At 33.8% G+C, this 68,976-nt stretch overlaps 1 protein-coding gene across 1 annotated transcript; it reads left to right on the top strand.

Annotated features, from left to right (window-relative positions):
* The first annotated feature begins 35,304 nt into the window (after window positions 1–35,304).
* LOC127543839 (cytochrome P450 7A1) lies at window positions 35,305–46,228 on the top strand. Its single transcript, XM_051970159.1, has 6 exons — window positions 35,305–35,549; window positions 37,489–37,729; window positions 40,069–40,655; window positions 42,448–42,578; window positions 43,634–43,809; window positions 44,435–46,228. Exons 1-6 carry the CDS (start codon window positions 35,464–35,466, stop codon window positions 44,732–44,734), a joined length of 1,521 nt encoding a protein of 506 aa, XP_051826119.1. The 5' UTR covers window positions 35,305–35,463; the 3' UTR covers window positions 44,735–46,228.
* The last annotated feature ends 22,748 nt before the right edge of the window (window positions 46,229–68,976 follow it).

Below are 68,976 nucleotides of genomic sequence, written 5' to 3' on the forward strand. Positions count from 1 at the left end.
ATTTGGATCTTTCAAAAAATGAATGTTGAAAACTATCCTTACATGTAATTAGAAAAATAAAATGCTATATGATTATGAGGGAATGAAGAGCAGATTCTCAGCAAAGCAGTGATCCAAGACAGTTCCAATAAACTTGGAATGGAAAATGTTATCTACATTCAGAGAAAAAACTATGGATACTGAAAGTGGATCACAGTAGTATTTTCCACCTTTTTGTGTGTTTGCTTCTTTTTCTTTCTCATGATTTTCCCCTTTTGGTCTATTTTTCTTGTATAATATGACAAGTATGGAAATATATTTAAAAGGATTGTACATGTATAACCTATATCAGATTGCTTGCTATCTTGGGGGGGGGGCAGTAAAAGAGGGAGGGAGGAAACATTAGAACACAAAAATCTTACAAAAATGAATATTGAAAATTATATTTACAAGTATTTGAAAAAATAAAATACAACTCAGGGGAAAAAAAAGAAATGCTGAGCAAGATGCTCTCAGAAAAACTTTGCAAGTCCTCCATGAGTTCATACAAAGTGAAATGTACTGTGCACAAAATAATTGCAGTGTTGTGGGATGATCAGATGCTATTTTCAGTAATACAATGATCCAAGACTACTCAGAAGGACTGAAGTGCCCAGACAAGAGAAAATACAGGGCAGCCAAAATAATGCAAATTAGCATTTATTGCTAGCTAGCGACTGAACCAGGGGAGTCAGTATTATGTTATAGTTTAGGTCCTCCTGCCAAAGGAAAATTTTGAGAATCATTAGCGTCGAATCCCCTTAAAGAAATTCCCAGTCAAAAAAAAATTAAAATTAAAAAAAAATTTCCAGTCGATATAATTCACAGTACTTACTGGAGGTCCAAATTTGCTCCTACAAACCATGATTCTGTCCCTTGCATTTCTTGATGCACTGTCTTCTGCTTGGTCCAGAAATTCCTCTCTAGTCTCTCCAGGCCTCTCTGAAATCATCCTGCTGGTTGTTTCTTACAGAATAATATTCTATAACATTCATATACCATAAATTATTTAGCCATTCTCCAATTGATGGGCATCCACTCACTTTCCAGTCTCTAGCCACTACAAAAAGAGCTGCCACAAACATTTTTGCACATGTGGGTCCCTTGCTCTCCTTTAAGATCTCTTGGAGTTACAAGATCAGTAGAAATACTGCTGGATCAGAGAGTATGCACAGTTTGATAACTTTTTGAACATAGTTCTAAATTGCTCTCCAAAATGGTTGGATCACTTCACAATTCCACCAACAATGTATTAGTGTCGCAGTTTTCCCACATCCTCTCCAATATTCATCATTATTTTTTCCTGTCATCTTAGCCAATCGGAGAGGTGTGTAGTGGTACCTCAGAGTTGTCTTTATTGCAAACAATACTCTTTGCCAGAGGACAATATCATCCCAGCACAAAGTATTACTGTGCTCTGCTTGCTGCGCCTTAGTTTTGGGAAATAGGGTATCTCCAAAGTATTTTGACATGGTACTCCAAGTGAGGAAAATCTGTCTAATAATGATTTGCAGCTTTTCTATAATTTGTAGTCTTAGAGAGTCATCTAAAGCACCAAGAAGTTATTATATATCAGAGGGGAAACTTGAACTCAGCTCATTTGGGCTTCATAGATCTCTCTATCCATTCTGTTATTTTATTTATATTTTTCAATTCAAAATTCAAAATTTTTCCCTTCCCACCTTATATAAATAGTTATCTATTACTAACTTCACCTTAATTAGATGGCTAGGTGACACAGTGAATAAAATGTTGGCCCTGGAATCAATAAAATGAATTCACATTTAGCCTCCAATACTTACTAGCTGTATAATTTTGGGCAAATCATTTAATTTCCATTTGCCTCTGTTTCCTCAACTGTAAAATGAGCACAACAATAGTAGCTATCTTTCAGAGTTGTTGTGAGGATCAAATGAGACCATAGTGTAAAACTCTGAGCACATTGGCTGGCATTTAAAAGGTATAAATACTTATTCTCTTTCCTTCACATGCTCCCCTTCCCTCCCTCAACCTTTGAGAAAGCTAGACAAATGTATTAATAACTAAAACAAATTCTGGCATTAGAAATACTTTAATTGGCACTCTGAAACTATCATTTCTCTCTCTAAAGGTACATAACATCATGAATCCTCTGGAACTGTGGTTGGTTCCATTGTGCTTAATGATGTTCATGTGTCTTTCAAAGTTGTTTGTCTTTACATTATTATTATTTTATAAGTATCCCTGCTTACTTCACTTTATATCAGTTCAGACATGTCATCCTAGGCCAAATTTTTTAAAACTATCTCTTTCACCATTTCTTACAATACAATAAGCATTACATTACATGAATACACCATAAATTGTTTAGCCATTCTCCAAAGGATAAGTACCCCTTTGCTTTCCAATTCTTTGCTACCACAAACAAAACAAAACAAAACAAAAAAAACAAAAAAAAAAAAACAACCCTGCTATAAATCTTTTGTACATGTAGGTCTTTCTTTGATCTCTTTAGTGGAATTATTAGTGGTATTACCGGGTCAAAGGTTATATACAGCTTAATAGTTTTGGGGGCTTTTCAGAATGCCAGAACCACCAGTTAACAGCTTCATCAACAATGCACTAATGTAACTTTTCGCACAGCCTTTTCAGCATTTGTCATTTTCTTTTTTTAAATTATCTTTGCTAAGTTGAAGGGTGTGAAGTGGTAGCTTTAAGTTTTAAAAAATTTATATTTCTCTAATTACAACCAATTCTTAGCTTTTGCAAAGGTAAAAGTTCTTAAGAAGTGGTGCAAAAGTAAAAAAAAATTGTGAAAGTTGATAAATTGAATCCATAAGAAACAGAGGGTTAAGTTCTTGTAATCACAAAAAACTGTAATCTTTCATTGCTATAAATCCATTTTTCTGCATAAAATTCTTTTTAATAAGACATTAATTCTGATAATAGCCACTTTTCCTAACACAATAACCAAGGAAAACCCATAAAATTCAGTATACAAAATTAAATTGGTAATATGAAAAAAATTTTTTTCTCACTAGTAATTCTCTAGAATTCTATGACCCTTTCTCACTGTCATGTCACTGACTTTGCACTCTTAGGCTTAGAGCCTGAAGAACTTTCATTATATTTTGAGGGCATAATTGCAACACAAATCTTGAGTTTTAAGGACAAACAATGAAGTATGCAACAGATGCATGCAGAACTTTTTACTAATTAGTACGGTGAATAACACCAGTGAAGCACCTAGTAGAATACCAGCCACTCCACTTGCCCTCATTGTGCCTTTCATTTTTTCCCCTCCATTTCTCATAGCTGTGAATATGTATAGTTGCTTATGCAAAGTTGAAAATGAAGTCACTAATAAAATTGCTTGGATTCTTGAAGTTGCAAAAATTAAACATGCAGATGTTGAAGATTGACTGTATTAATACATTAGAACATTTTGTCATATAGTTGTTGATAGTTTGTGATATAGTTGTTGAAAACTATTAATATTCTTTTGTTTAGTTATTGTATTAGTTTTATATGATATATAAAATGTCATATTAAAATATCATCCTTAATTTTACTCTTAGATATTTGAAGTAGTTCCCTATATATCTTAACCTTTTCTTAGGTTATTGCAAAAATATGTTTGTCAAGTTTTCTGCTTCTCTTCTTATTTTAACCACATTGGTTTTGATGCGGGTTGTGGTCCCTTTAAGAATTGATTTATTCCTTTCTTTCTGATTCCCAACCCCAACTAGCTCATGCATTATCAATCCAGGAAGCTAGGACCTTCTGATTCACAAATCCTTGTCAAAAGCACTGCTTTGAATCCCAATAGAAGATCTGGACCTGTCCCAGCCCCTACCAGATCTGAGCCAGCTTGGGCTCTCCCAGCACCCATTCTAATGATCTGCTCAGGTTTCCCAACCCCCACCAAGCAAACTTTAACCCCCACTTTTATCCATCAAGGAGACAACTTGGGACTCCACCTACGGGCCCCTCTAGCTAAATCTCTCATTCTAAAAGAGTCAAGCTGGAATCCTCTCTTTGCAGAGGTTCCAAACATGCCAGCCCTACTCCTGGCATGCCAGGACCCATGGTCCGCTGGAATTCTGTTTCCAGTGTCCTTCTTATATCTTTATCCTTACTCATTTCCTTAACTAAACTTTAACCTTACTTTCAAATCCCATAATAAACCTCTTTTATCAATCTACCCTTCGGGCCTGTAAATTCCTTTACAGGGGACTCTTTGCACCACCACTATACTTCATTTAACTCTGTATCCTTGTGCTGAATCCAAAGGGGTTGCAGGGGAGCTCTATTTGACTTCCTGTACCCCGAACCTGCCACTAGACTTCAATTAAACTCTAATTTTTACATACCCCATATCTAGACCTCATCAGTTTTACTTGTGTAAAAGCTTTTTAAATTTTATGTAGTCAAAATTGTCCATTTTATCTCCTATGCATGTCTCTAATATTTGATCATGAAGTCTTTCCCCATCCATAGATCTGACAGAAATTGCTTCCCTGTTCCACTGGTTTGTTTATATTGTTATCATACTTTAAATCTAAATTATATACTCGTTTTGAGGTTGATTTAGTATTTGTTGTGAAATGTTATACCGTGTTAATATTAACAATGAATAATAATTTTTACAGTGGAGATATTGAGCAGATCACTCTACTTTCTAGTTTTCTCTTTAATTAAATGATGTGATTAGACTGGATGATCTTTAAAGTACTTACTAATAGTGATTGATCTTTCTGTAAGATCTAAAATAGAAAAAAATGGAAAAACAGATGACTGTTATTCATGCTACTCCTGACAAAACATATTCTTATGTTTTATTCTGTGATATTAATCTTTAATATCTTAGTTTGTTGTATTGACTTTTGCATGCTGATATTATGGAGTGGGGCAGGGTATAGTAAATACATTCTGGCAAGACTGTTAGTAGAGATCTTCCAGTATGACTGCTCAAGAGAAACTGATCTCTTAGTTCACCAGTAACTGCTTGATTGCCAAATTCCATGGCCTGTTCTTATGTTTAATATTGCTGGAGTTCTTTCTCCTTGATATATATCGTTTCTTAGAATTTGTGCTATCATAATTTCCTGATTCTCTTACCTTTCTTACAATTCCTTTGCTGTTCTTTTTTTTTTTTCCCCTGAGGCAATTGGGGTTAAGTGACTTTCCCAGAGTCACACAGCCAGGAAGTATTCAGTGTCTGAGGCTGAATTTGAACTCGAGTCCTCCTGACTTCAGGGCTGGTTTTCTATCCACTGCTTTATCTAGCTGCCTCCTTTGCTGTTCTTATTTACTCTCCAGAAGACTATGAGGTTGGTATTCCCCTGGGTTCAGACTTCTTTTCTTCCTATAAACTATCATGATTTCAGTTATAATTTCCATATAAATGACTCTCAAATTTACATAACTCTGGTACTGACCTTTTTTTTCTGTCTGCTAAACATCCACATTTAGATATTACAGTGATATTACAAACACATGTCAAGAACAGAAATTACAATAATATAATTTACAAAATATTTATAACTTGTAAACATCTGTATAAATCAACTCATCACAGCTTTCCTATTTCTCTCAATAGTACCACCATCCATACAGGTACAGACTTGAAACTGTAATGTAGAATCTCAGAGATCATTCTAGTAAAATGTAAAATATTTAAAGACAGGGACTATTTTATTCTTGCCTTTGTATTTCCAGTAACTATCATTGTGCTTTGCAGAAAATAAACATTTAATAATATGTATTGATTGAAATGGGAACATCTAGTCCAGTGGCATCAAATTCAAATAGAAACTGGGGCCATTAAACTGAACATAAGAATAATTAACTTAGGAACCTACATATAAAATTATCTATCCTTTATATATTTTTATTTATTTTGTGAAATATTTCCCAATTACATTTTAATCTGATCCTTCACTTATGAACTGCTATCTAGTCATACCTATCCCTCACTAAAGGTTTTCCAAAAGATTGGATGGCTAATTGTTAGAGAAATTGTTGAGATAAGTCTCATTAAGTTATGGATTGGATCAATCTGATTTTATAGAGATTTATATTCTAGTGAGATTCTCTTATTTTACACAGGAAGAATCTGTGTGCCAAAGAGTTTATAATTTAGTCAACATTCAGTTCTTGGCAGGGTTGGGACTTGAATCTTTTTTTTTTTCTTTTCTTTTCTTTTTTTTTTTTTTTTTTAAACACTTCCAGATCTTCCTTAAGTTACGTTCTCTATCACCACTCCACTACCCCAAGAATACAAAGTTGATACATCCAAATGACCAGTCTTATGTAGGAGGGTCAAGACAAGTGTTGTGTGGCTCTGAAAGTATGTGGCACTCTCTTATATACACAGTAAAAGTCCAACTCTCTGTAGTTTCTCCTGGTACCGTAAGGAATCCTAGTGAGAAATCCCAATGAGTCTTGGGCATGCCTTTGTGTTTACTGAGAATATTGGAATGTGTTCACAGTTATCCGCTCAGGAAACACACAAGAAAGGTCAGCCATCTTTCTGGTACCTTAATTAATGAGTGTCCTTTATTGTAGGTCTCTGTTTACCCAGAAACCTGACCAATTCCTGGAATAAATATAATCCTCCTAAAGGAAATAATGGGTTTCCTTCCCCACCTAACCTCCAGAGCAACAAAAAGATCCTCTCACACAAATGGTAGTACCTCTGTTTTTTCTCCTCCTTCTCAAAGCTTTAATATCTTATTGTCATAACTTTTGAAGCTGATTTCAATTTGGTTTGCCAATCTCCTAGTCCATTCCTCTATATTAGTTAGAATCACAACCGAATTCTTAACAAACTCCTCCTAAATCCTTGATCTTTTCATTCACTGTTTTTTTTAGATCCTCATTTAAACCGAAATTTGGTTGTCCCAAAGGATACATCTCTTATAAAGCATAAGTCCCACACAATTACTTTGCTACTTACAGTTTTGATTTAACTATTTTGGCTAACTACTCATGCAACTCATAGCTTTAATCTTTTTTGGTATAACTATTATTAATCCATTCAAGAAGCACATACAACCAATAGCTTAAGCATTTAAGATGCTAAAAATTTGTATATAAGAAATAAATCACAGTCATTCTTCTCCCTCCCTATATGCAAAAGAATATAGGAGAATTGTAAGCCCATTTCTCCTTTATCTCCTAAGAGCTTCTTAGAATCTTAGAATAGGAACAGTTCAGAACTCACAGCCACAGCAGTATACAATTAGGTCCTGTGCCGTCTGTCTGTGTGGTTCCTGTAAGGTTTGGGGGAGGCTGAAGAATGACTGAAGTCTCTTGCCTTAAAATTATAATTAATAGAATACAGCTGGGATTCTTCTGTCTCAAAATCTCATTCTCTGATTATTGTCCTAGATTCTGCAGGTATTATGGCCAGGTTTTTCTCCACCTTCCCACTTCTTATTTCCTTTTTATTGATTTCCAAACTCTTACCTGACATCTTTCCAGCAAGAAAGAACTCAAGACTGTACTAGTGCAGTCTTCTGAACCCAGGCTCATTTCCTTGCCATGATGATGTAATCAGAGTCTAAGGGTATGTCTTGTAACTTGATTAACTTTTTCCACACTCTCCTAATCAACCATCTATACTAGTTCTGTCTTTTGGGATCAAGAAGAATAATTTTAATCCCTCTTCTACATGATGGACTTTCAGTTATTTGAAAATAGAGTGTTTTTTAAAATTATTAAACAGCTTTTTTATTAAAGCTTTTTATTTTCAAAATATATGCATAGATAATGTGAACATTCACCCTTGCAAAACTTGTGCTCTGAATTTTTTCTCTCCTTTCCTCCCACCTTCCCCTGAATGGCAAGTAATTCAATATATGTTAAACATGTGAAATTCTTCAATACATATTTCCAAAGTTATCATGCTGCAGAGGAATAATCAGGTCAAAAAGAAAAAAAAAAATGAGACAGGAAACAAAGTGCAAGCAAACAACAACAAAAAGGTGCAGAAATTATTTTATGATCCACACTCAGTCCCTACAGTCCTCTCTCTGGGTGTAGAAGGTTCTCTTCATCACAAGACCATTCCAATGGTCTTGCCTGAATCATCTCATTGTTGAAAAGAGTCACATCCATCAGAATTGATCATCATATATTCCTACCAACATTTTCATTTCAAAAAGTTATTGTATGCCCACTATATTTATTATATTATATTTAGAGTACTAGTAGTCTCACACTCTTAGCTTAGCTTAGTAGGAATTCATCAAACTAATTGTTATATAGTTACATGGAATTTCAGTTTAAAATTTAATTGATATAAATTTGCTCAATTTTTCATAAGAAATATAATATATTTTCATTCTTAAGAAATCAATATCATCGCCTGTTTTCCCTTATTAGTTTGTCTCTATCAAAAAGAAAAAGAAACTTTTTAAAGCCTGAGGAGTTAAATTTATTCCTCTGTCAGATAAAAAGTTCAAAGGGTAAGTGAGTCAGCATTTTTAGTGGTCACAAGCTTTCTTCAAAGTTCAGCTTATTATTAAACTTGCAGCTCTCCTATCTTTGTAAGAAAGTTACAGATTACACCATTCATTACCATGATGCTATGAGAGGTTTAACTCTATAATTAGTTGACACAACCTTCCAGTTTTTGTTAAATTTTAAAGGAAGAGATGTTTTAATGTATTTATTCATCCTTATCTCCTCAACTAAATGACTATATCCTACTCTTTTATATACATTTGAATACAAGTTTGAATCTCCAATAATTTTTGATATCTTTAGTTTTGCTGTCTTTCAGAATGGCCACATTTTAGTAATTTCCAAATCTCAGTCACTATTAGTCCAGTGTAAATTGGGTTTGGATGAGAAATCTTGCATATCCTTTCTCCAACAACACTGATGTCAGTCCAGAAAGTCTGTGTTAGAGAAGAGATTTAAGGGAGAATGCAAGGGATCACTCACATGCTAAAATCATACAGATGCAATTGGATATGCAGAAGAGATTCCATGGAGCATCATAAAGATCTCGTAAAAAATCCTTTGAGCTTAAAAAAATACAGGAAAAAAAAAAAAAAAGGAAGGAAAAGCATTAATTCTGTAAAAATGAGTTAAAATTCAATGATTTATGACAGAGTTTATTTTGCTTTTTAGGCAATCGGGGTTAAGTGACTTGCCCAGGGTCACACAGCCAGTAAGTATTAAATATCTGAGACCTGATTTGAATTTATGTCCTTCCGACTCTAGGGCCAATGTTCTATCCATTGTGCCACCTAGCTGCCCCATTATGACAGATTTTAATGGAAAAAATCTTTGTATTTTAGAGAGCTGCACAATCCCTCCAAGTTCTAGTCTACATTGACATTCTTAGGTTTTTCTACTCAAGGAAAATAATAAATTAAAATGAAGGAATCCTTTTCTAAAGGGAAGTTGTATTACTGTATAAATTACTGCATATTACTATATAATCCTAATATAGTAGCATATAGTATCATATCGTAACACATATATAAATATATGAGAAATACATATGTTTTAATGAAAAAGCATGATTAAAAATCCAGATTTGGTAGTTCTGCAACAAAACTTAGAAATTCAAAAGAAGGAAAAATGAACATTATTGTTCAATTAGAAAATTACCAAATAAGGGTTGTTGTATTTGAGGAATGTTTTGTTGTGCCACAGTTCCCTTTCATTGTCCTTTCTCAGTTTCCCTACTTTTCCTGCCTCAGGTTCTTTGAATTGTTCTGCCTTAATCCCCCTGGTTTACAACCCCCACCTCCTGATTAAGGCTGTGGAGATCTGGCATTCCAAAAAATAAGATTCCGGATGTCCTTTTTCAGATACCTAATTGGCATTGTTTATACTCTTTAAGTTTCAGACTTCATGGCTCTAGTTGGATACCTCCTTAACTCCAAATTAGTAAGAATTTATGGTCCTGCTCCCCATATTGTCAGAACCAGATTGATGGTCCCTGCCTGGAGATTTCTGCTCACCAGAGTTTGGACTCCAACTCCCCTGTCTTGGTTTAGCTATCGGAGCTTTTATATATATATATATATATATATATATATATATATATATATATATATATATATAATATATATATATCGGAGCTTTTATATATATATATATATATATGTCATTGAGAACTCACATTCGTTATTGGATGCTTTGGATATATAAATATATATATATATTATATATATATATGTCATTGAGAACTCACATTCGTTATTGGATGCTTTGGATATCAGCCCTGGGAGCATCATGCCCCCAGCACAATCTCTCTCTCTCAGAAATCCAAATAAAATATTAAAAACTCTCTAATCTCTATCTTGCCTCAGTTTCTAGCATTAAGGTATTATTTGTTTTACTTTTTTTTTTTTTTTTTAGTTACTGATTCCTAGTTAGTGAAATACTTTTAATTGTAAACTACCTGCTGCATTTGCTGAAGAACACAGGTGGGCACTTAAAAAAAAAAAAAAACCTAATAATTTGTGTTATTTAGGAGTTAAATTATCTTTCTTCTTCCATATTTGATAGAATTTGTTTCAGTTATCACTCTTCTTTAGTCAATGGAATTCTTTCTTCCACGAAGATTCTAGGTCAATATGTTATAATGGTAGAGAAGGTGAGCCTGGGTTTCAAAGGTTGCACCAACATGGCCTGGAGTTCTTCCATACTAGAAAGGTTCAGGTAAGGGCCTGGAAATGAATTCTTCATTTGTTACGCAGGGACCAGTCTCGCTGCATTCAAGGAAGCTAAACATTAAAGGAATGACCACAAATGATGACTTTTGGAAGGTACAAAGGAAATCATAATCCATTAAGTTGCTACTCAGGAATAGTGCAACTGTTAGGTACATTTATGGACACCCATAAAATTATAGATTCTTTGATTTATTGAATTGTAAGATTTTTATCTTAGTTCCAGAAAGTGATTAAGTGCCTTGCAGCCCTGACTCTTTGGTTATCATATCCCAGGTAAGAAAGAGAAAAGAGCTTTTTTTTTTCCTACTCCTTTTTCTTAGGGGGATCTATATAATGAAAAAATATATGATCAAAGAGGCATTTAGACTACTAGTATTTTTGTTTATATGAATCCCATATTATTTTGGTCAATTATAAAAAAATGCTATTAAGACTGAATGGAAGAACAAATCTCCTAACCTCATACAAAAAGCAACTTCAAGTTGCCATTTTAGTGGTCATACGACTTTAACTTTTCTTTTCCTGGGCATGTCTATAACTGAAAGGAGACAAAAATTAGCTGATACCTTTGAGAATTGTTCTTTTAAGTCTCCACTTAGTTGAACTCTAGAAAAAAGTGGGAAAACTTAAAATTTATTTACAGAATCCATTTCCCTTTTTAATAGGGAAGATAATACATAAAAGGAAGTGGAAAGGGGGCAGAGGAGAAAAAGGTACCTGTTGGGGATGATATAAATTGTATCCCCTTTAACCTTTGAGGGGACCCTGAAACTGTCTCTCTCCCCTGGGAAAAGCACACCTTTTCCAGACTACACTCTTTCAAAGTTGTGTTCTCATTCAGATTGGAGATCTCAGCCTCATAGTCCTCTTTTGAGTGGCTCAAACTCCTAGTTAATCTCATTCAATTTTGAATTGAATTGAAGCCCCAAGACTCAGATGGCTAATAAAAGACAACTCTGAACCCCGAATCTTCGCAGATCCTAAATAGGACCATGCCCACTGTTGAAGATATTTTTTTCTCAATGTAACCCACCTCTGCTATATGTCCTGTCCATTAAGAAGGCTGACTTCCTAGCAAGCTGTCTTCTTGGGGTAAATAAAATTTCTTTCCCCACAGATTTCGGGTTTGTGAATTCTTTAGCACAGGACCTGTGGTTCTGACCAGACTCTTATCTCCCACCCCAATTCTCCCACTTATCAGGGAGAGGGTAGGTGGACTAGGGCTTTTAAAATTTTTTCTACTCTCAACCTCTTTTCATCCAAGAAATTTGCATGTGACCTCAGATATGTAAATATATAAAATAGGTATACAAATCAAACATTTACTGATAATAAGTCATAATTTCACCAATTCAATATTGTTTGTTACAAGACCTCATTTAGGGTCACATCACAATTTAAGAAACTGGATATAGATAGAGTTAGCAGATGAGTCCTGAAAATGTGTGGAATTAACTGAGTGAAGAACTCTCATAGTAATATACCCTTAAAGTATAGCTTAATTGTTATTTGAAACTTTATAATAACAAGTAGAGCTATAATTTTAAAAAGTTGCAGGTATTTGTCCCCTCCTATTTCCCACCACCTTTTAATGAGTGCTTAAGTTTCTCTTTTAAAAGCAATTCTTTTATTTCTGGGATAGATTTCCTTGCTTAGAATAGAAATCCAGACTCCCCCCCCAAAATGGGAGTAAATGTCAGATGGGGGTGGGGGCTTCTGTGTTCAGGCCATTTAATCTTATGCTTTGCAGTTTTTACTTTGCATTCCTTTTACTGCCAAACACCTGTCACATGGGAGATGCCCTTAATTGCAAGATTATAATAAACTCCTTTTTGCTTTTTCTTACTCTGATTGTTTTTGTATTCACTACTATCCCACATAGAGTCACAAACCACAGTTAAAGAACCTGAGAGGCAGCCAGAGGCAGCAGGTATGACCTGAGAGGTAAGACATCGCTGGCCTAGGCATTTTCTTTAAAATGGAGGGTCTGGCAGGAAGCAACCAATCAGAGAAAGGGAGTGTACCACAGTGAAAGAAGTCTAGGGGTGTGGTGAACTTTGAAGGTCAAGAGGTTGTTTTGGCATGGTAAAGAAAGTACAGAGTCAGTGCTGAGACAAATGAAGACGTGGCACTTGTATAAATGTTTCAAATGTGTTTCTTGTAAACAACATATCACTGGATTCTGTTTTCTAATTCATTCTTCTCTTCTTTTTCATTTTATTAGTGAATTTATCTCATTCACATTCATAGTTTTGATCATTAATTATGTATTTCCTTCTATTTTATTATCTTATACTTTTCTTTCTCTTTGTTTTCTGTCCCATCTTTATTAAAAAAAAAAAAAAAGTATGGTGAAAAAGGAGTATGCTTAAAATTAATGGTCTAGATTGGGTACAGCCTGTTAATACTTTGCTATCCTTCTTCTCTTTCTTTCACCCAGAGCCCAATCATAGATGCTTATCTTTTCTTTTAAACTCTTCTTTCCAATTCACAGATTCAGAATTTGTTTTACAACAGGATAATCCTTTCCTTAATCTGCCTTCCCTCTAATCCCCACCATCCCCTTTTCCTCCTCTTTCCTTTTAGAGTATATCATATTCATATGAGAATTTCTCACATGAATCATACAATACCCATTCCTCAAGTATCTATATGACTAATCTTTTTTTAAAGCATTTTTCTATAATGTTTCAAACACAGATTCTAAGATGTCTGCACACTGTTCATGCTGGTTTATCATTTTTACATCTTCAAAAAATGTTAATATTCACTGTCTAAGAAGAAATATGACTTTAGAGTGAACATCATGTTCTTTTAACTTGAATTTATCATCATAATAGAAAGTACTAATTATCCTAGTTCCTTTCCTTGGCAAAAAAAAAAAAAAGTAATAGATAGCATATATATATAAAATACTTCAAGGTTTGTAAAACATTTTATAAACATTATCTCACTTGATACAACAATCTTAGGAGGTTGATGCTATTATTATCCCTATTTTAGAGGAAACTAAAGCAGAGATCCAATGACCTGTCTAGTGTAACACAGCTAGTAATTGTCTGAGGAAGACTGTGAACTCAGCTCTTCCTGACTCCAAGCCCAATAGTCTATCCACTGAGCCATCTATAATGTTAAATTTGAGAAAGATTAATTCTAATCTAGTCCAGCCCTCCTATCTTATATGGATGAAGAAGAAGGCCCAAGAGAGGTGAAATGGACTTTGTCTAAATTTATACATCCAGAAAGTGGTGAAGCTGCAACTTGATTCCAAGTCTACTAATTCCACCTTGGTGTGTAATGCCGGAGAAACTGAGGCAGGAGAGAGATTAGAGAGTTTTTAATATTTTATTAATGGGAGAGTAAGATTGACTGGACAGGACTCTCATCTCAAATTATCCAGTCAGACAGAGATTAAAGATATACTGGGACCAAGGAATTCATGTTGGTCCCAGGGCTGGAGGAGTCCAGCATCCAGCATACAGCTAGCCGCCATTCTCCAGCATTTAATGGAGGAACCCCAACTTCTTAAATACCTTTTCTCTAAACAAAGGAAGGGGTAAGAAGTGAGGGAAAACCTCTATCAAGATGGGGGAGGCCACAAATTCTAAGAACCCAGAGACAGGATGTCTGAATACGAAGAAATAAAGATATCAATGAGATATCTTGGAATATTTTAGAGGGAGATTGTAAATCAGGAGGTCTATTCTCTTGTTTATCTTGCTAATTTATAACCTTTGAACAAATAGTCCTCAGTCTTACTGGGTCAGAGGGGGATTTACAACTAAAGAGATTGAGACAGAACAGTTAAGGAAACTGAGACAAGGGAAACTCGTACAGGGAAACTGAGTCAGGACAGTTAAAGAGAACTGTGGCATAACAGGTGATCTTTCCAGTGCAACACAATGCCTCTCATGTTGAACTATATTTAGTTTTCCGTTAATTTGTAGGATGGGTTTTCTGGGGTATAGCAAATCAATTACAAAGTATTGCTCTAATTAGACAGTAGTCAGTCAGTTTTTTTTTTAAAACGCATGATATAGTTAAAAATCATTGTTCATTCATTGGTCATGCTTTAATGTTTAATATATGCAAAGAGTTATCACTTAATTTTCACAATTATTTAATAAGCAGACTGGCTCCTTATCCAATACATGGGTTTTTCAGGTAAAGAAAATTAATGCTTAAATTATTCACTTAAAATCAGTTTGCTAGTAGTAGAGTTGGATCTAGAATCCAAGTGTTTCATCTCCTAATTCAATGCTCTCTTCCTCTGATGATTTTCTTTAGGAATGATCAACATGCCTCCATCTCCCTCTCCCCCCCAAGATAAGACAATGCACTAAAACCTCACTTAGTTGTGGATTGTTTTTGTTTGGTTGGTTAGTTTTTGCATACTTTTGTGCTTTTTTGGCTTGCTGAACTCCCAATGATGAAATTCTCTCTTCTAATGTAGATTGACATCTTTTCTGTAATTTAGCCTTAAAAAGTTGCCTAGGGGTATTGAGAAGTTAAATGAGCTGCAAGAAGTCACACAAACAGCAAGCATCAGAGACTACCCCTAGAAATTGGCTTCTTTTCAGTTACAATTACCTTGCTTAATTTTTTTGGTTGATATAGTAAATCAGAAATTTCTTTTTCGCCCCTTTTTGTTGAAAACTTAAAAAACATGTTAGCATAGATGTTTGCCTTAATAAAGTTTGATATGAAGAATTTAATATTTTACAGCTATTCCAAAGGCTGCATGATCTCTTCCATGCATTGTTGTTCAGTCATGTTCAATTCTTTGTGACCCTATTTGAGATTTTCTTTGCACAGATCCTGGAGAAGTTTAGCCATTTTCTTTTCCAGATTGTTTTACAGATGAGGAAACCAAGGTAAAACAGTGCCTTGCCCAGGGTGAGTAACTTGCCCAGGGATACACAGATGTATGAGACCAGATTTTAACTCAGGTTTTCCTGACTACAGACCTGGGGAGTCTTTCCCATTGAGATAGTAGTGCATCTACATTTCCTTGTGCTTTGAAATTCTTGTTCATATGCTTCCATAAATCTGTCCCTAGGGCTTTACACGAAGTACTAAAGATATTCTTTTGTTTCTATGGAATTAATGCTCATTCTGTGACAGACCCATTAAATTTCTGATCATACATTTTTCCTATGACATAAATCCTTATGTTGCTTCTCCTGCAATTTTTTTTTTCATGTCCCAATGTTATGCCACAGTTCTCTTTAACTGTCCTGACTCAGTTTCCTTGTACAAGTTTCCCTTATCTCAGTCTCCCTAATTACTCCCTTAAGCTGTAAATCTCCCTCTGGTCCATTAAGGCTGAGGACCAATTACTCTAAGGTTATAAATTGTTAGCCCAAGCAAGATAAACAAGAGAGCAGACCTTCTGATGATTTTCTGTCCTCAAGAATTTATTATATCCCTCTAAAATATTTCACTGACATCTTTATCTCTGGGTATTCAGACATCCTGTCTCTGGGTTCTTTTTGGTTTATAACCTTTTCTAGATTGACAGGGGCTTTCCCGTGCTTTCCCTCTTTTTTGTCTCCAAAGGTACATAAAGGTTAGAGAGTCTCCCATTCAGCACTGGATAATTTGAGATGAGAGTCCTGTCCAGTCAATCTTACTCTTCATTAATAAAATATTAAAAACTCTTTAATCTCTCTCCTGCCTCAGTTTCTCCAGCATTACACCTATCTTCTCATAGTCACCCCAACCTTTGGGTCATTATCAATTTCAGTTCTTAGGAGACTGTGGTATAGCATGACTCATAGCCACACAATATTACTAGAAGAACATTGATAAATTGGGCCTTTATTTCAAGGAGAAATTTGGGATAATTAAGAGAACTGTGTAAGATTATAAAGTCAAGTTAGCCTGTTCTCCCACAATTGTGAGCCATACTAAATGTCATTTATAATGTTTATTCCAAATATGTGTACTGATAGAAAAGGGTGTATGGTATATTCAAGAAGGATTAGTACCTCTGGCATGAGAATTGCTGAGCCCCCACACAAATTAAGTCTGATCTAACCAACTGGAAAAATATTAGATGCTCTTGGATTGGGTGAGCAAATATAATAAAGATGACAATACTACCTAAACTAATCTATTTATTTAGCGCTATACCAATCAGACTCCCAAAAAACTATTTTGATGACCTAGAAAAAATAACAACAAAGTTCATATGGAAAAACAAAAGGTCAAGAATTTCAAGGGAATTAATGAAAAAAAAATCAAATGAAGGTGGCCTAGCTGTACCAGATCTAATATCTATATTATATCTGGTATTGGCTAAGAAATAGACTAGTTGATCAATGGAATAGGCTAGGTTCAAAGGACAAAACAGCCAGTAACTTTAATTATCTAGTGTTTGACAAACCCAAAGACCCCAGTTTTTGGGATAAGAACATATTATTTGACAAAAATTGCTGGCAAAATTGGAAATTAGTATGACAGAAATTAGGCATTAACCCACACTTAACACCGTACACCAAGATAAAGGTCAAAATGGGTTCATGACCTAGGCATAAAGAATGAGATTATAAATAAATTGGAAGAGCATAGGATAGTTTACCTCTCAGACCTGTGGAAGAGGAAGGAATTTATGACCAAAGAAGAACTAGAGATCATTACTGATCACAAAATAGAAAATTTTGATTATATCAAATTGAAAAGTTTTTGTACAAACAAAACTAATGCAGACAAGATTAGAAGGGAAACAATAAACTGGGAAAACATTTTTACAGTCAAAGGTTCTAATAAAGGTCTCATTTCCAAAGTATATAGAGAATTGACTCTAATTTATAAGAAATCAAGCTATTCTCCAATTGGTAATGGTCAAAGGATATGAACAGACAATTCTCAGATGAAGAAATTAAAACTATTTATAGCCATATGAAAATATGCTCCAAATCATTATCAATCAGAGAAATGCAAATTAAGACAACTCTGAGATACCACTACACACCTGTCAGATTGGCTAGAGCGACAGGGAAAGATAATGCAGAATGTTGGAGGGGATGTGGGAAAACAGGAACACTGATACATTGTTGGTGGAATTGTGAACACATCCAGCCATTCTGGAGAGCAATTTGGAACTATGCTCAAAAAGTTATCAAACTGTGCATACCCTTTGATCCAGCAGTGCTACTACTAACCCCAAAGAGATACTAAAGAAAGGAAAGGGACCTGTATGTGCCAAAATGTTTGTGGCAGCCCTGTTTGTAGTGGCTAGAAGTTGGAAAATGAATGGATGCCCATCAATTGGAGAATGGCTGGGTAAATTGTGGTATATGAACGTTATGGAATATTATTGTTCTGTAAGGAATAACCAGCAGGATGAATACAGGGAGGACTGGCGAGACTTACATGAACTGATGCTGAGTGAAATGAGCAGAACCAGGAGATCATTATATACTTCAACAATGATACTGTATGAGGATGTATTCTGACGGAAGTGGATCTCTTCGATAAAGAGACCTCAGTTTCAATTGATCAAGGATGGGCAGAAGCAGCAACACCCAAAGAAAGAACACTGGGAAATGAATATAAACTGCTTGCATTTTTGTTTTTTTCTTCCCGGGTTATTTATACCTTCTGAATTCAATTCTCCCTGTGCAACAAGAAAACTGTTCAGTTCTGCACACATATATTGTATCTAGGATATACTGTAACCTATTTAACATGTAAAGGACTGCTTGCCATCTGGGGGAGGGGGTGGAGAGAGGGAGGGGAAAAATCGGAACAGAAGTGAGTGCAAGGGATAATGCTGTAAAAAATTACCCTGGCATGGGTTCCGTCAATAAAAAGTTATTTTAAAAAAAGAGAGAGAGAGTTGCTGAGCCCTTTTTAGGACTGTCCATCCATCTTTGCTGTCTGTCTGGCACTCAACTCTTATCTGTGGCGCCAATACAGCTGTAGTACGCACAGCAGCTACATCTTGGTAAATCATCTTGCCAAACTAGTTTGAGAGTAACAACAGGCCTCAAACCCATTGGTGAGTGAGGGTTGTGTCAACCCACACAGGTGAAGACTTCCCCTTGGTCAAATGAGCATAGAAGAGTAATTCCTTCTGTCAAGACAGCTGAAGCAGGAGAAATGGAATCCACATCAAAAATCCCAAGGCCTTGCACTACATCCTGGGCCATTCTAACTTTTGTTTTGCCACTGTACTTTGATGATTTTGGAAAAGAGAGTGAGGCAGGCTAATTGTACAATATGTCAGAGTCCGATTCTTTTTGTACAACAAAATAACAGTTTGGATATGTATACTTATTTTGTATTTAATTTGTATTTTAATATATTTAACATGTATTGGTCATCCTGCCATCTGGGGGAGGGATAGGGGAGTAGGAGGGGAAAAATTGGAAAAAAAGATTTGGCAATTGTCAATGCTATAAAATTACCCATGTATATAACTTGTAAATAAAAGGCCATTAAAAAATTAAAAAAAAAGAAAAAGAAAAAGAAAAGATAAGAGAGTGAGGTTGATCACTATTCACAATTCTGTCTAATTTAAATCTGTGATGCTCAAAAAGTTTGAGAAACATGATTTCTGGATATATTAGTCATTTTATTCATGATGATAGAATTTTAAAAAGAGGTCAATATCACTCTTGAATCTCAAAGATCTCATGGCAAAGGGCTTACACTTATATTGTCTTTGGAAGAGAAGTGTTCCTGAGGATGGCAGTCAACTCTAGCTAGAGGAATATGAATGAAGTGGCTGCTCAGAATTGTTTTAATTTACATTTCTTTAAGGAATAATGGTTTAAAGTAGGGCCTCTTAAACTTTTCCCACTTTCAGTCTGTTTACCTGAGAAATTTTTATATGATCTGGGTTATATTGGTATATAAAATAGGTACACAAACCAAACATTTACTGAAAATAAATGATAATTTTGTGATCCCCACATTCAGCTATGATATCTTACATGGGGTCACAACTCACATTTAAGAAGCTGGGGTTTAGAGCATTTTTTCATATGACTATTGATAACTTTGAATGTTTCCTCTGAAAATTGTCTGTTTGGATTTTTCGACCATTTATCAGTTGGAGAATGGCTCTTATTTTTGTAAATTTGGATGAGCTCTCTTTGTTTTTGAGAATTGAAAACTTTATCAGAGAAACTTGCTGTAAATTTTTTCCCCTAGTTTATATTATTATCATAAAAATGTTGTGTATGTGGGAAAATTGCACATGGATTAATAGTTATAATCATTTTCTTGGTCACATTCTTGATGTAGTAATCAAGTCCCAAATTGTTTTCTTTGCCTTTGGAATCTTCTTTTTGAGATACTCAAATTGAGGATCAGTCCTTCAATACCCTCAAAACTGTGTTACCTTTAACACATATCTTTTATGTATATATTTTATTCACCTTCATTTTTAGTACTAAGCCTATTTTCTTCATACAGCACATTTGGGACTATGATGATAGGACCAAATGTAATGACTCTGTCTTCTGTTGCATGAAAAGTGTGGTGAGCTTTTTCTTCTCAAAACGCAGCCAGGTGATAAAAGTTCAGATCTTTTATTATCTCCAATATAGCCCGGTTAGCTTAGAGGCCTATCTCTCTGCTTGGTTCCAAGAGCTCTTGCCGCTTTGTCCTTTGCTTCTGCCTCTGCTTTCTTCAGCCTCCAGCCAGCTCCAACTCTTCATGTCATTCCGGTGAAATCTCGACTTGTAGCTTCTTACTCTCAAGAACTTCTTCAACTGGCCCATTGGCCTATTTATGCTCCTTCCAGAGAGAGGGATTATGGGTTTTCTCCCATAGTGCTCTCTGGCCCAAAGAGCTTCAAGGGAGGTGTGAACTCATTGAACTCCAATGAGTAAAGGTGTGAACACAAGCCTTGTATTAATTAGTTCTACTTAGTACCTTGTTTCAGGTTCTGCCCAAAACATCTTCTTGTAAGATTAGATCAACTCTAATTAGTTAGCAGTTAGTAATGATTCCAACAGAAAAGAATCTGTTGTAAACATTATATGTGGATGATCTCCTTCCATTTTCATTATTAAATATCCTCAGGTTGATTTGTTTAGTTGGATATCTCTCCAAACTTTTAAAAAGTTTTCCCTCCTATTGCTTCTTGCTGTTACCTAAGCTGTATTGCCTATAATCTTGTGCTATCCTTATCAGTAAGATTTACATATAATCTTAGTCTAAAAATTGGTGCTTGTTTTTGGTTTCAACATTTTCTGTTTAACAAAGTACCAAGTACTTGATGACTGATAAGTAATTTCTGATCTATTTTGGTTCCCAAATTATGGACGTTAATTTACACTTGGACTTTTTAAAGAAGTGCTTTTAATCAGTATTAAAATCAATTCCTTCATTTATTATATATTTTCCAGATTAATAATTTAACTAAATAGGTTAGGTTGGAGTTGTTTATAATTATGTACTTTACATTTATCTTATTTTTGTTCTTCAATTTTTATGTTAATTCTAATTTTTGCTTTAACAAATTAATGACTTGACTACAAAAAAGCAGATAGCTAATTTGGTAATAATTTCCATATCTATAATGAATGATTGCTTCTCTATTAAAATATAACCAATTTAATTAAAAATGTTATTTGGTCCTAGCTATATCTGTTATCTCTCAATTCTTTCCTTAAAGAAAGAATTCATAATCTATAAATGTGAAGCTTTCTCATTTCTTACTCCTAAATCATATTTTTAAAAATATTTTTCATTGTTCTTCCCTATACTCTTCTTTGTCAAGTGAGATAATATTTAAAAAATATTTAGTACAGGAACTGCTACATGTTAGGTGCAAGCTATATAAATGCCTATTATACTCTCCTCTTTGTTTTGAAATCACTGTTATCAAGCATATATTGGTTTAATGTGGAGGGTTTTATCAAGATGTCACAGAATTTCTTTTCCTCTTCATCTTTTGTAATAGATACTGGCAGGTAAATTTCAATTCTTTCACCACTATGAAAAAGGTTATCTTTTATTAAGACCTTTCATGAACACTACAAGAAGACTATCCTTTGAAATGATGGCTTTTTATAGGGTTTTTTTTTTTTTAGTACAAAATTAAATTAATTTTATTAATCTTTCTACTTGCCTATTCAAGAACAATCTCTGGGCCATCCTATTATTTACCTATGACTGCCTTTTGTCTTTCAGTTTTAACTGTAGAGTGAATGTGAAGATTGATACTATTTGATTTCTCCATTTTTTGAGACATTGGACAAAGGTCTCATGTAGAGTGTCAGCTTCTAAGTTAATATTTATGTCTCTGTTCTCTTTTCTGTCATTGTCACAGTTACTGCAGCTAATTCATAAATCACTCATATCAGTTATTAAGATATAGTCAATTTCATATTTTGTGATCTTCCTTAGTACTCATTATATCCAGCACCTTCTGACACTCTTCTTTTTTTTTCCTTAATAATAGCTTTTTATTTTCAAAATACATGCGAAGATAGTTTTCAACATCCCCTGTAAAATCTTGTGTTCCAAATTTTTCCCTCTCCCCCTTTCCCTCATCAAGTCTTCTATACATTTCTACATTTATCATGCTGTATAAGAAAAAATAGATCAAAAAAGAAAAAAAAAGAGAGAAAAGCAAGCAAATAAATAACAAAAAAAAAATGAAAATACTATCTTGTGGTCCACATTTAATCTCTTTCTGGATGCAGACAGTTTTTTCCATCATGAGTTTATTGGAATTGGTCTGAATTACCTCATTGTTGAAAAGAGCCATGTTGTTGCTGTATACAATATTCTCTTGGTTCTATTCACTTCACTTATTATGAGTTCACTTAAGTCTCTCCAGGCCTCTCTGAAATCATCCTGCTGATTTTTCCTTATAGAACAATAATATTCTGTAACATACATATACCACAACTTTTTTAGCCATTCTCCATTTGATGGGCTGGACTCAGTGTCCAGTTTCTTGCCACTACAAAAAGGGCTGCCATGAACTTTTTTGCACATGTGAGTCCTTTTTCCTTTTTTTATGCTCTCTTTGGGATACAGACTCTGTAGAGACACTACTGGATCAAAGGCTATGCACATTTTGATAGCCCTTTGGGCATAGTCCCAAATATGCTCTCCAGAATGGTTGAAACAGTCCCTAACTCTAACAACAATGTATTAGTGTCCCAGTTTTCCCACATACCCTCCAATATTTATCATTATCTTTTCTCATCTTAGCCGATCTGAATGGTACGGACACTCTTCTTGAAGAAAATATTAATGACTCTTTCCTACACATGTATTTCTTTCTGCATTAGACATTTCTTTTCTTGAAGTTCTTTCTTTCCAAGAATACATCTTGTAGGTGATGAGGAAGAGTTTTATTGAGTTGTGGAAGGGATGGTGTTTTATAAGTCAATTCTCCAAATTATTCTATAGATTATTTTCATGATAAAGGTAAAGAGATTTACTGGTCCATGAGGGACTAGCCCTTAAAGTAGACATAGATATTCTCTTCCTGTTAAATATTGAATAGATAAAAGTAAAAACATTGACTGGTTACTATTATTTCTCTGATGTACACAACAAGGAAGCTGAAACCTCCCCAAACCATCTGAGATTGTAAATACTTAATTACCTTGTCAAACAGAAATAATGCAGCTAACAGCAAGACTAATTTAGAGATCAGTTTTTTAAACTGATTCACAGCCTCATTTTGAGGCCTTGTAACAATGTGGGCAGTTGTGAAATGTGATTTATTATCAGTTAATGTTTTCTCTGTATAACTATTTTATACCTAAAATCCAGGGTTGCATAAAAAATTTCTCAGGCAAAAAGGAACTGTAAGTGGAAAAGATTTAAGAAGCCCTGATTTAAGAATACAAGCACATTTGAAAAAACTATGTAAAATAATGATGAAAAACTTTAAGAAATAATAAATTTAAACAGTGGGAAAATCATAGATGGAATGATTGTTCTGCACAGGATTTCAAGTTAAAATCTCAGTTCAAATTCCAGCTTTGTGAATTACTACTTGTCAAGGAGATTGGATTAGATTATTTCTAAAATGCCTTCTAGCTCTTAATTCTATTATTCTAATTTGGCATGAGAAGCTTAACCAGATCATCCCCATCCAATCATCCAACCAATTCAACCCACAAACACTAATACTCATTATATGCTAGCTTCTGTGCTAAGTACTAGGGACACACAGAAAGTCAAAATAGTTCTTTCCCTCACAGAGCTCACATTTAAATGGGGGAGATAATATATGTAGCACATAGTTTAGAATTTCTCTTTCAACTCCTCATTTTTACTGGCAGACCAGGTGTCCAAATACACTGACTGTATCTACTCTGAGGGTTCTAGGGGTAACTCTGGAGAATCCAAGCAGCTTTCTAGTGCTGGTATTCATTAGTCCCCACCTCTGGGCTTCTATATCATTATTATCAATTCATATAAGTCAGCCAGACTTAATAACATTTAGAGATATATATTTACAAAGTAATAGAGCAAGAATTGTTGAAATATATTCCTGAAATATCCATGACCCATTCTCCTATAATTAAATAGTGAATCCAACAGAAAATGAGTTCATGTCTAGCAAATGCATGTGGCAAATGGATAGTTGCTGGAAATACTTTCCCTTGAGTCCTTAAGATGCTCTCTTTTGGTAGGATGTAGCTTTTCTTCTGAAATCTTTATAGAGCCTTGAATTTGTCGCTCCTCATCATATCTAGTTTGTGTTTGGCTCCCAATGCAGATACTGCCCTCAGCTGTTAATGACCTGGGAATAGAAGTAGGACAGTTGTCTCCCTTCTCCACATTGATTTCTCTCATGGATGATGGTTGAGGAACCTGAACTGAAAGGGAAAGGTATTGCTACTCTCAAAGCACCTGAGGTTAGGGTCCTGGACTATCTCCATCAGAGTATAAGGTGAAGTAGTGTAGTATGATTTGCCTAAGATAAACTACTTTTTTCTCCCTCAAGGTGCCTTGCTTCTTAGAGCTGAATTAGCTTGTCTGCCTTATCTGTGCAGTTGGTTGGCAATTGTTGGAATCAGCTGGCCCATCTCCAAGGGCCATCTCCAGGAACTGCTTTCTGGGATGATGACTACTTGGGCTAGGTTGCAAGGATTGGTGATCCATTGTATATTTTTTGAAAGGTTTGTGTTCTTTGCTTTCATCGAAATACCCTTAATAGATGATAACTGTGTAGATTATTCTCATGAAGATTTTGTAGAGTTGAGAAAGTAGGCATCCAAGCCTGTTTTTAGTTATATTTTGATTTCCTTTTTGGATAAAAATGGCATCTTTGTTTTTTTTTCCAAGTTGGTAGTTTCTTATCTTTTGATTATCTTGGGAATCAATTCCCCATGCTTTCAAAATTGTGTCATCTCTAAACAGATTTTTTCTGTGTATACTTGGCCTAGTATAACTTTTCCCCCATATATTAAAAATGTCTTTTCTACTACTTCATGTAGAAATCAGGGTCTGTAATAGGAGAATTCAAATGTGATTACTTCATTCCTATTTATGGGGAGGGGTGGGGTTGCTTAAGAAATCTTTACAGATCTTTTTTTTTATTTTTGCTTTGTTTATTAAAGCACTTTCTAATTTTATCCTTACTCTCTTGGGATAATATGAGTTAAGAATCTATTGTCCAGTTTCCTCTGAGTATGCTTTCTTACCCCACTAATTCTTGCAGATAAATATTCACAACATTTACAACAAAGGTAAATTAGATAAATTCACTTTACTGAGAGAATACTTGTAAGATTTCTTAAAATCCAGCTCCTTTTAAATGTAATTTGATTTATTAAAATGTGACTTGATTTCCTAAAAATCCAGTTCTTTTAAATGTGATTTAATTTATAGAAATCTGATTTTCACATACATTTTCAGAAACACATTGACAAGATAAAAACAAGCATATCTTCTTTGGAGACTTATGATGAAGTTTTGTTGCAAAATTAGAGATAGTATTAAACACAATTGTCCACTAGGTGGCAATACTATATAATTAGTGCCAAAATTAGTCAGCTCTAAACTAGATATCAAAAATTTTTCTTATTTGTTTTCTCCCCCTTCCCCCCCAGAAATAGATGTAAATTGTGGGAGACATTCATGAATTAAAAAAACAATGTCAAATAACTTTAAGAGATATATCTCTTTAAGTGTGATGTAATGAAATTGGTTCTCCAAAAATATTTGAGAGTATAAAAGAATAAGACCTCATCTAAAAGTCTGTTCTAGTATTTATCTTAGTATGAAGGTAATCCTGGATTCTTTAACAGCATGCTAGTTGAATGCAAGGTCTATAAATTCCCACCAAAATGAGAATACTCTGGGCATGGACTGAGGGATAGACTTATCATTAGAAGATTAGCCTTCTAGAATTAGAGAAGCCTAACTAGAAGTTTAGCGATCAGTGATATGATTGATTTTTATTTCTCTTCAGTTATAGAAACTTTCAAACTTATTTCTATTAAGACATACAGCAAAAGAAGAGCCCAAGATAGCAGAGTACTCAGCTGAAATCTCCCAGTATTCCTCTCTAAATAAATGCAAAATGTAAAAAAGAAGTTTGCAAGAAAGGTCTGTAATATAAAGAAGCAGGGTTCACAAATCCAGGGGAGCAGAAGCCCTTCTTGGGTAATGACCAGAGCACAGAACAAGAGATCAATGGCCACACCTCTTTCAGGATAACTCTTAGGATAAGCCAAAAACTTTTAGACACCTAGAACTAAGTTTGAAAACAGCATACACACACACACACACACACACACACACACACACACACACACTCCTCAAGCTTGGCCTAGTGTGTCTCCAACCTCAGGTGAACAGGATCCGATTTAACAGAGTGAAGAAACAGGTTGAGTAAATGAGCAAATACCAAAAAAAAGCACTTCACCCTAGAAAGCTACTGCAGTGGCAGGGAAGACCAATACAAAAACTTGGAAGAAGAGAACAAGGTGAAAAAAAGTTATAAGCAAAGCTTCAAGAAAAAATACTAATTGAACTGAAGATCAGCAAGAATTCCTGGAAGAGTCAAAAAAAAAAAAGAGATGAGTGGTAAAGAAAAAATTGGGAAAAAAAATGAGATGCAAGAAAATTATGAAAATATAATTAACAGCTTGGTAAAAGAGGAAAAATAAAGAAAATATCACCTGGAAAACCAGAATTGGCCTAATGGTAAAAAAAAAAAAAAAAAAAAGATATAATAAATCATTAAAGAAAGAATTTCTTTAAAAGCAGATTAGGTCAAATGGAAAAAAGAGGTACAAAGTGTTAATTAAAGAAAAGAACTCCTTAAAAAGTAGAATTGGTCAAATGGAAAAAGAAGTACAAAAGCTCACTGAAGAAAATAATTCTTTAAAAATAGAATTGGACAAGTGGAAGTTAGTGACTCTATGGGACTTTAAGAAGTTAATAAAACACAGTAAAAAAGAATGAAAAAAAAAAAAGAAGAAAATGTGAAATGTCTCATTGAAAGAAAAACTGACTGGTAAATAAATTGAGGAAAGATAATTTAAGAATTATTATACTATCTAAAAGAAATCATTTAAAAAAAGAGTCTAAACACCATACTTCAAGAAATTGTAAAGGAAAACTACTCAAATAACTTAAATTCAGAAGGTAAAATAGAAATTGAGAGAATTTACCAATCCCCTCCCCAGATGAAAACTCTAGGAATATAGCCAAATTCCACAGCTGCCAGGTTGAGGAGAAAATATTGCAAGCCCACGAGCCACAGTCAAGATCACACAAAAATGAGCAATTTCCACATTAAAGGAGTGGAGAACTTGGAATACTGTATTCTGAAAGCCAAAGGATCATAATCAAGAAAAACCTACCCAACAAAACTGGGAGAAATGATATGTTTAATGAAATAGAGGACTTCCAAGCATGCCTGATGAAAAAACCATAACTAAATAAAAAATTTAACATTCAGATAGAAGACTCAAGACAAGCATAAAAAGGTAAATATAAAAGAATAGCTATAAGGGACTTAATGGAATTAAATTGTTTATATTCCTAGATGGGAAAATAATAAATGTAACTCCTAAGCTTTATCATAAGGCAGTTAGAAAGAGTTTACATAGACAGGGGACATGAGTATGAGTCTATTATGTTGGATGATCTCCCCAAAAAGAATGTAAGGGTGAGAAAGAAAGATGCACTGGGAAAAGGGAAAAGGAGGATGTAGAATGGGGCAAATTTTCTCACATGAAAAACTCAAGATGAAAAAAAATGTTATCTACCTATAGAGAGAATTGAGATTCTGAGTACAAAATTTAAATATATTTTTTCACCTAATTTTTGTATTTTACTTCTTTGATATGGCTACTATGGAAATATATTTAGCACTATTTAACACAAATAATTGATATTATATTATCTATGTATGCTCCAATCCTTGTAATTCTCCCAGTAGTATCACCTTTTTTATCCTGGGTCTTCACAGATATCAGACCCCCATTACATAAGTAAGTTGTAAAAGCTTTTAAGAAAACAGAAAAGAAACATACAATGATTACTTTATAAACTAACTTTTATAATAAAAATATAATTTATGATAATAAATACCCCAATAAAAAGTTTTAAAGAGGTTTTTTTTTTTGGGGGGTGTTTGTTTTGTTTTTATTTGTTTTTTAGTAGTTGCTTCCTTTTTTTTTTTGACAGCAAAGGCAACTGGCATGGCAACTGCATCCATGAATTCCTTAACCTCTCTGTAAAGAAGGTTTACTCTAACATAAATCTTCTGGAACAAATAATGATCGTTGTCTTTTATTTGACTTCTATTAATATCTTAATGTTCTCCTACTTCACGCTATTATAATCACGACATAAATGTCACTTAGTATCATTTCATATGTCTCCCCTTGATTCTCTGAATTAATCATATTTGTTGTTCTTTAAAGTAGAAGCCATCATGCATATATACCACAATTTGTTCAGCCATTCTCTAATTAATTGAAACCTTCTTTGTTTTTAGGTTTTTTGTTTTGTCACTAAAAAAATTACTGTGATAGATATTTTAATACATACAAAATTCATTCTATTGTTAAACTCCTTGAAGAATGTGTCTAGCAGGAAGTGGAATTATCGAGGCAACAAATTATGTAATTTAGTAATTTTTCCTACACGAGTCTGACTTTATTTCCAAAATAATTGGACTAATTTGCACTGTGTAATTAATCGGTGAGTATTTACTAATCATTTGCTATATTCCAAGCACTGCACTAGGAATTCAAAAGAAAAAAAAAGAGATTGTTTCTTCCAGTAAGAAGCCTGAACTCTACTGAGGGAAACAATATGTAAATCCATATGCAAACTATACATCAAATCTGTACATAATGAATTCAAGTCAGCTTTGGGAAGTCAGGAACCAGAAACTGAAGGTATGAGGAAAGATTTTATGTAGAAGATGGAGCTTGAATTGAATCTTAAAAGTAGACTTCCAAGAGGTACAAATCCAAGATATCTAAAATATTGAAGGAGTGCATTTTAGACATAGGGACAACCAGTGCAAAGGTAACAGAAGGTAGGTAAGGAAAACAAAGGAGGTCAGTATGCATGAAATCACAGCTTATGTGGAAGGGTATAATGTATATGAAGATCTGATAGAGTGAAAAGGGATGAAAGATTTATGAAGAGATTTAAAAACCAAATAGAAGATTTTATATTTGATCTAATAATGTGGAGCAGTGACATAGTCTGACCTCCTACAACCTTATTTCTATTAATTTTCTACTATTTTTTGCCACATTTGATAGTATGACTTCATATTATATCTTAGTTACTCCAGTTGAAATTTCTTTTATAAGTAATTTGGAACTTTTTGTTGGTAGATTACATTTCTTCTTACAAAAACTTATAATCTTTGACCACTAACTTGAAATCATACATTTATTAGAGATATTTGATGTAAATATATAATCATATATTTACCAGTATCTAGTTTCTCTTTTTATTCTAGAAATATAGATTTTCTTTTTGCCAATATATTATAAATTTGTATAATTTAAAATTTTCATCTTTTGAAATGCCCTATAACTTCTGTCAAGGTCTCATCCAGTAATAATTATTAAATGTATCTCCATCCAATAGCTTCTTCTTCTTCTTCTTCTTTTTTTTTTTTGTCCTTTAATATTAAGGTCATTTATCCTTTGGAGTTTATTGTGGCATTAAGTACTAGTCTAAAGTATTCTACTAAAACTCTTTCCAGTGTTCCCAGAAAATTTTTCTTCCAGAGGGAAGTTCTTTTCTTAGGAAAATGTTCTTGGATGTTGTTAGTAATTGAGAACTTATTATTGAAGCAGAAAGCTGGATGTTTTAGTTTCTTTTCTCTTACATGAAGGAGTTGAGGCAAAGGGATTCCTGTTCCTTTTCAAGAGCAGTGAACAAAAGAAGAACCTCCACCAATCCTCAGTCTTACTTCAAAGCAGTTATTTTTTTCTTTCAGCTATCACATTGGTCTGATAAACACAACAAATAACCATATTTCCAATAATACCTTATCACAGTCACTCAGGAAAGGATAGTTCAGGAAGGGGATTGCCCCCCTATGGTGCTGATCTACATGCTTCAAAGCTGGAAGGCAAACTACAAACCCTCACTGAAAACTCTACTCTTTTCTACATCTTTCTCTCAGAAATCTCTGGAAAGGAATCCCCAAAAACTATCACAAAGAGTCTTTCCCAGAAATATCAATCCCAAATGTCAGTAGCTAGTGGATTTAGGAGGTGTGTTGCCATAGCAACCTAGGGTACACTTAGAAAATTTTCTTTCTCAATCAGCAGGATGATTTCAGAGAGGATTGGAGAGACTTTACATGAACTGATGCTAAGGGAAATGAGCAGAACCAGGAGATCATTGTACATGGCAACGACCAGATTATATGAAGATCAATTCTTGGAAAAAAGTCCTCTGGGTAGTTAAAAGAAAGATAAAAGATCCCAAATAGGATCACAAAGAGTTGGACACACTGAAAATGACTGAACAAATTCATTTAGCCACTCAAAATGTGAATAGTAATGAAAAAAGTCCTCTGGGTAGTTAAAAAAAAGATAAAAGAAACATAAAATGAAATCTCATGCAAGATGATTGAGGCCAGTTCCAATGATTTTGTGATAAAGAGAGCCTCTACACCCCGAGAAAGGATTGTGGGAACTGAGTGTGGATTTCAACATAGCATTTTCAACTCCTTTTGTTGTTTGCTTGCATTTTGTTTTTATCCTCTTTTTTTTTCCTTTTTGATCTGATTTTTCTTGTGCAGCATGATAACTGTATAAATATGTATACATATATTGGATTTAACATATATTTTTAACATGTTTAATATATATTGAATTACTTGCCACCTAGGGGAAGGGATGAGAAGAAGGGAGGGAAAAATTTGGAACACAAGATTTTACAAAGATCAGTGTTGAAAAATTATCCATGCATATGTTTTGAAAATAAAATGCTATAATAAAAAATAATAAAATTTCTTAAAAAGAGAAAAAAAAAGAAAAAATTCTTTCTCATTGAAATCCTTTAAGTCCTTATTCAGATTATATTTTTTTAAATTAAGTTTGTGTAAGTTCCTCTTTATCCATTTCCCAGCACTCACTCTCAATCCCCAAATTTTCTTAAAGTACCTTATCCCTGTCACATTCTGCCTTGCATCATAATTATCTGGGTAAACATATCTTCCTACTAAAGTGTAGTCTTGTTAGAACTGAGATAATTTTCTATTCCTAGGGACTAAATGAAATAGAATTGATTGTTTTTCCTTATTAAATTGACTAGTTAATCCAGTTAACTGACAATTTTCAACTTGCTTGTATAAGCAAAAGATAAAATTGTGACAAAGTGCTGTTTTTTTCCTCCCTCCCACATACAATATGTGTAACATGTTGGTTATCTATTATAATTAACTTTATATTGTGGATTTATTTGAGTTTGGTTTTTTTTTCTTTTCTGGTTTGCTTTGCCATGATTTTCTTAGTTTAATCAACTTGGATTGTTTGACTCAAATCTTATATCTCTTTGGAGCCTAGAATAGTTTATATTTACTGACTGACTGGTTATTTTAGTAGCAGCAGTACTCGTGCAGCTGAAATTAAAGGGGTACTAATGATACTGAAATTCATGTAAGCCTAATCACTTGTCCAGGTTTTCTAGCAAGTAGTTTCTTTAAAGATTTAAAAAATAATAATGCTTTGTTTTTCTATTGTCCATTTAGCTTGAGGAATGAAATGGCAAACCAGCCCATTATCTTTTTTTTTTTAATTTAAATTTTATTTTATTTAATAATAACTTTGTATTGACAGAATCCATGCCAGGATAATTTTTTTACAACATTATCCCTTGCACTCGCTTATGTTTCATTTTTTCCCCTCCCTCCCTCCACCCCCCCCACCCAAGATGGCAAGCAGTCCTATATATGTTAAATATGTTGCAGTATATCCTAGATACAATACATATTTGCAGAACCGAACAGTTCTCCCGCTGCACAGAGAGAATTGGATTCAGAAGGTAAAAATAACTCGGGAAGAAAATCAAAAATGCAAATAGTTCACATTCATTTCCCAGTGTTCCTTCTTTGGGTGTAGCTGTTTCTGTCCATCATTTATCCATTGAAATTCAGTTAAGTCTCTTTGTCATAGAAATCCACTTCCATCAGAATACATCCTCATACAATATCTTTGTCGAAGTGTATAATGATCTCCTGGTTCTGCTCATCTCACTTAGCATCAGTCCATGTAGGTCTCTCCAAGCCTCTCTGTATTCATCCTGCTGGTCATTCCTTACAGAGCAATAATATTCCATAACATTCATATACCACAATTTACCCAGCCATTCTCCAATTGATGCAGCCCATTATCTTTGCCAAGAAAAGTCCAAATGGGATCACAAAGAGTTGGACACACTGAAAATGACTGAACAAATTCATTTAGATACTCAAAATGTGAATAGCTAATAAAAAAGTCCTCTTGGATAGTTAAAAGAAAGATAAAAGAAACATTAAAATGAAATCTCGTGCAAGAAAGCTCAAAGAAAGAGGATCAGTTTAGTCTTGATTTAATTTAATTCTTAGTTTATTGTTTAATTTTTTTGGCTAGGCAATTGGGGTTAAGTGACTTAATCAGGATCACACAGATAGGAAGAGTTAAGTGTCTGAGGTCAAATTTGAATTCAGGTCCATCCTGACTCCAGGGTCGGTGCTCTATTCATTGCACCCTTTAGCTGCCTCTAACTCTTAATTTAGACATAACTCAGACTTTTTTCATTGGGAGATAGAAAAACTCTAAGAATGATACAAAAACTCAAAAAGCACAGCATTTTGGGGCCATTGTGGAGATTCTAACAGCTCCACTTAGCACAAGACCCTGTAAGTGAATCATTGTATCATTGCAGCATTTGAATACATTATTTGGGAACAAGCAAGTTTTTGCAACTAATATACAACAATGGGCCACATCTTTATACTCTTCTTATAATTAACTGTTAAGCTATACTAGATATAAAATTCCATTGTGCTTATTGTTTGTTGATTACAAAAAAGCAGTTGAAAACTGCAAGGCATCTCCCATTTATACATTGAAATCACCTTGGAAGATGTCATAACAGAAATAACTGTTGGCTGACTCTCTGACAATAAATATCAGAGAAGGCATAAAACTGGGTGATGTGTGTTTGCCAAAAGAATTTGTCATTGTTCTGGAAGAGATCCAGGTAAGAAATAGGTTGAGGAGGGTTTCCTGAGAGATGAAGTAAAATGAAGTCTTTTAGACGTTTGTTTCCTGATGACATCAAGCCCCAGGACACTGCAGAATCTCCTGGTATAGATATATAATTACTCAAAGGAGTTTGACTTATTAATCCATGCAAGAAAGAACAAAAGATGAAGAATATCTGTTTTCTGATTCCAACATGCAAATTGGGTAGCTTTTGGGAAACTGCAAAGATCTTTTAAACTGACCACATGTTTTCCATGAAAGCAATGGTCCACATATTCAATAGCAACATTTTACTGGTATTGCTTTATATCAGATAAAACAGCACTGTGTCCAAAGAAGCATAGCGGTAAAAGAGAAGCTCATGGCAACTATGAGCAAGCTACTACAACAACAGCAACCACTGACAACAAGCAGCATTGTATAGTACTTTAAGATTTGCAAACTACCTTACACCTATTATTTTATTCTCACAACAACATTGGGAGGTAAGTGCTATTATTATCCCCATTTTACAGATAAGGAAGTTGAGGCAACAGGGTTAAGTGACTTGTCTGGTGTCACACAGCTAGTATATGTTTGAATCTGGATTTGAATTCAAGTCCTCCTGATTCCACAGAGAGCACTCTATCTGTTGTGTCATTCAAGTACCTCATGGGAACTTTAAAGAACAGGAGTAAAGGATACCATCAAGAATTGTATGAGGGAAGAGCAGATGGGCTGGATATGTAGCAAGAGTGAGGGATGCCAGATAAATAGAATGCCCCATTGGAGCCCTTGGAATGTCAAAAGAAAGCTGGAAACACTTCTAGCATGGTGGGCAGACTTTCTATGCATACTGTTAGTAGTATCTGGACTAGAACCTCAAAAGGTGGAAATGGCCAGGCAGAGATGGACTGGGACCTGCACTGTTGAAGGAAAATCCCAAATCAAGAAGATCATAGATTCAATTGAACATTTGAGCATATAATGATTAATGATCCTATTAATGACTCTGAGTTACCCCAAAAGTTAAGTTCTATGGGATTCATCAACGATAGTTTAGGAACAAATAGGTGCCAAAGCGAATAGAGCACTGGCCCTGAAGTCAGGAGGACGTGAGTTCAAATCTGGTCTCAGAACTTAACACTTCCAAACTGTGTGACCTTGGGCAAATCACTTAACTCCAATTGCCCCAGCAAACAAAACAAAACAAAACAAATTAGTTTAGACTTTGGGTTATGAATATATTTGGGCATGGCAATTCATGAAATTATCTATTACAGTATAAAAGTTTACAAATCTGTGTTGATAGAAGTTTAACCTGCATCTATGAAATAAAAGATTTTTTGAAGCTTTAAAATACCCATGAGGCAGAGCAATATGGGGTATATTTTTAAAAGATTCTGATTAAAAATGTTCTGCTACAACAAAAATTATCCTTAAAAAAGCAAAATATTTTGTACAACATAGTAAAATGTAATGATGAAAATCCTTTAAGGAGAGGAAAAAAAACATGTCACTGAAATATAAACACATTTCACTAAATTCTCTTTTCTTTGAACTTGACCACTAAGTCTCCTTTTGGTCAATCAGATAAGACATTTTCTTCCTTAAAAATCAAAGGATTGAGTTCATTAATCTGCCAAGTAATTTATTTCATTCTTCACTCCAAGTATTATATTCTACATCTCTACTGAACATGATGCAATCTAAAAAGTATTATTCATTTTTATTTGTATTTCTTAGGTTAAATCTGTACTGCTAATTACAGTGGCTAAACTTAGGTGATAGGTCAACATATTTCTGAGAGACCTTCAATTTATCAAGTATTGCAGTTCTTTGATTGTTTTGGAACCTTTCCTTATACCTATGGACTTAGTTCAAGGCCACTCTTGTAACTGTCCAGCAGTTACTGTTTTTTTTTTTTTTTTTTGGGTCCAGATAGAACAAGTAGTCAATTGTTTGCTTTGGCCATTTATGTTCAGGTTAATGAATCTATGTTCTCCCGTATATAAAAACTTCTGCTGAGGTCTTTGTTCAACATTTCCTTACTCATTTGAATTCAGGTTCTTCAGATTCTCAGAAGTTTCCTGTAGAATTCCAAAATGTTGACAATATCAATATCTTTGATCTGGGGCATTGTTGTAGCAGTTTGCTGTTGCTTATGGCTTATTAGTGGAATAAGGAGAAGGTAAGTAGTGTTTTACTTTTATGTTACATTTAAGTTTATTTCACTTGAGACTTGTTTATACTTGATATCATATCATGTTTACTTTTTTGTTTTCTAGCGTTTGTTCATTTTAAAAGTCCTTTTTAGTAGCCTCTAAAGAGTCATAGATTTTCTCTGGGCAGTCTTCACAGTCTTTGGAGTGATCTCAATAAGATGAGAATTCCATTTTAATTATAGATATATTCAGTGGAGGTGATGGAAAAAGAAAAGATATCAGTAAAAATGAAAAACAACTTGTGCACACATACATAGATCATAAAAATATATAAAATTAGCATGAAATAGTGAATAAAGTTTGGCCAAAGATAGAGGCAAGAAGATCTAAATTCAAACCTTGCCTCTAGCACATACTACTTATATGCTGTGAGGAAAAGTTTTTTATTTCCTTGGAACCCAGGCAGTTCTCTAGGATACAAATAATAGATTATCTGTTGATCTGAATTGATTAAGGGGTTTTCCATAAATGGTAGCAATTCTCTACACTGAAAAAGTCATGGGTCTGGGTTCTGGATCATAAATTTATATGTACAGCCATATTTACATATATATCTATACATATATTAAATGCATTGGGTAGAGCTTTGTAGAATGTCAGTTTTTTTATTCCAAAATTTCTTTTGGCAATAAGAAGAAACTAGAAATATGGTAGCAATTTATTTGGGATGTAGTGCAAATGATAGAAAATCAGTCTTGAAGAATCACAGGGAAGGTTTTCTTCCTCTATGATCATAACTTGTGAGTAACAAGGATTTATTAAATGATTATTATGTTCCAAGCACCGTACTAGGTGACAGAGATATAAATACTATCAATTAAACAAGCACTAATCACAAAGGCCTTGTATTCCAATAAGGGCGATAATAAGGATATAAAGAAACTGGTAGAGAATAAATAAGAGAATAAGTACAAAATAGTTCAATACAAGTTAGTTTGGGATGGAAATTACCAACATTTAAGGAGACCTAGAAGACTTCTTATAGAATGTAGTGGTTGAATTGGTGACTGGAGGAAGAGAGAGATTCTATGAGATTAGAGTTCCTCTATGAGGGGAGAGTTCATTCCAGACTCAGGACAAACAATGCAAAGGTATAGAAATAGAGCTAGTGATATATACTGAGATTTGACAGATTTTTACAAGGTCATGGAAGCTTTAAAAGTTGAATAGAGGAGTTTATATTTGATTCTAGATGTAATAGGAAGAAGCAGGCATGTGACATAATCGGATCTATATTTAAGGAAAATCGTTTTTCCAGTAGTGTAGAAAGTGGACATAAGTGAGAAGAGATTTGAGGTAGAGTAACCTATTAGAAAGCTATTATAATAATCTAGGTAAGAAATGATGAAAACTTGAAATAAAAAGGTAGCTGTATGATTAGAGAGAAGGAATAAGGTACAAGATGTGGAGGAAGTTATTGCAAGATTTGGATATGTGGGATGAAGGAAAGCCAAGAAGTAGAAATTTTGTTAAGATTACAAATCTGGAAAACTGGAAGAATGTTGGTACCTTTGACAGAAATGGGTAAGTCTGGAAGAAAGCTAGATTGGGAGAAAATGATAATGAGTTCAATTTTATAAATGTTGATTTCTGAGTCATTTCATTTCATCAAGTTCAAAATGTCTAATAGTCAATTGTAAGGCAAGTTAGATCAAGGGAGAGGATGGGACTGGGTATATAGGTCTGGCAATGGACACAGAGATGTTAAACCCATGAAAGCTAATGAGGTCACTCAGAGAGAATGCATATATGTTAGGTCAAATACATATTTTGATACAAGAATAGTACCACATTTACATATGAGATCTTGAAGCAGATTTTTGGAAAGCTTATGCTGAATTTTATGTTTCAGAAAAACTTAATTGGCCATGCTCAACCTCTCTGGTATGTATTTTTCTCTTGCAGGCGGTTAGGAGAACCACCTCTGGACAATGGGCTGATTCCATATGTAGGCTGTGCTTTGCAGTTTGGAGCTAATCCACTTGAATTCCTCAGGACAAAAAAAAGGAAATACGGTCATATTTTTACGTGCAAACTAATGGGAAAATATGTACATTTTATTACCAATCCTTTTTCATACAATACAGTATTGCGGCATGGAAAATACTTTGACTGGAAAAAAATTAACTATGCTACCTCTGCAAAGGTATCCATTTTTAAAATTTCATTTCAATTTAGCTTTCCATCACATTATTCTTCATATACACCCAGTTGACTATGTGACTATATGACTATTTCTATCCTTAATCACTAAGGCCTTCTTCTTAGGTCTCATCCTAACATTATGGGGTCTCTGAAATCAGCAAAGTAGAAACTCTAGCATGGCCCATCAAGCTAGAAGTCTTTGAGAAGAGGCCTGGAAATACCCCGGATTCTCCTAATCTAGGGCCAACCCAGCTAAATTTGGAAAGTCTTCTTATAAGTAGGCTGTCTACCTGTGATAATTTTAAAAACTTTTTCTTAGTCACAATGGTTTATAAAGATGGAACAGTGGCAGGCTTGGTTCAAACTTTATTTTTAACATTGACTAGATTTATGAACACAATCAAATCACTTAACTTCTCTCAATCTCAGTTTATTCATCTGTGAAATGGTAGACAGAAAATGCCTGTGGGTAAAAACAAGAAATTTTTTATTAGGGAGCTTAAAATTCATTGATGAACAGTTACCATCTATTGGATGTAGAGAATGTTCTCATTGATGAAATCCTTTGAATTACTGAACTATCAAATATTTAAAATATTGCTAAAATCTCTTATAGTTCCCTTACTCTACCACTAATTTTTTTAACCTTCCAAATAGGAGTAATTTCAATCCTTAAGAGAAAATAAGGAGTAAGTAATCCTTAACCATATCACTGATCACTGTGATATTGATCCTATGGTTTTATCAATGTCAGTATTCTCTCCACAGATACATACCTCAGTCCTTTCAGATCTTCATGTGCTATGTAATTTTTATCGATGCTTCCTCTGACTTCCAAGATTTTGTCATGACAACATTTTAGGGTTATTGAGTTTTTTGCCATGATAATATTGAGATCATGAATTACATGACATCTTCATCACTATCATTTTTAATTCACATTTATGCAGTGCTTAAAGGCTTTGCAAAACATTTTTTTTTCCATTTTACAAAGGAGAAATCTAAAGTTTAGAGGGATTGTGGTTCCACAGCTTTATATTATAACAACAATAATGAGCATTTAATAGCATTTTAAAGTTTGTAAAGCATTTTATAAATATTAACTTATTTTATATTTACCACAGTCCTGGGAAAAGGTGCTATTTTTAACACCCAAATTTAACACATAACTCTGAGGCAGAGACTGATAAAGTGACTTACCAGGGGCTGCACAGTTAGTAAAATGTGTGATATCAGATTTGAATATAGTTCTTACTGACTCCACAACTAGTGCTCAGTCCACTGCCTCACCTGGCTTCCTTAGAATCTAAGTTCCAACCCAACCCTTTTAGCTACAGATTCAACACCCTTTCTACAACACCAAGTTACCTATAAATAATATGTTAGACCTTACTTCACCAGAAAGTACATTGAAGGCAAATTGCTTTACACCAAAAAGGGGAAAAAATCAATCTTTTTTTTTTTTTACTTCTATGATGCCTGATTGGTAATTAAAAAAATAACAACAACAATAATAACATAAAGCCTTAAATGTAAATTTATTGAGTTAAGTGTTGTGCAAAATATAAAAAAGCAACCTTGACTTCAAGGAGCTTAAAATGTAGTTGAGTACAAAAGACATATGCAAGACACATAAAGAGAATAACAATGGAAGACAGTGTATCCCAAATTCCAAATGTTTTAAAGTTAGAGGAAACAAAGCTGCAAATAAATTCAACAAGCATCTAAAAGCATTGTGTAATGTTGCAAGCTCTGTCCTTAGTGCTGAGGACTCAACCCTCTTATATTCTACCATGAGAAATTCAGATAAGGAAATGCAAATATAACAACAAATTCAAAGCAATTTGGCAAGATGAAGACAGAAACTAAGACTAGTTAGTAATGAATAATAGGCATAGCGATGGTATCCAAGGCAATAGAAAATCATGGATGACAAGAATATCAGAATAAAGTATGTCTAAGAATCAGTAGGAAAAGCAGTTTAGCTGTAGTAGAGTATATGTTGCACAAAGTATAAGAAATAAGATTATAAAAGTAATGCCTTTTGAACAGTATAAATTCTGAGCAAAATTATAATTTACTATTCTATAACCTATATAAAATATATGACCTTGCATGTTGAGGAAATAATTTGCTTACATAAAAGAATCACTTTGACTTTAGAATATTTGAGGTTCTTAACTTAAAGACTCCCCATCTTCACAATATTTGTAAACTCTGAAACATTATGCTTTTCATGTTTTGTGTGCAAATATCCTTGACTATCATTTCTATTTTTAGCTTATTCACTGGTATTATGTTAGGCTTTCATTTTCTCACACATATTTTGTTTGATGACAGGCATTTGGGCACAGAAGCATTGATCCCAGTGATGGAAACACTACTGAAAATGTACATGAGACTTTCATTAAAACCTTGCAGGGAGATGCCTTGAATTCCCTCACTGAAGCCATGATGGAAAATCTCCAGTATGTCATGAGGCCATCAGTTCTTTCCAAAACAAATCCTGACAGCTGGGTGACAGAGGGCATGTGTTCCTTCTGCTACAGAGTGATGTTTGAGGCTGGTTATTTGACTCTCTTTGGCAAAGATCTTACAAGGCAAGAAGTACAGAGAACATTCATCCTAAATAGCCTTAATAACTTCAAGCAATTTGACAAGATATTCCCAGCCTTGGTGGCAGGGCTTCCAATCCATGTATTTAAGAATGCTCATAATGCAAGGGAGAAATTGGCTGAAACGCTGAGGCATGAAAATCTACAGAAGAGAGATAATATCTCAGAACTGATCACTACCCGCATGTTCCTGAATGACACCTTGTCAACCTTTGATGACATGGAGAAGGCAAAAACTCACCTGGCCTTACTTTGGGCAGCTCAAGCTAATACACTTCCTGCTACTTTCTGGTGCTTATTTCACACAATAAGGTAAAATTACATCATTGATGCAGAAAGAAGGAAATTGACCTTTTCAACTATTAGCATTATACTTAGAATTCTCGTCATGTCATCAATCAGGGACTGAAAGCCATAAGTTAAATAGGAATGCCTGCATTTAAGTCCATGATGCATTTTATAGCATTTACTTTTTAAAACCTTATGTTCATCTTTTTTTTTTAGCTTGAAGGGACTGGGCTAGATGATCTTGAAATCTTAAAGGAAGGGATATTTCAGACAGGTACTGGGGTGATGTTTCATTTTTATAGGCTTTCACTTTCCCCCCTCAAATATCCATTGTGCTCTTATCATTCATTCTGATAATCACATAACTCTTCATTCATTATCATCTTTTAGTCAATCTTGTAGAACTTAAACTTAATCTTTTTCATATATATGTATATACATTATCCTCTTACATTTTTATTATATTTCATTCCTTTATGTTTATGTATTATATATGTTGACATATATGATATATTCATCATATATAATATGTGATTGCTTACTACTCAAGGAAATTGGCAGAGCTCTTAAATTCTATGAAAATACTCTGTGTCCAAATATCAGAAAGAAGAACTGACTTTTCAGTAAAGTAAAATCATGAAATTAATATTGTATAATTAATACAAGTAACAACTTACACTGATATGGCACCTTGAAATTCCCAAAGTGCTTTCCTGATTACAGATTTTACATTGATTGTCCTCTTTTTTAGGAGAAAGAAAACTGGCTCCAAGAAATTAAACGATGTGCCCTAGGATCTCAGCTACATTATGCTTTCTCCTGATACCAAACCCATTGCTCTTGACCATGCTGCAGTTCCTTACAACTGTATAGTCAACATATAGCTAACACTCTTCAGCCAAATATATCTTGTCAACTAACTTCTATTTTATAGCACACACCTCTTAACATGGAACTCATGCATAAAATGAAACCATGAGAGAATTTTTATGTGTTAGTTACCCTTTGGCAATTCAAAGTGCTGTTGCATAATACTTTTGTAGCAGCAGAAAATTTCTTATTCTGGATGAAGAGATGAAACCATAGAATCATAGACTTTGAGAGGCAATGAGGCATGGGTGGATTGAGTTCTGGATATGGAGCCCCAAGACTTTTATTTAATACTCTTTTTGGCACTTCATAGGCAAGTCATTAATGTCCCTAATCTTCTGTTTTCTCATCTTTAAAATGACAACAACAATAACAGCAATAATAACTGTAACACCTAGCTCAGAGTTGTTGTGAGGGTCAATTGAGATAATATTTATAAAGTGTTTTTAAAAATTCTAAAGTACTAAATGGATATCTGCTATTTTTATTCTTATAAACTTCTAGGAGGGGAAAATAACCTTAAAGATTTCAAGATCATCTAGCCTAGTCTCTTCATGCGAAAAAAGATGAAAATAGGTTTTAAAAAGTGAATGCTGTTTTCTATTTGAAGCTTTGGCAGAATAATATAGGACATATAGAACGAGATTCTTATAAGTTTTTTTAAATCTTAAGTGAGACCTTTTCATAAGCTACTTAGCTTCTCCTACCCTTTATGAGAAATAATACTTTTAAGTGATGGTACTACATTTCTATGTTACAAATTTACTTCTAGCCAATGACAACTATATTGGAATAGTATGTACTTTCCCAGGATTTACTTAGTTTTGACCAGATATTTAAGAGAAGACAAAAAAACCCAACCTACATTTCGATATACATTTCATTTTGATATAATGAAAATTAACATTCTATGCGTCTTTTCTTTTTTGTTTTTGTTTTTTAACAGGAGTCCAGAAGCAATGAAGGCAGCTACTGAAGAAGTCAGAAAAACTTTAGAAAATTCTGGCCAAAAAATTAGTTTTGAAGGCAAACCTATAAGCCTGAGCCAAATGCAGCTAAATGATATGCCAGTACTAGGTATGTTGACCATTTGCATTGCCACAGAACATTTTCCCAATGTTTTGCTTTCTATCTTATTCAGCTCAATGAACTGGACAGTGATAAGAAAAATTATTTAAAAGACAAGACCTTTGACTTTCAACAAAAAGCAATCAAAGGACAACCAACAGATAAAAATGAGAGTAAAGGATTACCTGGCAAGGCTAACTTTTTCTGCTTAATCTAGAATAACAATATAGTTTTTTATTACCTATTTCTTTTTTACTTTTATTGCTTTTTTTAGGCAGGAAGAATTCCTATATGACTCCAAATATTCATTTGTAAAACCTGTAACAAATTAATGTTCCAAGCTTTAGTTTAACACATGCCAAAATATCCATCTGTATAAAAATGGAAAAATTCAGTTTGTTTTGTTTATCCAATGCCAAACAACTGGATATTTGTAAATATTCACAAATGATTGGCTGAAATTTAATTTTTTTATCCACATGTTTGATATAATGCACATGTAATCATGTATTATCATTCCATGGGATTATTAAGTCCAAATTCTTATTGACTGGAATTTTGTCTTTAAAGATTAAAAGATCACACTGGACCTTGACTTTCAGATTCAAAAATTCATCCAAATGATGTTGTACAATAATCAGTAACAACAGAGCAACAACAAAGAGGAGTCAGAAAAGTCTGAGGAAAAGCTTATCTTGTCGTATTGTTTTTTTAACTTCAATCTTCTATGCTCATCTGCTTTTTATTTTGTCTAAGTTTTGTTATTAATTTGCAGACAGAGGGACCTAAATAAATATTCATAAGATTGTATAAGTATAGTTAGAAGGGACATTAAAGGATATGTAGTCCAATTCCTTCCTTTTCTAGATAAATAAACTGAGGCCCAAAAAAGTTAAGTGATTTGTCTATAGCTGCATAAAGATTGTCAGAGCCAGGATTCAAGCCAACCCAAATAATCTCTTTCCAAAAGCCATTGCAAAATGCTTGAATTGAGTTGTTGTGTATTATATGGGATGATTATACCTTGCTGAATTCTTTAAACACTTGGTTTCTTTATTATACAGATAGTTTAATCAAGGAGGCTTTACGACTTTCTAGTGCATCTTTGAACATCAGAGCTGCTAAGGAGGATTTCACTTTGCACTTAGAGGAGGGGTCATATAGCATACGGAAGGATGACATAATAGCTCTTTATCCCCAATTGCTGCACTTTGATCCAGAAATCTACCCTGATCCTTTGGTAAGTAATTTTTCCTTAAAGCCACTATCAAAACTGGACACTGAGCAAAAGCAAATTAAGAATATAGCATTGCATAGATGATTCTTTAAGATATTTGTTTTGTATGATGCTAAAAATTTGGATTGTGGAAACATCTGAATGATTCACCCCTCCGCCCCGATTTTCTTTCTAACCTTCAGCTTTCTGCAAATAGATAGTTCTGTCATAGATGTAGTACTAGCGATAAGGTTGAAACTTCTTTGTTTTCTCCAAAATGGGAAACATCAATATCATATTTTTATTCCCAATATCCAAGAAACTGTGCTTACTTTAATAGTATCATTTGGTTTCTGGTCATGATTCTTATCTCTTAATTCAATCCAACTCAAAAAGCCAATTTATTAGGAAAAGACAGGACAGGAGAGTGATTTAAAAGTCTTTATTATCTATCTTTTCTCATGTGTCTTTATCATTGGATAAGTTTGACTCCATTGTAATATTCTTGAGTAATTAAAATACTATCGTGAAGTAAGAGATAAATATAATTCACAACCTTAAAACTCAGGTCAACAAAGTGTAATTAAAGATAACCTAAAGTTATTTCAAACTAGTTCTTGAGATATTTTTTTCTCCATTGTAATTGCAGGTTTTCAAATATGACCGTTACCTTGATGAAAATGGAAAACCAAAGACCAACTTCTATTATAATGGCATCAAGCTAAAATATTACTATATGCCCTTTGGATCAGGACTGTCATTGTGTCCTGGAAGATTGTTTGCTGTCCATGAAATCAAACAGTTTTTGATTCTCATGCTTTCTTATTTTGAAATGAAACTTGTTGATAGTCAAGTTAAATATCCTCCTTTAGACCAGTCTCGTTTAGGTTTGGGCATTTTACCACCAACAAATGATGTTGATTTCAAATACAAACTAAAACATCCGTGATTGTTTTACTGCTAGGAGAAGGGAACACTAAGTGATGCTGTAAGTCTAGAAAAAGCCATTGCTTCCAGCCAATCTGATGGCAGGCAGAATGAATAATGTTGGACTATAGTACAGTAGGAAGATTATAGGATGTGGAGCTGGATTTGTATTTGAGCCTCAACTCCGTTATTTACTACTTGTTTGGCCATCAGCAAGTACATTATTCACTCTCTAATTCAATTCCCTCATTTGCAAGAGGGGGAAGGGATATTGTGAAAAGTGATTTCAAAGTTCTCTTCAAGCTTTAAATTTGGGTGACAAGGTGGGCTCAAGTGTTTCAATAATTCTGTTTTTATTTACTAGTACTTGCTAATAAAGTACATCTAAGGAATAATTTTAGATATGGTATAGAATTGTGTTTGTACAGAGAATAGTTTACAACTATTCTTGTTTAAATTGATGGATCAACTTTCTTTCAACCAAGGCCTACATTTTATTCAAAGAGAGAAGGAGCAGAGAATTATTATTTTTTCAGGAGGGAGGAGTTGCAGTTGGTTGAGGATTTTTTTTTCCTAAGGAAACTCCTTTTTGTTTTTACAAAATCAATTTTTTAAACAAATTTTTGCAAAATTTTTTACAAAAATCAGTCAACCATTATTTAGAAAAACAAAAAACAAATATGAGAAGCAATTCACGTTTTAGTGAAACTAGCCATCTCACACTGATTTCTTCTTCAGCTGTGAAAACAATTTTTACAAAGGTTAAAATCAGATATTAAAGCTAAGTGAAAAAGTGTCTTTCAACTGTCTTTGGATCTTAAAAATTAAGGCAACGTAATTTTAGTTTTAAAAAGCTGATTTCAATGTACTAATAACATTGAACTTTGTTGTAACTTATTTCTTTCATTGTATATTAATTTATTTTTTTCAGGAATACCTAGTAGTGTAAACAGGTATAAGTGATAATATCTCACTTATTCTTATATTTGAACCAATTCTGGCAAGGAGAACTCTTTAGAAAACAAAAGACAACTTCATTTTTCTCTTCAATGAAAAGCATGTGACTTTCAAATAGTGTTTTTTGAAGGTGAATAAACCAGTCAAAGCCTGCCATTTTAGGTCTGTTATAAAAATATCATGAATGATAACAATCATTTATTTTTAAAAACTTAGTTTTTAGATTTCATTTTATCATTTTCTACTGCTAAATGAAAAGATGTAGTATAAGTAAAAACATGATAATTTATGACTATGGATAATAGTGTCTTATTTTGTATTTTGTATAACCTAGATTTGATTTAATATTTTAAGTATCAGCTATTATCTATGATGGTGTCATTCCTATATGTGTATATATCTATGTATAATTTATACTTAGTATATTTCTTGTATATTGTACAGAAAATATTAAGAAAAATGACAAAAGTGTATTTTTCTGAAATGACATTCATTTTAACTTGTATGAGTTCATTAAAACTCATTAAAAATAAAAACTACTTCAAGAGTGCTTTTTAAAGACATCTTTTATGTTTTGTATGTTAAATTATATATATATTGATTTTAATATTTAAAAAGATAGCTCTAGATCTGCAAAAACAATGACTGCATTCACAAAAGAAAAGGCATCACAAGATAAAAAGCAAAATAAGTTGACTAATAATAATAAACATTTATATAATGCTTGCTATGTGCCAAGCAATGTGCTAAACAGATCATAATTATTATCTCGTTTGATTCTGTCACTGTTACTATTATTCTCATTTCACAAATGAGGAAATGGACAAGCAGAGGTTAAATGACTAAGCCAGGGTCACACAGCTTATAATTGTGAATCTGAATTTGAACTTAAGTCTCCCTGATTTCAGACCTAGCATCCTATTCACTGTGTCACCTAGCTATTCCTATCTATATCCTATTAAGGCAATACAATAAAAAAAATTAATGCCTCTACATGATGCATAATTTAAAAAGTATATATACTCATTTCTATTACAAAGCAGTATGTGCTGCACTGGAACCTTGATGAAACATAGTTTTCAGTCATGAGACTCTCTTTAGAAGAAAGGTCATTTTCGTGGAATCATAGACTTGTAGAACTGGCTTTGTCAGCCAGATAGTGTTACCCATACCCAAAGGATGACTTCCCCAAAGTAATGGTCATTTAGGACAACTAAAATGTTAGAAACCAGTTCATTAGGATATATTAGAACCTATTTCATTTCTAGTTAAATCCAATCGCTGAGAAAGTCTTCTTCATGTTGAATAAAAATAAGCTTGTTTGTTTTTTCAACCTGTTTGCTCTAATTTTTCTGCACTAAAGCAGAATATTTCTAATCCATCTTTTATGTGACAATTTTTCTTTAAACAATTGAACACAAAGATCATAAGTCTCCCTCTATTTTAGAGGCCAAATGGTATCAAGTGTTTTAAGTTACCATTGTAAGACATGGTTTCCAGTATTACTCATTATTCTGTCTGTTTCACATGCCTGAGTTTTTCAACATGGGGTAGCCCACAATGTGGTCCCCAGAATAATAATGATAAGACTAACATTTATGTAACACTTGAAAGTTTTTAAACAGCAAGAATCAACAACCTCTTAAAATGCCCAGAATAAAAGTAAAGCTAATTTCATATAAATTAGAAAGTTTGCAAAGAATATATATTATATTATTCAATGCTTTTCAACTCTGTGAGGTAGCCATTAATACTCCAAGTGGGGTCCACCTAAGAAAAAGGAATGGTTCTAATTCCTTGAAGATAAAGTATAAGTAACCATAAATAATCTAAGACTTGAATGTCAAAGAAAATTTTTTGCCAAGATGGCTGCCTAAATGGAAACTTTTGCATATGCACTTCAATAAAACTCTAAAGTTCACACAAGATCAAATAATGATCAAGAAATCTAATAAAGAAAGAGTTAAGCCAAATGCCGGAGGGCAATAGGAAAAAAATGTGGTTAACAAAAACAGGACTAGTGCAGGGTAGCCTCATTATGGCTAGAGATTGGCTAGAGACCTGTGTAGCCTACCAGTCTATGTGGCCAAAAGTACCAAGAGTGAAAGGCCTCTTGAAAAAACTCTAGGTTAGTTAGAAAGTCCCAGGGTGGGGGCCTTGAAAGAGTTAAAGCTAAGGAACAGCAAGGAGCAGCAGCTCTCAGACAGAGGCACAACTTTTTCAATGTCCCTAATACTAATCTGAAATTCCAGAAAATGGCCTTAAAGGTCAAACCCTTTGAATTTCCAAGATCTAGTATTATAAGATCAGGAGATAGAGACTAGCAAAGAAACTCAGAAGACCAAGGTAAGACCTAGCAAGGTCAATCACACTAGTAGTTGGCCTGAAAATATAAGGAGAAGAACCTGTCCCTGGCACAAAGTTCTAAATTAGAAATTAAAGTTGGAAAAAAGATATTAACTTGTTAGTATAAAAAAACTATTGTGGGCTTAGAGATATCTAAAAAGTAGGAGTGAGTAACTCTCTGACGCCAGCAAAACTAACTCATCAGCAGAAAAAAAGGAATATCCATTTGAATGGCCACTGGATTAGAAAATGTGTGTTTATGACCCAATCCTTAAAAAGGGCAATGCCAAAGAATCTTCTGACTAGGGAACAATTGTGCTCATTTCACTTGACAGCAAGTTTATGCCTAAAATTTTGAAAGCTAGGCTTTAGCAATATTGAATCAAGAATTGCCAGAAGTCCTCTTTCAAAGAGGCAGAGGAACAAGAGACCAAATTGACACTATTCACTGGATTGTGAAGAAAACTAGGGAGTTTTAGAAATATATTTTCTTCTGCTTAATTGACAATACTAAATCCTTTGCCTGTATGAAGCACAACAAATTGTGGTAAATTCTTAAAAAAAAAAAAATGGGAGTACCAGATCATCTTATTTAAATCCTGTGTGTCAAGAAGCAACAGTTAGAATCTTAAATGGAACAATTGATTGGTTTACAATTGGGAAAGGAGTATGATAGGTAGTTTTTTGTCAATTTAGGTGGAATTCTCATTTTTATTATGTTGGCTAAGCCTACCCAAGAGCAATTAACAATATTTCATTTGTTTAAGTTTGTCTTGATTTGTATTAAAAATATTTTATAATTGTCTTCATATAGTTCCTGAATGTCTTGGTAGTAGACTTCCATGTGGTTTATATTATCTGCAATTATTTTAAAAGTAATTAACTTTCTATTTTTAGCACTGTTTTATTGATAATATGTAGAAATGCTGATGATTTGTTTGCGTGTATTTTATATATTACAACTTAGTTTTCAATTATTTGATTAGCTTTTTAGTTGATTCTCTTGAGTTCTCTAATTATGCCATATTTCAGAACAGCAATTTCCACATTGCCAATTATTATTTCTTCAAGTTCTCCTTACCTTTTTTGCTATAACAATCATTTCTAGTACACTGGTGAATAATAATGATAATAATGGACATCCTTGCTTTACTACTCATCTATTAGGAAGGCTTCTAGTTCATCCCAATTACAAATAATGTTTGCTTTGGTTTTTAATAGAAACTACTTATTTTGAGAAAAGCTCCTTTTATTCCTAGGCATTTTAATGTTTCTAGTAGAAATGAATACAGTATTTTATCAAAAGCTTTTTCTATATCTATTGATATAATCATATAACTTTTGTTATTGGCATGGTCTCATATTTAACAAGTCCTGTATTCTTGGAATAAATTTTACCTGTTCATATTATGTGATATTTATGATACAATGATGCTAGTATTTTATTTAAAATTTTTTGTACCAATATTCATTAGAGAATTGAGCTAGTTTTCTTTCTATTTTTGCTCTCTGTTATTTTGGTATCAAATTTTCTTGAGGGATTATAATGATTTTGTTTACATTTTTTTTTTTTTTTTTAGCAAATGCTTGTCGTTCATCTATAATTCCTCAAATATTTAGATTGCCAGGATATCTCCCTTTAGCCTTCTATTGTTCATCCTAAATATCCCAGTTCTTCCAACCATTTGTATTATATACACAATAAAAAAAAATTCAAATCAGGAAGGGACCTTAGAAATAATCTAGTCCAACACTCTTTTAAAGCCAAGGTGATTGAGGCTTAGAGACATGAAATATCTAATAGTAAAAATGGGAAGCCGGTTCTTCTGACTCTAAATTTCCCATTCTAATTTCCCCTAGTCTAATGACTAGGTTGTGTGGATTTCTCTAACTATCCTTGTTAATGTTTTTTGGGATATATTCTACCTCATCAATCTCTCTCCTGAATGTGATACCCAAACCTGGACCCAATATTGCAGATATTCTCCTAGCTGGTAATTTTACAGTTAAACCAATTCTGAACTCATACCAGATACTATAACAAGTAATCAACACAACATTTTATGCACTTCTTTTGATTGCCAAAAGCACCCTATTGGCTCATAGTTTCAAAGGAAAAATAATAAGCTTGGTTTAAGACAGGTTGAGTCTGAAATGCTTCTAAGACATCCAGAAATGTAGATGGATGGACGAATCTGGACCTCAAGTCAGTGATTTCCTTACCCATTTTAGTCTGGTCTATGGGACAGCTAAGGGAGATAACCAAAATGATTTAATATTTGTGGATTCCCATAAAAAGTCAGTACACTCTACATGCCCCCAATCCTCTCCATCTTTTGATCACTTTGGTCTCCTCTATTCTAAAATATTGGGAAACAACTACATATGGAAACCACAGTACATGACTAACTTTTGTTCAGCACCAAATTGCGTGATGAGGCGGGGTTTATTGTTTGCTAAAACCTACCAGAAGGTGGACAGGTTCACAGACTGTGCCTGGCAAGGTAAATTGTTGACTATCTGAAGGAAAGATAAAGCTATTTTGATTAGGTCAATATTGTTTCAAGGTTCTAAGTTGTACTAGAGAGACAATGTGGCAAAGGGGATGGGAGTAGAGTGAGGTCAGAATTTTCTCTTAGTATTGTTTTTCTGTCACTGACTCACTGAGTGGCTTTGGGTTAGCCATTTAAATTTTCTTTTACTCCACCAGTTTTGGATTTTTTTTGATCTGGAAAAAAGGAATAGGATTCTCCAAGGAACTTATCAGTATTTGCTTTATGGCAAATGGAACTAACCCAGCCATCTTGTAATTTTATGTTGATTAGCATAATAACAGCAATGGCTAATCACCATTGGGAACTTTTCCTAGTAACTATTTCATGTGGAAATAGCCCAGATTAACTTCAAGTAAAGTTCCTCATCTCTTCCCCTACTTCTTAAAAGAAGCATTAAAGTGAAAATACTACCAGCAATTCCTAAACTCTTTTGATCTGTCTCTTTTGTTATCCTTTTAATTTAATTTAATTGCCTCAGAAATTTTCTTGGTACTGAAAAGCTGTTTATTTAACTGGTGATTGTTGATGCTTTACATCTATGTTACATCTATGTTTACATCTATGTTGAGAGAGATATTGGTCTTCTAACTTCTGGTTTTGATAGGACAAACAGTTCCACTTTTTCTTTAGGTTTCCTTGGGTGAGGTTTTAGATTCTCTCTGTCTTCGTTGAACTTAGTTTTCTTGGTTTCAATGGGAAAGCGCATTCACCCTGAATACTATCTGATATGTTCTCATGTGATTCTTGCTCCGATTTCTGTTTGAATGCCATCTGTTTGGATGTTTGGATGAATGGGTTTATTATTTTGAATGTATATTCACTGTGGAACTAGCATTTGGTTGGAAGGAGATCAAGCCTTGGATTTGTAACTTGGGATACTTCTACATCAAAGAGTAACAATCAGGGGCATAGCCTGAACCTAGACTAACAATATTTAAGGGAGCAGATATAATTCTAGCTCTGTACACTCTGTTTCTCTTCAGAGATAGAGAGTTCTCTTCAGAGAATACCAGAGAACAAATACCAGTTTTAGGTCCCAACCTCCTGCTTTTTCTCCTGGCAGGAATCAGTCTCCTTTGGAGAAGGGTTGGGGAAAGAGGGAAGATTCAAAAGATATCATTCTTGTTAACTAGTTAAATCCATGTGGGCACATAGGTCTACATAGGCAAAAGACAGCACTCATTTCTTTAGAAACATACATTTAATGTCATAGGAAAGAACAGCACAGCAAGATGCAGAGGCAGGAGAATTACAAGGGATGGAGAGCAAGCATATTCTGGACAGAGGGGCCAGTTAATTGCTTCTACTCTTCTATCTGAAGGGGCTGTATCAGAGATTTATGGGAAACAAACAATGGGAAGTCTGCAGTAAGCTGCAGAAAATTTGAAGATGAGGACAGAATGAAGCAGTTAGTTGCCAGGTAAGGCTGTGGATGTGGTCATATAACAGAGCTCTTAGGACCTTTGGCCATGACCCACTTATAAGGTATGATGCCTTTGGGAAGAGTCTTAGGGAACTTTTGGTGCTTGTGCCTGAAGTGCCTGGGCAATTTTTGGTAACATTGCCATTTGTTCTGTTACATTTGCATCCAGAGGAGAGGCTGACATAAGTTGGGAATGAGAGTTCGTAAATGCTGCTTCATTTGTTTGAATTTTATGACTGTTTTAACTGTTTGTTTTAAAGACATGGGCATCAGAGGTTGGGGCTCAAATAGCTAAGTCTACATTGGAAGGATCATAATGAATAAAAAAGGACCCATTAAACATTTCTAATGCATAAAAGAGAACAGGGGGCAATTCAAAAGGAAGCACAGATAAGGAAGACAATTTTGAAAGGAATATTTAGATTTTATTATATGCTTTATATATTTGGTGATATTAAATGAAGACCCACAATTTCACAAAATTTCTGTGTTTTGCTATGTATATAGAAATGCTTTTGTGTTTTTTTTTTTTTTGGGAGAGTATGTTAAATTCAGAGTGAAAAAAATTTGGAGGGAGGGAAAAAGTCTGCATTGATTTCTCTTATTCTTAAAGCAAATTCATTTCTTGATATAACTTTCCTACTCCTTTACACAGAGTTATTCATTACAACAAAAATCCAAAAAAGGTAGTTCAGTACAATTAAACAAAATATCATCATTGTCTGACAGAAGATTATATCCCCATAGCTACATACCTCTGCAAAAAAGGGAGAGAAGCAGTTTTTCTTAACTCTCTTTTGGGTCTAAGTTTATACTTTATAGTTATACTGCATTCAGTTTCAGTTTTGTAGTTTTTTCTGTTTGCACTGTTGTAGTATATCTTATTTTCTTGGTCATTTTTATTTCACTTTGCATAAATTTATATAAGTTTTACCATGCTTCTCTGATTTCTTCATATTAATCATTTCTTGCAGTACAAAAGTATTATATTAATGTACTACGATTTGTTTAGTTATTCTCCAAAAGATAGGCACATATTCTCCTATCCAGTTTTTTGTTACTATCAAAATTAAAACTACTGCTATGAATAATTTGGTATTTATGATTCCCCTTTTTTGCTTTATCTTTGGCCTCCTTTAGTTAGATATCCAATGGTAGATATCTTGGTTAGAAGGTATGAACATTTGGGTTATTTATTTAGCATAATTCCAATTGAATTTCAGAATGGTTGGATGTTAGTTCCCTTTTAGAATAGATTTGATGTTTAGCATATCTCTACTTTCATATTTTAATCTACAAGGTTCAATGCATTAGAGACCACTTAATGAAATAATAGAACATCTGAAAATTCTTATTCATTGCAGTTTTATTTCAAGATGGTAGATTTGTTTACTAGTCAAGAAAATACATCTTTTAACAATAACTGAATTTGGTCAAAGTCAAACAAAGGTCTAAGATACTAGGAAGAAATAGGTAAAGGAATATCATTGCACAAATTGCACAAATATGTGCAATGTTGAAAAAGAATATAAATCAGCTGATTTACTAGTTCATAAGCTCTGATCTACAAATCTGGCCAGGGCAAAGAAATTTGTTGCGAGTGAAAATTGTTTAATAGTTTGAAAGAAGGCCCCACAATTCTAGTAACATCCTTTGTTCTATTTTATTCTCACAATCATTAAGAATAAATGCTTGATGGTGGTGTTCAGAAATAGCACATCTGCAATGCGTAAAGGTTTAGGATGGATGAAAGGATTCATAACTACTATGGTCTTCAAAACTTTCAGAATTCATCTGCAAAGCTGATTGATTGAAAGTCACCTTTATATGAAAGAGAAGGACTGATTCTCTAGTCTCTGGCCATTGCTAGACATAAGAAGCTAAGATTATTGTTACAGGATTTAAGAGGAGGGTCATGTGAATATTCTGGCTATAACTTATGAAATACATAATTATTTCTCTCTTGTATCAATATCTAATTATTGAATCAGAACCAAGGTTTTTCCTTTTTTTTCTGTTTTCTCATGCAAAAATCAAGTCCAGAAAATCCTTCTCAAAGATTGACTCAGACCAAGATCTAATCAGATTGTAAAAGAAACTCTAAGTTTGGGTTAAGGGCAGGATTCTCATTGTTTACTCAAACAGGTCTGGAAAAATGATGATTCTTCCTTTTGTCAGGCAGGAAACTTATCTCTCTTTGCCCATAGTCTCTTTGCCCAAAATGTGGGTGATCCAAGTCATATATACTAAAACGCTTATTGTAATCTTTCTCTCATTAATCTTTAACCAGAATTGATGGCCACCCTCAGGAATATCTGCACTTCCAAAGGCATATAAACTGGAAGCCCACTGCCATGAGGGGTTTTTGTTAAGAGAGATAGCCAAATGATCATCTTTTAATTAATAACTATGCTGGCATTATGTCTTTTGAACTTTTCTAAATGCTATAGCTATGAATGAGAATGCTTTTTTTTTGAATTTTTTAAAATAACTTTTTATTGACAGAACCCATGCCAGGGTAATTTTTTACAACATTATCCCTTGCACTCTCTTCTGTTCGGATTTTTCCCCTCCCTCCCTCCACCCCCTTCCCCAGATGGCAAGCAGTCCTATACATGTTAAATACGTTACAGTATATCCTAGATACAATATATGTGTGCAGAACTGAACAGTTCTCTTGTTGCACAGGGAGAATTGGATTCAGAAGGTATAAATAACCCGGGAAGAAAAACAAAAATGCAAGCAGTTTATATTCATTTCCCAGTGTCCTTTCTTTGGGTGTAGCTGCTTCTGTCCATCCTTGATCAATTGAAACTGAGTTAGATCTCTTTGTTGAAGAAATCCACTTCCATCAGAATACATCCTCATACAGTATCATTGTTGAGGTATATAATGATCTCTTGTTCTGCTCATTTCACTTAGCATCAGTTCATGTAAGTCTCGCCATTCCTCTCTGTATTCATCCTGCTGGTCATTCCTTACAGAACAATAATATTCCATAACATTTATATACCACAATTTACTCAACCATTCTCCAATTGATGGGCATCCATTCATTTTCCAGTGAGAATGCATTTTTAAAGGCAAAGTGAAAGTGGCTGAAACCTGGTGGATTTCATGATTTTGCCTGTTTACTTGGTCTGTCTTCATGAAAATTAGACTCATCTACTTTGTGGAAGTAAGTAAAGTCTCTGAAAATAGGATTGTTCTTATGATATCTAATAACAACCTTCAGCCCTGCATGTACACACACACACACACACACACACACACACACACACACACACACACACACGAGTATTGGCAAATAATGGAATAGGAGGCCATGAAACTCTGCCTTAACAGAAATCTGTTCTGACTATATCTGCCAACACATTCTATCTGGGTACCTAGGAAAAGGGAAGAGTTGTAGTCACATCCCAAATTGTCCCTTTCATTGGCAGTTAGATTATTGAGCTAAAATGTAAATGGGGATGAGACTTCTAAGGAGACCCAAAGGGAAGACGAAGGTTTCTGTATGAATCACATTTAGGCTGATTTTTCAAAGCCTTTCAAAACAGGTAGCACTACAGTAACATTGTGCTTTTGGACCAAATCCAGTATTTTTTTTAGGCTGACATTTCACAAGTCTTGACATCGCCACAATTATAAAGTTAGTCTGCAGTGCCTCCACTGTCCCACTCCCATCTCTCCCCCACCTCTTTTTGATATGCTCTCTCTCCTTTGTGGATGACCAGTACTACTGTGAGATCTATATTTAGAGAGGCTTCCAACTTAGAATAGAAGGCCTCCTTTATACCTGCAGAAAGGTATTGGGATACAATGGAAGAAATACTAGAATGAGAGACAGAAAAGCAGATTCAGATTCAAGTTCTGTTACTTAATAAAAGTGTAGTCTTAGGCAATTGCTTTACCTCATTGAGTCTCAGTTTTCTCTATAAAATTAGGGCAGAGGACTTGAGGCTTTCTAAAGTCTCTTCCAGCTCTCAATCTATGAATCTATGCTTACTCAACTCTTTGCTCAAACTTATTGAATAAGAGAATTTATAGGACTAAGAACTGGAAGGAACCTTAGATCCAGTCTTTTAATTTTTTCCAGGTGAAAATTATTCACAAATTTTCAATAAAATTAGCATGTCTCTTTACTTGTGTTTGTCACACAAATTATGCATAAGAAACCCTTCTTCCCATTTCCCACCATAGTAAAACCAACTGAAAAAAAAAAACTTTATTGGATCATTTTGAAGTGCTGTCTCATGGTGTTTGTGATTTTGGCAGGATTCTATAAGTCAATAGTGATTTGCTAAGTGTTCACCTTGGTTTCATCTGTTGAATGATGTAACTTGGTTATATCCAAGGATAAAGTGAACAACTGGTAAATCTGGAGTCACTCAGGGGCACTGCTGAATAGTAGAATTCTTAGAAATTGGACTTTTCCCAAACAGAGCATGGCCAAAGAGCAAGTGAACACAATGTTGTATGGATAATCCTAGTTACATGAAAATAAATGCAGGGGGGGAAATGTTAAAAAGAAAAAACCCACCCCAGAATAGTGAAGAATGCAGAGACCAGGAAACCCAGGAATTATAATAGATGTGGTGGAAACTAGCAATTAGGCATTTATACATATATGTTTATCTTTAAAAATACTACAAATACATACATATACACATTATAGATATATTATATATATGTACACATACACATAGATTTTAAGGCATACATATTTCGTCAATAAAGAATATTGCTAAAATATTATCTTTTTGAAGCCAGAAAATATTAAATTTTTCTTTTGAATCACTAATACCTAACAAAATATCTGGTAGATCAGAATTACTTAATGAATGCTTGATTCTTTTCTTTCATTGAGACTAGACTTATGATTTCACTGAGATAAGGAAACTCTTTATCAATACAGTTCAACATATAATCTGCAATGTCTAGTTTTAGAGAATTCCCTGGGTCACAGAAGGGTTAAGTGAATTTTGGGGGTGCACACTGTGTCAGAATATATGTATATGTCAAAGACAGGAGTTGAAGCTAAGATGTTCTTACTTTTGAGACTAATACTTTGTCCAGAGTCTTCCTCTCATGCTCCATCCTTTTCTCTTTTCTTTCACCCTCCATCTCCCTCAATCTGCTTTCTCTCATATCAGCACTCACTTTTCTTTCCCCCTTCCCTTCTATTTCTGTCCTCCTTCTATCTACCTTTCCTTCTCTTTTCTTTCATATGTGGAAAGATAAATTTCTATAGCCAGCTGAATGTGTAGGTTATTCCCTCTTTGAGCCAAATTAATTGGAAATAAGGTTCAAACAATGCTCACCCAATCCCTTCATTTTCTTCTTCATTTTCATAGATCTTTTGCCCCTCCTCATGTAATGTAATTTACTCCATTGTCACTCCCCTTCTTTTCCCAATATAATATTTTTCCACTTCTTAATTATTTTTATCTCATCACATCAAAATCAATTTTTACCCATATCCTCTACCTGTCCTAATAGAGATACAGTTCTGAAGAGTTATAAGTATCATTTTCCCATATATGGATGTAAACAGTTTAACAATATTGAATAACATGGTTCCTTTTTCTTTTTTTCTGTTTACCTTTTCATGCTTCTCCTGAGTCTTATATTAGAAGATTGAATTTTCTGATCTGCTCTGCTCCCCTATTTCATTGAATATCCATCTTTTCCCCTAAAAGATTATGCTCAGTTTTCCTCGGTAGTTGATTATTGGTTGTAAACCAAGATCCTTTGTCTTCCAGAATATCATATTGCAAGGTAGAGGTCCTTTAGTGTAGAAGCTGCTAACTCTTGTATACTCCTGACTGTGGCTCATTGATATTTGAATTGTTTCTTTCTGGTTGCTTGCAGTATTTTCCCCTAACATGATAATTCTGGGATTTGGCTACAATATTTCTTGGAGTGAAAAATGAAAACATTTTGGGACCAATAGTGTTGGCTCTGGACTGTACTCCCCTTTTACCCAAATAAGCCAGAGCTTTCCTGAAATCGTTCCAAGTTATCTTAAACTGGAAAATTGTTTCACTGTTTTTTTTTGGTGGGTTTTGTCACTCTAGAATGTTTTTAGAAGCCTGATTTAATGTTGTTCTGAGAGAGACCTTAGACAAACTTCCTGGCTTCTTGCCACCATCATGGTTCTTCTTGCTTAATGGATTCCTTTTTCAAAAATTGTTTGTTGAATTATTGTTCTGTAAGAAATGACCAGCAGAATGAATACAGAGAGGTTTGGAGAGACTTATATGAACTGATGCTGAGTGAAATGAGCAGAACCAGGAGATCATTATATACCTCAACAATGATACTGTATGAGGATGTATTCTGATGGAAGTAGATTTCTTTGACAAAGAGATCTAACTCAGTTTCAATTGATCAATGATGGACAGAAATAGCTACACCCACGAAAGAACACTGGGAAATGAATGTAAACTGTTTGCGTTTTTGTTTTTCTTCCAGGGTTATTTTTACCTTCTGAATCCAATTCTCCCTGTGCAACAAGAGAACTGTTCAGTCCTGCACACATATATTTTATCTAGGATATACTGTGACATATTTAACATGTGTAGGACTGTTTGCATCTGGGGGAAGGAGGGAGGGGAAAAGTAGAGTGCAAGGGATAATGTTGTAAAAAATTACCAGGCATGGGTTCTGTCAATAAAAAGTTATAATTATTTTAAAAAAATAAAATGAGAAAGTTAGAATAAGAAAATTATTTATTGAACTAAATACAAAATAGGGGGGAAAGAATAGAAAAAAGAAAGACAGAAAAGTAAAATAAAAACAAAACAAAATGTTGTCACATTCCAGCAGAACATCAGGGAGAATTCAAAATATATAACAATAAATTCCATATGAGAGAGCATATATAATAATAGAAAAATTATATTCATGAATGTCAATCTTTTCTTTGCTTCTTTGAAGGTTATTTTTTGTTCTCTGTTGTGCATTTTTTACTTTATTCATTTTTTTCCCTCCTTTCATCTCCCCCTCCATCACTTTCACCAAACAGGCTACAGATAAGCACAAATATATTTACATATATACTTATTTTTGTAAATATATATATATATATACACATACATACACACCTACCACAGACCTTGCCCCACCTCTCCCCCCACCAATTCCTAAGACAGAGTACAAACAGGGAAAAAAAGGAGAAAACCTAGGACCAAAGCTTGAGGAATACTCACCCTAGTTTATAGAAGTAGGATGATGAACCAGCAAAGCTGCCTGAGAAGGAATCATCACACAGATGGAAAATCAAGTGAGAGCAATTATAAAAGCAGAAATAAGAGAATTAAGAAGGGTGAAAACTGAGGAAAAACCATTGAATTTCAAAATTAAAACATTACAACCTTGGAGGAAGCAATTTCAGTGGAGTGTTGGTATTAGATTATAATTCATAAGGCAAGGAGAAGAGAGTAGAAGATGAGAGAGTAGGAAACAAGAAAGTGTTTACATGGCTTTAACTTAATGGGATACCAGAGTAATGTAAAGGATGTTTAAGGATGAGGAACACTTAAGTGTATTTGTTGGCAGTGGGGGCTAAAAAAACAGATAAGGAAATGACAAAGAGGGAATGATCAAAGGGTCAAGCTTTTAAGGGAGAACAAAGAACAAGAAATTAATGGCACAAAAAGAGAAGTTATCCTTCATAAGGAAAAAGGCCACTAATCTTCATCAGAACTTAGAGCAAAGGAAGAGAGAATAGAGGGGTTCTGAAATATAGACTAGAAAGAACTCAGAATGAATGACCTCCATTTTGTCATTAAAGAGGGAGGTGAGATCCTCTGTTAGGAAGAAAGTAGGAAACTTGAATTGACAGGAGGATGTCTGAAGTAAATACCATGTTAAGCACAACAGAGAACTGCACAAAGAAAAACAGAAAGGATTTTGTATAGAAGAAGTGGGGGAGGGGGGAGACACTTGAAATTAATAGCTTATAGTTTCAGTAGCACACAAGTAGAAAAAGCAAGTGGTGTTGATATCCCAGATTTGAGTACTGGCAGACAAAAAAAGCAAGAGGACAAATTGGGATTAGGATGAGGCAACAAGAGCTTTGCCCACGACACAACATTTAGAATTCATTTAAAGCCTACAAGAAAAAGAGCTTAGCAACAAGCTAGAGATATTTTGTCATTTGATCCTCAAGGAATTATTATTCCCCTTTTTCAGCTGAGGAAGTTGAGGCAAACAAGGTTAAGTAACTTGCTCAGGATCGCATTGTTAATAAGTATCTGAGGCTAAATTTGAACTCGGGTCTTCCTGGCTCCAGTGCTCTCTCCACTGGGTCATCTAACTGCCCATAGCCCATCTAAGACCTCCCTATAGAGGACCTTCTCGAGAGCAGGGCTTCTTAAACTTTTTCCACTCACACTTCCCTTTTACCTGAGAAAATGTTACAGGACTTTGTACATATATATGTATATATGGGACTGTATATACAGAACTCTGTATATACAAGGTATATAAGTATATAAAATAGGTATATAAATCAAACATATACTAATAAAAAATTATAATTTTGTAACCCCCATATTCAGTTATGATACCTCATATGTGATTGCAAACCACAGTTTAAGACTCTAGAGAAAGGGAAGATAAGAGGATTATTAACCTTAATGTAATTTCCTCAATTGGGGAATATAACCACCTCTCATTTATTTTGAATCTTTCATGGCCTGAAGACTAAGGATTGACTTTGATGATATTTTATTCCATTTTACAGTGCTAAAGAGACGTCAGAGATCCATCTGGCCCAATCTTTTCTTAACACAAATTGACAAAATGAGGCCCAGAGAAGAAAATAACTTCAAAACCAGGTTTTCCCACCCCAAATCAGTGCTTTTCCCACTAATCTTATGAATGTAGATTTCTCCCTCCAGGAATGTCACTCACAATCCATCTTTGCTTTTCAATTCTATGTGATTCTTTCCTGTATCCTCTCGTAAATTCATCTGAGAAGGTTTATTCAATACAGTGAGAACTTTCCTCAATTTCACCAGATGTCACAGACACCTTCAAGAGAGTAATGGGACGTCCACCTCTTTTTGCTATTTGACTAACCCTTCATTTCCAGTCATAATTTGTCATTAGACATCTTAGTTTCACTTCTAGAATTTCTGCAAGAAAAGGATATCTTTTGGCTTTCATAATAAAATAAAGGAGGACAATGAAGATCTATCTACCTCTTGGTTCATGTTATTCTCTTGTGTCTCTTTGTGACATTGTTTATTCTTTCCAAGGAGCTTGGGTTCTGGATCTCCATATTCTACACATTGTTTGAAGGTAAATCAAAAAAAAACTCACTGTTTTTTTTTCCCCCAGTGGTCTGTCATGTTTTTGAGTGGCAGAAGTCCAGCTGGGTCCTAGAGTCAATAATGACTTACAGAGATGTGTTTGCTTTAAGTCCTCTTGGATTTAGATAAACTCTTTCCTCTTTTCTTTTTTTTCCTGAGGCAAATGGGGTTAAGTGACTTGCCCAAGGTCACACAGCTAGGAAGTATATGTCTGAGGGCAGATTTGAACTCAAGTACTCCTGACTTCAGGGCTGGTGCTCTACCACTGTGCTACCTAGCTGCCCCAACTTTTTCCTTTTTTCAAATTTCAAATTATAGGGCATGTTCCTTCTTTCCATTTTCTCATTAGAGAGAGGCACAAAAACTATCAATAACCGAATAAAGCTATTTACTTGGCATCTCCAAATTTTTACTTGCAATATCTATTTCTTAGGAATTATCCTATTATATCTTCCCACCAGTATTCTATTTTCAAAACTGGTACCAAGAGATGCTTCCTTATTTTTCTTTCTTATTTTGTCATTAAAGGCTTAAATATATCTCATTTTCGGCTAATACTGAATTTAAAAAAAGTTTGGTCATGGAAAGACTTGAATCTTCTCTGAATTCCTTCCAATATTGTCTTAAGACAATGGGTTTATGTACCATAGTAGAAAGCACCACCCTTTCCCTATACCCTCAGCTCATCTCACCTTATACTTGAAATGCTGATGGATATGTCATCTCATAAGGAGAAGCAGTCTTTCTGTTGATATATATCACAACCTATCCAATCCTTCTCATAGAGTGATACTTGTCTATATTTCTTTATAAGTACTACTAAAGGGCTCATCTAAAATGCTAGCCACTTTATCTCTCTCTTAATAACTCTAGGATAAGCAGTGTTACTTCTGGGCTTATATCCCAAAGAGATACTAAAGAAGGGAAAGGGATCTGCATGTGCCAAAATGTTTGTGGCAGCCCTGTTTGTAGTGGCTAGAGACTAGAAATTGAATGGATGCCCATCAATTGGAGAAAGGCTGGGTAAATTGTGGTATATGAATGAATGAATGAATGAATAAGATTGGGACAGAGTTGAAAATAAACCAAAACAAAAGCAATACTATCTAGAAAAAGATAAAAATAGTAATTATATTACATAACTATCCTATATAATACACATACACTACACACACACACACACACACACACATACACACACACACACACACACACACACACACATATATATATAAAACATGAAGGGTATAGCATCCTCCCAAATTATGGGGGAGAGAATAAGATAATGTGGAGTATAGAAGAATACATAGGAATAATATATAGATTTATGGCAATGAGACAAGATTGATGGGAATGGGTTAAAGAGGGAAGGAAAAGGTAGAGGGAGAAGATATGGGTGGAAATCCATAGGTGGGGGATTGCAAGACAAGTTAAGGAGCAGAATTAAAGTAGAAGAGTTAGCAAGGATGGGAAATAAGAGATTATTCAGAAATACTACAAGGAGCAGAAGAAGAATTTATTAGGAAAAAAAGTAAGGCTAGTTTATAATCACTGATCTTAGACAAAGTCAAAGAATCTATTAAGAGAGAAATCTGTATTATATGTCAATCATATTAAAATTGTTTTAGATGCATGTTTACATATGGGTAAATAGATATGTATATTTATACATATATACATGTATGTGAGTGTATGTGGGATTGCAGTAGATGTAATCATCTCTTTGCAGATATATTATATGTAATATATATATTATATATTACATATAATATATATATATTATTATATAATTATATAATCCATCCCTAATCTTTTTTAGCTATAATCTTGTATTGCCAGCTGTTCACTGGACATTGCTTCTTGAATATCCTAAAGATGTCTCAAATTCCACATGTCTAAATAAATAAGTAGAAAAGAAAACTAGAGGGGAATGATGTAGAGGGATTTTGAGGCACAAAGTAGAGAAGATAGCTCTGGAATTATTCTTGAGTGATCATTCTTACTTCCATATTCAATAAATTGACATTTCTTGCTGATTTTACCTCCATATTATTTCTCATCTGTCTCTCTCACTCTACTAACACATCTATCATTCTTTTTCATATATTTCCCCCGACTTGTTAGGATTATTATAGTAGCATCTTAATTGGTCTCCCTATTTCTTGTCTCTTCCTGATTGAAACCGTTCTTCTTTTCCTAAAACATAGGTTTGATTGTACCATTCCTCTCCCCTAGAAACCTGAATGGTTTCTTCTTAAATCTGTTATGAACTATAAGTTCCTTAGTTTGGAATGAAAAACTTTTCAGAATCTGGTTCCATCTTACCTTTTTAGATTCACTTCATATTACTTTCTTTCATATACTCCATGTTTCAGTCAAATATGAACATAGTATTCCATCTTCTGTCTCTCTGCCTCCTGTTTTAAAGTACACTTCCTTCATTGGTCTATTAGGATCCTTCGCTTCTTTTTTTTTCTTCTTGACCAATTTTTCTTTTTTTAGAATAACTTTCTATTTTTCAATATACATGCAAAGATAGTTTTCTTTTATAATTTTTATTAAAGCTTTTTTATTTTTAAAACATATGCATAGATAATTTTCAACATTCACCTTTGCAAAACCTTGTGTTCCAAATTTCCCCTCCCTTCCTGCCATCTCCTCATCTTGATAGCATGTAATCCAGTATGTGTTAAAAATGTGCAATTCTTCTATACATATTTTTACAATTATCATGCTGCACAAGAAAAATCAGATCAAGAAGGAAAAAATGAGAAAAAAAATAAAATGCAAACAAACAACAACAAAAAAGTGAAAATACTATGTCGTGATCCCCACTCAGTACCCACGGTTGTCTCTTTGGGTGCAAATGGCTCTCTTTATCACAAGATCATTGGAATCGACATGAATTAACTCACTATCAAAAAGAGCCATGTCTGTCAAAATTTATCATTGTATATTTGGGCTGTTGCTGTGTACAAAGTTCTCTTGGTTCTAATCACTTCAAATACCATTAGTTCATGCAAGTCTCTCCAGACCTTTCTGAAATCTGCCTGCTCATCCTTTCTTATAGAACAATAATATTCCATTACATTCATATACCATAATTAACCATTCTCTAACTGATAGGTACCCATTCAATTTTCAATTCCTTTGCCACTATAAAAAAGGCTGCTACAAACATTTTTGAACCTGTAGATCATTTTCCCTTTTCTACAAAAAAAGTCTCTGGGAGATAGACCCAGTAGTCACTGCTGGGTCAAAGGGTATACATAGTTCCAAATTGCTTTCCAGTATGATTGGATCAGTTTACAACTCCACCAATAATGTATGAGTATCCCACTTCTCCCATATTCCCTCCAACATTTATTATCTTTTTCTGTCATCTTAACCACTCTGAGAAGTATGAAGTGGTAACTTAGGATTCTCTTAATTTGCATTTACCTCATTAATAGTGATTTAGAGCATTTTTTATATGACTAGAAATGACTTAAATTTCTTTACCTTACAATTGTCCATTTATATCCTTTGAGTATTTATCAATTGGAGAATGGCTTGTATTCTTATACATTTGAGTCAGTTCTCTATATATTTTATAAATGAGGTCCTTATCAGAATTCTTAGATGTAAAATTTTTTCCCCAGTTTTCTGCTTCCCTTATATTCTTGGCTGCATTAATTTTGTTTGTATAAACCCTTTTTAATTTAATATGATCTTGAATGTTATGAAATATTATTGTTCTATAAGAAATGACCAGCAGGATGACCACAGAAAGGCTTGGAGAGATTTACATGAACTGATGCTAAGTGAAATGAGCAGAACCAGGAGATCATTATACACTTCAACAACAATACTATATGATGATCAATTCTAATGGTCTTGGCTCTCTTCAATAATGAGAAGATCCAAATTAGTTCCAATTGATCAGTAATGAACAGAACCAGCTACACCCAGTGAAAGAACACTGGGAAATGAGTGGGTTCCACAACATAGCATTTCCACTCTTTCTGTTATTGTTTGCTTGCACTTTTGTTTTTCTTATTAGGTTATTTTTACCTTCTTTCTAAATTCTATTTTTCTTGTGCAGCAAGACAACTGTATAAATATGTAAATAAATAAATAAATAAATATATACATATATATATGTATATATATATATATATATATATTGTATTTTACATATACTTTAACATATTTAACATGTATGGGACTACCTGCCATTTAGGGGAAGAGGTGAAGGGAAGGAGGGGAAAAGTTGGAACAGAAGTGTTTGCAAGGGTCCATGTTGAAAAATTACCTATGCATATGGTTAATCAGTAAAAAGCTGTAAAAAATTAATTTAATATAATCAAAATTAGGATTCTTCATTTCTTTGGAATCAGCCTAAAATCCACCTTTTATGTCTTCTCAGATGACTTTCTTGATCCCATAAGATGTGGGAGATACTGACCTTAGTAGGTAGGAGTGGGATAATGATCCAAGAAAAGTAATAGTTAACCTTTTTTCCCTCTTAAAATTAGCTTGTATTTTCTTTTCTTTCATCATATATTCTTCCAGTTGAATGTAAGATGAAAGCAAGGATCACCTTTGGTTTGTATTCATTTAATAAATTATTGTTTAATTTTGTTAGCTTTGGGAAAAAGGCAAGATATGATTTAACTGCAACTAAGGGATAGTCTATCTATAAGATTTTTGGAGAAGGGAGAAATTTATGGCCAAAAGAAGAACTAGAGAACATTACAAAAGCCAAAATGGATAACTAGTTCCATTAAATTAAAAATGTTTTGCACAAACAAAACCAATGCAGCTAAGATTAGAAGGGAAGCAGATAGCTGGGAAACAGTTTTTTACAGCCAGTGTTTCTGATAAAAGCCTCATTTTTAAAAATATATAAACAATCGAGTCAAATTTATAACATGTCATTCCCCAATTGATAAATGGTCAGAAACTATAAACAATTTCAGATGAAGAAATCAAAGCTACTTCTAGTCATATGATTAGAGAAAAGCAAACTGAGGTACCACTTCACACCTCTCAGACTGGCTAAGATGACAGGAAAAGATAATAAAAAATGTTGGAGGGGATGTGAGAAAATTGGGCCATTAATGCGTTGCTGAAGGAATTTTAAAATGATCTAGCCATTCTGAAGAGCAATTTGGAACTATGTCCAAGGGTTATAAAACAGTTCATACCCTTTGATCCAGCCGTGTCACTATTGGATTAGTATCCCAAAGAAATTATAATAAAGGGAAAAGAATCCATATGTTCAAAAATGTTTGTAACAGCTCCAAGGAATTGGAAATTAAGTGAAAGTCCCTCAATTGGGGAATGACTGAATAAATTATGATATGTGAATGTAATGAAATATTTTTGTTCTATAATAAATGATGAATAGGCTGATTTCAGAAAAGCCTGGGAAGACTTACATGAACTGATGCTGAGTGAAATGAGCAGAACCAGAAAAACATTGCACATAGTAATATTAAAATTATGTGATAACCAACTGTGATGGATTTAGCTCTTCAGCAATGCAATATTTCAAGACAACTCCAACAGATTTCAGATGGAAAATGCCATCCACATTCAGAGAGAGCAAACCATGGAGACTGAATGTAAATCCCAGCATAATATTTTCATCTTTGTTTGCTTATTTATATGTTTGTTATTTCTTTATAATTTTTTTTCACATTTTAGTCTGATTTGTACAATGTGACAAATATGGAAATATCTTTAAAAGAATTATAAATATTTAACCAATATCCAATTGCTTGCTGTCTTGGAGAGGGGGGTGGTAAGAGAAGGAGGGAAAAATTTTTGAATACAAAATTTTACAAAAATGAATATCAGAAACTATCTTTACATATATATGGAAAAATAACATATTATTGAGAAAAAAATTTTAAGAAGTTAACTGCAACTTTAAGCAGGTAAATTTGGTTGATCCAGAATAGAAGTGAAATAAAAGAAAAAGTACTTCCTTTACCATGTCATTCCCAACAACTTCTTTTCTTTGCCAGTTTTGAACTTCAGCATAGTCTGAGTCCCCATAGGTTGAAAAATATTGAGAATAGAAAAAAAAAAAAAAAAAGACACACTAAGAGAACTGTTGAGGGTTGGGATGGAGGTGAGGAGCTCTGGCAGGAGCATAGACAACACATAGTATATTGCAGGACAAATGGGTAGATCAATAAAAGTCTCAGATAATAAACTCAGGTGTAGGTCAAGAAAAACCCATTACAAAAGCGAACAGTGTTGGTCCTTTCCACTTTGGGATAAAACAAGATGTCTAATTTTTTTCACCAAATCCAATAATGAAATGTAGTTTAGACAATGCTCTTATAACCTTCCAAGATATTCACTTCGGGCTTTTTTTGTTATTGTTGTTATTCTCTCTTTATCTGTGAAAAAGTATCTACACCTTGTTCTTTTGCTATTTAACTTCTATAGCACAATGGAAAAGCTTTCTGAAATGTTTGATACCTGAAAAAGAGATTCATTTATTTTTAAATCTATTTTTTAAATTTTATGTTATTTTTCTAATTTATAATTTTTTACATTAACAAATGTTATATAAAACGAATACAAACATATACACAGTAGAAGAAAAAACAAGGATTGTACATGAAATGATATTTTTTTTATATACAACTTGCTTTAAAAAAACAACAACCCAAATGTAACTTTAAAATAATTTATCCTGCTTCAAACCCATTCATCTGAATGGGTATATTAACAAAGGAAATAAAACACTTTGATAATGTCAGGGGCTGCTACTTAATAGTAACTGTGTTTCCTTACAGCATGTCAACTCTTATGACCTCAGTTTCCTTCTTTGTACATTGAAAAGATGAAACTAGATAATCTCTAAGGTTATGAACCTGATTCCTGATAATGAGTACAGGGTGCAGAATCACTGAACCCCCCAAATATATTAAGGTTTTAGGACTCTTTCTGTATGGGCTACCAAATGTTGGGGAATGGGGTTTGAACCCCAAAAGTATATTGGTATTTCTGGCCAGTGTTACAAGGTGTTTCAAAAGAATTTATAGGCTTAGACCTCTCCAAATCAAGAAGCAAAGATTTCATTATTATGCCATTGACTGGTGTGCTAAGCTTGAAAGGGGAGTTTTTGCTGAAAGATACAAGTTAAGTATTCTAGTGGAATCTGCTATTAACAAGGGTGTAGAAGCCATAAGGCAAGCTAAGCCCCTAGAGAACTTGCTGCCATAAGGCATACATTTCCAAATAAGCCCATAAAAAATGCAGGGGCAGGGAGGGAAGGGGGGAGAATTATGCTGTTGACTGACACTGGCGAACTATTCCTCAAAAGGAGTTGGGGGCAAGTATTGAGGTACAGGTAAATTCTATTATAGGAGAGAAATAATCTTGGGGATTGACATTATAACTTGGCTTTCTGCAGTAATAAGGGGAAATTTTATATCTCTAATCTCTAGATGCTTACTTGCATAAAATAGAGAAAGAAAAAAATCAATGAATGGGCTTGTAACTAAAAAAGCTAGAAAAAGAATAAATTAAAAACCTCCAATCAAATATCAAACTTGAAATTCTAAAAATAAAAGGAGAGATTAATAAAATTGAAAGTAAAAGAAGATTGAATAAATAAAACAAAAAGTTGGTTTTATGAGAAAACCAACAAATAAAC

This window comes from Antechinus flavipes, chromosome 1, assembly GCF_016432865.1.
Source record: "Antechinus flavipes isolate AdamAnt ecotype Samford, QLD, Australia chromosome 1, AdamAnt_v2, whole genome shotgun sequence".
NCBI classification, from domain to species: domain Eukaryota; kingdom Metazoa; phylum Chordata; class Mammalia; order Dasyuromorphia; family Dasyuridae; genus Antechinus; species Antechinus flavipes.

What these genes read in the sequence shown, in the direction of transcription:
- LOC127543839 (XM_051970159.1), top strand. Translation starts at nt 35,464, where the DNA reads ATGTTGACAATATCAATATCTTTGATCTGGGGCATTGTTGTAGCAGTT. An exon ending in TGCTTATTTCACACAATAAG is followed by an intron (nt 40,656 to 42,447) that starts GTAAAATTACAT and finishes GTTTTTTAACAG; the next exon opens with GAGTCCAGAAGCAATGAAGG. An exon ending in AAATCTACCCTGATCCTTTG is followed by an intron (nt 43,810 to 44,434) that starts GTAAGTAATTTT and finishes TTGTAATTGCAG; the next exon opens with GTTTTCAAATATGACCGTTA.